Genomic DNA, 72,089 nt, shown 5'->3' on the forward strand with positions numbered 1-72,089 from the left:
ACATTTATCTCAAGGGAAGCGGCCTAACGGACATATTTCGAGATATTTCTTCTTCTTGTTGTTCTTCTTCTGCACAGCTAAGCTGGAAGTGGCATTTGCGGCTCGCACTAGTGCAGAGTTATCTCAAAGAAAGGGGCCACGTTGTTTCTGTATCTCTATTATGTTGGTGCGGCTTCGGAACTTTTAAATATCTCGATATATCTCGAAAACTACGCTTCTGATCAAAAAACATCATAGAACATAAATTGTAGGAAACATAATTCTCTACAAAAAACGTCTCTTAACATTTTGCCATAGCTCGCTTCGTTTCCGAGATATTTGCAGATTCAGCTCAAAGGAACGGGCCTGACGGACATATTTCGAGATATTTCTTCTTCTTGTTGTTCTTCCTCTGCACAGCTAAGCTGGAAGTGGCATTTGCAGCTCGCAATAGTGCAGAGTTATCTCAAAGAAAGAGGCCACGGTGTTTCTGTACCTCTATTATGTTGCTGCAGCTTCGGAACTTTTAAATATCTTGATATATCTCGAGAACTACGCATCTGATCAAAAAATATCATAGAACATAAGAAGTAGGAAACCTAATTTTCTACAAAAAACGTCTCTTAACATTTTGCCGTAGCTCGCTTCGTTTCCGAGATATTTGCAGATTTATCTCAAGGGAAGGGGCCTGACGGACATATTTCGAGATATTTCTTCTTCTTGTTGTTCTTCCTCTGCACAGCTAAGCTGGAAGTGGCAATTGCGGCTCGCACTAGTGCAGAGTTATCTCAAAGAAAGGGGCCACGGTGTTTCTGTATCTCTATTATGTTGGTGCGGCTTCGGAACTTTTAAATATCTTGATATATCTCGAGAACTACGCATCTGATCAAAAAATATCATAGAACATAAAAAGTAGGAAACTTAATTCTCTACAAAAAAGGTCTCTTAACATTTTGCCATAGCTCGCTTCGTTTCCGAGATATTTGCAGATTCAGCTCAAAGGAACGGGCCTGACGGACATATTTCGAGATATTTCTTCTTATTGTTGTTCTTCTTCTGCACAGCTAAGCTGGAAGTGGCATTTGCAGCTCGCAATAGTGCAGAGTTATCTCAAAGAAAGGGGCCACGGTGTTTCTGTATCTCTATTATGTTGGTGCAGCTTCGGAAGTTTTAAATATCTTGATATATCTCGAGAACTACGCATCTGATCAAAAAATATCATGGAACATAAAAAGTAGAAAACTTAATTCTCTACAAAAAAGGTCTCTTAACATTTTGCCATAGCTCGCTTCGTTTCCGAGATATTTGCAGATTTATCTCAAGGGAAGGGGCCTGACGGACATATTTCGAGATATTTCTTCTTCTTGTTGTTCTTCTTCTGCACAGCTAAGCTGGAAGTGGCATTTGCGGCTCGCACTAGTGCAGAGTTATCTCAACGAAAGGGGCCACGGTGTTTCTGGATCTCTATTATGTTGGTGCGGCTTCGGAACTTTTAAATATCTCGATATATCTCGAAAACTACGCTTCTGATCAAAAAATATCATAGAACATAAATTGTAGGAAACATAATTCTCTACAAAAAAGGTCTCTTAACATTTTGCCATAGCTCGTTTCATTTCCGAGATATTTGCAGATATATCTCAAGGGAAGGGGCCTGACGGACATATTTCGAGATATTTCTTCTTCTTGTTGTTCTTCTTCTGCACAGCTAAACTGGAAGTGGCATTTCCAGCTCGCAATAGTGCAGAGTTATCTCAAACAAAGGGGCCACGGTGTTTCTGTATCTCTATTATGTTGGTGCGGCTTCGGAACTTTTAAATATCTTGATATATCTCGAGAACTACGCATCTGATCAAAAAATATCATAGAACATAAAAAGTAGGAAACTTAATTCTCTACAAATAAGGTCTCTTAACATTTTGCCATAGCCCGCTTCGTTTCCTAGATATTTGCAGATTTATCTCAAGGGAAGGGGCCTGACGGACATATTTCGAGATATTTCTTCTTCTTGTTGTTATTCTTCTGCACAGCTAAGCTGGAAGTGGCATTTGCAGCTCGCAATAGTGCAGAGTTATCGCAAAGAAAGGGGCCACGGTGTTTCTGTATCTCTATTATGTTGGTGCGGCTTCGGAACTTTTAAATATCTTGATATATCTCGAGAACTACGCATCTGATTAAAAAATATCATAGAACATAAAAAGTAGGAAACTTAATTCTCTACAAGAAAGGTCTCTTAACATTTTGCCATAGCTCGCTTCGTTTCCGAGTTATTTGCAGATTTATCTCAAGGGAAGGGGCCTGACGGACATATTTCGAGATATTTCTTCTTATTGTTGTTCTTCTTCTGCACAGCTAAGCTGGAAGTGGCATTTGCAGCTCGCAATAGTGCAGAGTTATCTCAAAGAAAGGGGCCACGGTGTTTCTGTACCTCTATTATGTTGGTGCGGCTTCGGAACTTTTAAATATCTTGATATATCTCGAGAACTACGCATCTGATCAAAAAATATCATAGAACATAAAAAGTAGGAAACTTAATTCTCTACAAAAAAGGTCTCTTAACATTTTGCCATAGCTCGCTTCGTTTCCGAGATATTTGCAGATTCAGCTCAAAGGAACGGGCCTGACGGACATATTTCGAGATATTTCTTCTTCTTGTTGTTCTTCCTCTGCACAGCTAAGCTGGAAGTGGCATTTGCAGCTTGCAATAGTGCAGAGTTATCTCAAAGAGAGGGGCCACGGTGTTTCTGTGTCTCTATTATGTTGGTGCGGCTTCGGAACTTTTAAGTATCTTGATATATCTCGAGAACTACGCATCTGATCAAAAAATATCATAGAACATAAAAAGTAGGAAACTTAATTCTCTACAAAAAAGGTCTCTTAACATTTTGCCATAGCTTGCTTCGTTTCCGAGATATTTGCAGATTTATCTCAAGTGAAGGGGCCTGACGGACATATTTCGAGATATTTCTTCTTCTTGTTGTCCTTCTTCTGCACAGCTAAGCTGGAAGTCGCATTTGCGGCTCGCACTAGTGCAGAGTTATCTCAAAGAAAGGGGCCACGGTGTTTCTGTATCTCTATTATGTTGGTGCGGCTTCGGAACTTTTGAATATCTCGATATATCTCGAAAACTACGCTTCTGATCAAAAAACATCATAGAACATAAATTGTAGGAAACATAATTCTCTACAAAAAACGTCTCTTAACATTTTGCCATAGCTCGCTTCGTTTCCGAGATATTTGCAGATTTATATCAAGGGAAGGGGCCTGACGGACATATTTCGAGATATTTCTTCTTCTTGTTGTTCGTCTTCTGCACAGCTAAGCTGGAAGTGGCATTTGTGGCTCGCACTAGTGCAGAGTTATCTCAAAGAAAGGGGCCACGGTGTTTCTGTATCTCTATTATGTTGGTGCGGCTTCGGAACTTTTAAATATCTCGATATATCTCGAAAACTACGCTTCTGATCAAAAAATATCATAGAACATAAAAAGTAGGAAACTTAATTCTCTACAAAAAAGGTCTCTTAACATTTTGCCATAGCTCGCTTCGTTTCCGAGATATTTGCAGATTTATCTCAAGGGAAGGGGCCTGACGGACATATTTCGAGATATTTCTTCTTCTTGTTGTTCTTCTTCTGCACAGGTAAGCTGGAAGTGGCATTTGCAGCTCGCAATAGTGCATAGTTATCTCAAAGAAAGGGGCCACGGTGTTTCTGTATCTCTATTATGTTGGTGCGGCTTCGGAACTTTTAAATATCTTGATATATCTCGAGAACTACGCATCTGATTAAAAAATATCATAGAACATAAAAAGTAGGAAACTTAATTCTCTACAAGAAAGGTCTCTTAACATTTTGCCATAGCTCGCTTCGTTTCCGAGTTATTTGCAGATTTATCTCAAGGGGAGGGGCCTGACGGACATATTTCGAGATATTTCTTCTTATTGTTGTTCTTCTTCTGCACAGCTAAGCTGGAAGTGGCATTTGCAGCTCGCAATAGTGCAGAGTTATCTCAAAGAAAGAGGCCACGGTGTTTCTGTACCTCTATTATGTTGGTGCAGCTTCGGAACTTTTAAATATCTTGACATATCTCGAGAACTACGCATCTGATCAAAAAATATCATAGAACATAAAAAGTAGGAAACCTAATTTTCTACAAAAAACGTCTCTTAACATTTTGCCGTAGCTCGCTTCGTTTCCGAGATATTTGCAGATTTATCTCAAGGGAAGGGGCCTGACGGACATATTTCGAGATATTTCTTCTTCTTGTTGTTCTTCCTCTGCACAGCTAAGCTGGAAGTGGCAATTGCGGCTCGCACTAGTGCAGAGTTATCTCAAAGAAAGGGGCCACGGTGTTTCTGTATCTCTATTATGTTGGTGCGGCTTCGGAACTTTTAAATATCTCGAGAACTACGCATCTGATCAAAAAATATCATAGAACATAAAAAGTAGGAAACTTAATTCTCTACAAAAAAGGTCTCTTAACATTTTGCCATAGCTCGCTTCGTTTCCGAGATATTTGCAGAGTCAGCTCAAAGGAACGGGCCTGACGGACATATTTCGAGATATTTCTTCTTCTTGTTGTTCTTCCTCTGCACAGCTAAGCTGGAAGTGGCATTTGCAGCTCGCAATAGTGCAGAGTTATCTCAAAGAGAGGGGCCACGGTGTTTCTGTGTCTCTATTATGTTGGTGCGGCTTCGGAACTTTTAAGTATCTTGATATATCTCGAGAACTACGCATCTGATCAAAAAATATCATAGAACATAAAAAGTAGGAAACTTAATTCTCTACAAAAAAGGTCTCTTAACATTTTGCCATAGCTTGCTTCGTTTCCGAGATATTTGCAGATTTATCTCAAGTGAAGGGGCCTGACGGACATATTTCGAGATATTTCTTCTTCTTGTTGTCCTTCTTCTGCACAGCTAAGCTGGAAGTCGCATTTGCGGCTCGCACTAGTGCAGAGTTATCTCAAAGAAAGGGGCCACGGTGTTTCTGTATCTCTATTATGTTGGTGCGGCTTCGGAACTTTTGAATATCTCGATATATCTCGAAAACTACGCTTCTGATCAAAAAACATCATAGAACATAAATTGTAGGAAACATAATTCTCTACAAAAAACGTCTCTTAACATTTTGCCATAGCTCGCTTCGTTTCCGAGATATTTGCAGATTTATATCAAGGGAAGGGGCCTGACGGACATATTTCGAGATATTTCTTCTTCTTGTTGTTCTTCTTCTGCACAGCTAAGCTGGAAGTGGCATTTGTGGCTCGCACTAGTGCAGAGTTATCTCAAAGAAAGGGGCCACGGTGTTTCTGTATCTCTATTATGTTGGTGCGGCTTCGGAACTTTTAAATATCTCGATATATCTCGAAAACTACGCTTCTGATCAAAAAATATCATAGAACATAAAAAGTAGGAAACTTAATTCTCTACAAAAACGGTCTCTGAACATTTTGCCATAGCTCGCTTCGTTTCCGAGATATTTGCAGATTTATCTCAAGGGAAGGGGCCTGACGGACATATTTCGAGATATTTCTTCTTCTTGTTGTTCTTCTTCTGCACAGCTAAGCTGGAAGTGGCATTTGCAGCTCGCAATAGTGCATAGTTATCTCAAAGAAAGGGGCCACGGTGTTTCTGTATCTCTATTATGTTGGTGCGGCTTCGGAACTTTTAAATATCTTGATATATCTCGAGAACTACGCATCTGATCAAAAAATATCATAGAACATAAAAAGTAGGAAACTTAATTCTCTACAAAAAAGGTCTCTTAACATTTTGCCATAGCTCGCTTCGTTTCCGAGATATTTGCAGATATATCTCAAGGGAAGGGGCCTAACGGACATATTTCGAGATATTTCTTCTTCTTGTTGTTCTTCTTCTGCACAGCTAAACTGGAAGTGGCATTTCCAGCTCGCAATAGTGCAGAGTTATCTCAAAGAAAGGGGCCACGGTGTTTCTGTATCTCTATTATGTTGGTGCGGCTTCGGAACTTTTAAATATCTTGATATATCTCGAGAACTACGCATCTGATCAAAAAATATCATAGAACATAAAAAGTAGGAAACTTAATTCTCTACAAATAAGGTCTCTTAACATTTTGCCATAGCCCGCTTCGTTTCCGAGATATTTGCAGATTTATCTCAAGGGAAGGGGGCTGACGGACATATTTCGAGATATTTCTTCTTATTGTTGTTCTTCTTCTGCACAGCTAAGCTGGAAGTGGCATTTGCAGCTCGCAATAGTGCAGAGTTATCTCAAAGAAAGGGGCCACGGTGTTTCTGTACCTCTATTATGTTGGTGCGGCTTCGGAACTTTTAAATATCTTGATATATCTCGAGAACTACGCATCTGATCAAAAAATATCATAGAACATAAAAAGTAGGAAACTTAATTCTCTACAAAAAAGGTCTCTTAACATTTTGCCATAGCTCGCTTCGTTTCCGAGATATTTGCAGATTCAGCTCAAAGGAACGGGCCTGACGGACATATTTCGAGATATTTCTTCTTCTTGTTGTTCCTCCTCTGCACAGCTAAGCTGGAAGTGGCATTTGCAGCTTGCAATAGTGCAGAGTTATCTCAAAGAGAGGGGCCACGGTGTTTCTGTGTCTCTATTATGTTGGTGCGGCTTCGGAACTTTTAAGTATCTTGATATATCTCGAGAACTACGCATCTGATCAAAAAATATCATAGAACATAAAAAGTAGGAAACTTAATTCTCTACAAAAAAGGTCTCTTAACATTTTGCCATAGCTTGCTTCGTTTCCGAGATATTTGCAGATTTATCTCAAGTGAAGGGGCCTGACGGACATATTTCGAGATATTTCTTCTTCTTGTTGTCCTTCTTCTGCACAGCTAAGCTGGAAGTCGCATTTGCGGCTCGCACTAGTGCAGAGTTATCTCAAAGAAAGGGGCCACGGTGTTTCTGTATCTCTATTATGTTGGTGCGGCTTCGGAACTTTTGAATATCTCGATATATCTCGAAAACTACGCTTCTGATCAAAAAACATCATAGAACATAAATTGTAGGAAACATAATTCTCTACAAAAAACGTCTCTTAACATTTTGCCATAGCTCGCTTCGTTTCCGAGATATTTGCAGATTTATATCAAGGGAAGGGGCCTGACGGACATATTTCGAGATATTTCTTCTTCTTGTTGTTCTTCTTCTGCACAGCTAAGCTGGAAGTGGCATTTGTGGCTCGCACTAGTGCAGAGTTATCTCAAAGAAAGGGGCCACGGTGTTTCTGTATCTCTATTATGTTGGTGCGGCTTCGGAACTTTTAAATATCTCGATATATCTCGAAAACTACGCTTCTGATCAAAAAATATCATAGAACATAAAAAGTAGGAAACTTAATTCTCTACAAAAAAGGTCTCTTAACATTTTGCCATAGCTCGCTTCGTTTCCGAGATATTTGCAGATTTATCTCAAGGGAAGGGGCCTGACGGACATATTTCGAGATATTTCTTCTTCTTGTTGTTCTTCTTCTGCACAGCTAAGCTGGAAGTGGCATTTGCAGCTCGCAATAGTGCATAGTTATCTCAAAGAAAGGGGCCACGGTGTTTCTGTATCTCTATTATGTTGGTGCGGCTTCGGAACTTTTAAATATCTTGATATATCTCGAGAACTACGCATCTGATTAAAAAATATCATAGAACATAAAAAGTAGGAAACTTAATTCTCTACAAGAAAGGTCTCTTAACATTTTGCCATAGCTCGCTTCGTTTCCGAGTTATTTGCAGATTTATCTCAAGGGGAGGGGCCTGACGGACATATTTCGAGATATTTCTTCTTATTGTTGTTCTTCTTCTGCACAGCTAAGCTGGAAGTGGCATTTGCAGCTCGCAATAGTGCAGAGTTATCTCAAAGAAAGGGGCCACGGTGTTTCTGTACCTCTATTATGTTGGTGCAGCTTCGGAACTTTTAAATATCTTGATATATCTCGAGAACTACGCATCTGATCAAAAAATATCATAGAACATAAAAAGTAGGAAACCTAATTTTCTACAAAAAACGTCTCTTAACATTTTGCCGTAGCTCGCTTCGTTTCCGAGATATTTGCAGATTTATCTCAAGGGAAGGGGCCTGACGGACATATTTCGAGATATTTCTTCTTCTTGTTGTTCTTCCTCTGCACAGCTAAGCTGGAAGTGGCAATTGCGGCTCGCACTAGTGCAGAGTTATCTCAAAGAAAGGGGCCACGGTGTTTCTGTATCTCTATTATGTTGGTGCGGCTTCGGAACTTTTAAATATCTTGATATATCTCGAGAACTACGCATCTGATCAAAAAATATCATAGAACATAAAAAGTAGGAAACTTAATTCTCTACAAAAAAGGTCTCTTAACATTTTGCCATAGCTCGCTTCGTTTCCGAGATATTTGCAGAGTCAGCTCAAAGGAACGGGCCTGACGGACATATTTCGAGATATTTCTTCTTCTTGTTGTTCTTCCTCTGCACAGCTAAGCTGGAAGTGGCATTTGCAGCTCGCAATAGTGCAGAGTTATCTCAAAGAGAGGGGCCACGGTGTTTCTGTGTCTCTATTATGTTGGTGCGGCTTCGGTACTTTTAAGTATCTTGATATATCTCGAGAACTACGCATCTGATCAAAAAATATCATAGAACATAAAAAGTAGGAAACTTAATTCTCTACAAAAAAGGTCTCTTAACATTTTGCCATAGCTTGCTTCGTTTCCGAGATATTTGCAGATTTATCTCAAGTGAAGGGGCCTGACGGACATATTTCGAGATATTTCTTCTTCTTGTTGTCCTTCTTCTGCACAGCTAAGCTGGAAGTCGCATTTGCGGCTCGCACTAGTGCAGAGTTATCTCAAAGAAAGGGGCCACGGTGTTTCTGTATCTCTATTATGTTGGTGCGGCTTCGGAACTTTTGAATATCTCGATATATCTCGAAAACTACGCTTCTGATCAAAAAACATCATAGAACATAAATTGTAGGAAACATAATTCTCTACAAAAAACGTCTCTTAACATTTTGCCATAGCTCGCTTCGTTTCCGAGATATTTGCAGATTTATATCAAGGGAAGGGGCCTGACGGACATATTTCGAGATATTTCTTCTTCTTGTTGTTCTTCTTCTGCACAGCTAAGCTGGAAGTGGCATTTGCAGCTCGCAATAGTGCATAGTTATCTCAAAGAAAGGGGCCACGGTGTTTCTGTATCTCTATTATGTTGGTGCGGCTTCGGAACTTTTAAATATCTTGATATATCTCGAGAACTACGCATCTGATCAAAAAATATCATAGAACATAAAAAGTAGGAAACTTAATTCTCTACAAAAAAGGTCTCTTAACATTTTGCCATAGCTCGCTTCGTTTCCGAGATATTTGCAGATATATCTCAAGGGAAGGGGCCTAACGGACATATTTCGAGATATTTCTTCTTCTTGTTGTTCTTCTTCTGCACAGCTAAACTGGAAGTGGCATTTCCAGCTCGCAATAGTGCAGAGTTATCTCAAAGAAAGGGGCCACGGTGTTCCTGTATCTCTATTATGTTGGTGCGGCTTCGGAACTTTTAAATATCTTGATATATCTCGAGAACTACGCATCTGATCAAAAAATATCATAGAACATAAAAAGTAGGAAACTTAATTCTCTACAAATAAGGTGTCTTAACATTTTGCCATAGCCCGCTTCGTTTCCGAGATATTTGCAGATTTATCTCAAGGGAAGGGGGCTGACGGACATATTTCGAGATATTTCTTCTTCTTGTTGTTATTCTTCTGCACAGCTAAGCTGGAAGTGGCATTTGCAGCTCGCAATAGTGCAGAGTTATCGCAAAGAAAGGGGCCACGGTGTTTCTGTATCTCTATTATGTTGGTGCGGCTTCGGAACTTTTAAATATCTTGATATATCTCGAGAACCACGCATCTGATCAAAAAATATCATAGAACATAAAAAGTAGGAAACTTAATTCTCTACAAGAAAGGTCTCTTAACATTTTGCCATAGCTCGCTTCGTTTCCGAGATATTTGCAGATTTATCTCAAGGGAAGGGGCCTGACGGACATATTTCGAGATATTTCTTCTTATTGTTGTTCTTCTTCTGCACAGCTAAGCTGGAAGTGGCATTTGCAGCTCGCAATAGTGCAGAGTTATCTCAAAGAAAGGGGCCACGGTGTTTCTGTATCTCTATTATGTTGGTGCAGCTTCGGAACTTTTAAATATCTTGATATATCTCGAGAACTACGCATCTGATCAAAAAATATCATGGAACATAAAAAGTAGAAAACTTAATTCTCTACAAAAAAGGTCTCTTAACATTTTGCCATAGCTCGCTTCGTTTCCGAGATATTTGCAGATTTATCTCAAGGGAAGGGGCCTGACGGACATATTTCGAGATATTTCTTCTTCTTGTTGTTATTCTTCTGCACAACTAAGCTGGAAGTGGCATTTGCAGCTCGCAATAGTGCAGAGTTATCGCAAAGAAAGGGGCCACGGTGTTTCTGTATCTCTATTATGTTGGTGCGGCTTCGGAACTTTTAAATATCTTGATATATCTCGAGAACCACGCATCTGATCAAAAAATATCATAGAACATAAAAAGTAGGAAACTTAATTCTCTACAAGAAAGGTCTCTTAACATTTTGCCATAGCTCGCTTCGTTTCCGAGATATTTGCAGATTTATCTCAAGGGAAGGGGCCTGACGGACATATTTCGAGATATTTCTTCTTATTGTTGTTCTTCTTCTGCACAGCTAAGCTGGAAGTGGCATTTGCAGCTCGCAATAGTGCAGAGTTATCTCAAAGAAAGGGGCCACGGTGTTTCTGTATCTCTATTATGTTGGTGCAGCTTCGGAACTTTTAAATATCTTGATATATCTCGAGAACTACGCATCTGATCAAAAAATATCATGGAACATAAAAAGTAGAAAACTTAATTCTCTACAAAAAAGGTCTCTTAACATTTTGCCATAGCTCGCTTCGTTTCCGAGATATTTGCAGATTTATCTCAAGGGAAGGGGCCTGACGGACATATTTCGAGATATTTCTTCTTATTGTTGTTCTTCTTCTGCACAGCTAAGCTGGAAGTGGCATTTGCAGCTCGCAATAGTGCAGAGTTATCTCAAAGAAAGGGGCCACGGTGTTTCTGTATCTCTATTATGTTGGTGCAGCTTCGGAACTTTTAAATATCTTGATATATCTCGAGAACTACGCATCTGATCAAAAAATATCATGGAACATAAAAAGTAGAAAACTTAATTCTCTACAAAAAAGGTCTCTTAACATTTTGCCATAGCTCGCTTCGTTTCCGAGATATTTGCAGATTTATCTCAAGGGAAGGGGCCTGACGGACATATTTCGAGATATTTCTTCTTCTTGTTGTTCTTCTTCTGCACAGCTAAGCTGGAAGTGGCATTTGCAGCTCGCAATAGTGCATAGTTATCTCAAAGAAAGGGGCCACGGTGTTTCTGTATCTCTATTATGTTGGTGCGGCTTCGGAACTTTCAAATATCTTGATATATCTCGAGAACTACGCATCTGATCAAAAAATATCATAGAACATAAAAAGTAGGAAACTTAATTCTCTACAAATAAGGTCTCTTAACATTTTGCCATAGCCCGCTTCGTTTCCGAGATATTTGCAGATTTATCTCAAGGGAAGGGGCCTGACGGACATATTTCGAGATATTTCTTCTTCTTGTTGTTATTCTTCTGCACAGCTAAGCTGCAAGTGGCATTTGCAGCTCGCAATAGTGCAGAGTTATCGCAAAGAAAGGGGCCACGGTGTTTCTGTATCTCTATTATGTTGGTGCGGCTTCGGAACTTTTAAATATCTTGATATATCTCGAGAACCACGCATCTGATCAAAAAATATCATAGAACATAAAAAGTAGGAAACTTAATTCTCTACAAGAAAGGTCTCTTAACATTTTGCCATAGCTCGCTTCGTTTCCGAGATATTTGCAGATTTATCTCAAGGGAAGGGGCCTGACGGACATATTTCGAGATATTTCTTCTTATTGTTGTTCTTCTTCTGCACAGCTAAGCTGGAAGTGGCATTTGCAGCTCGCAATAGTGCATAGTTATCTCAAAGAAAGGGGCCACGGTGTTTCTGTATCTCTATTATGTTGGTGCGGCTTCGGAACTTTTAAATATCTTGATATATCTCGAGAACTACGCATCTGATCAAAAAATATCATGGAACATAAAAAGTAGAAAACTTAATTCTCTACAAAAAAGGTCTCTTAACATTTTGCCATAGCTCGCTTCGTTTCCGAGATATTTGCAGATTTATCTCAAGGGAAGGGGCCTGACGGACATATTTCGAGATATTTCTTCTTCTTGTTGTTCTTCTTCTGCACAGCTAAGCTGGAAGTGGCATTTGCAGCTCGCAATAGTGCATAGTTATCTCAAAGAAAGGGGCCACGGTGTTTCTGTATCTCTATTATGTTGGTGCGGCTTCGGAACTTTCAAATATCTTGATATATCTCGAGAACTACGCATCTGATCAAAAAATATCATAGAACATAAAAAGTAGGAAACTTAATTCTCTACAAATAAGGTCTCTTAACATTTTGCCATAGCCCGCTTCGTTTCCGAGATATTTGCAGATTTATCTCAAGGGAATGGGCCTGACGGACATATTTCGAGATATTTCTTCTTCTTGTTGTTATTCTTCTGCACAGCTAAGCTGGAAGTGGCATTTGCAGCTCGCAATAGTGCAGAGTTATCGCAAAGAAAGGGGCCACGGTGTTTCTGTATCTCTATTATGTTGGTGCGGCTTCGGAACTTTTAAATATCTTGATATATCTCGAGAACCACGCATCTGATCAAAAAATATCATAGAACATAAAAAGTAGGAAACTTAATTCTCTACAAGAAAGGTCTCTTAACATTTTGCCATAGCTCGCTTCGTTTCCGAGATATTTGCAAATTTTTCTCAAGGGAAGGGGCCTGACGGACATATTTCGAGATATTTCTTCTTATTGTTGTTCTTCTTCTGCACAGCTAAGCTGGAAGTGGCATTTGCAGCTCGCAATAGTGCAGAGTTATCTCAAAGAAAGGGGCCACGGTGTTTCTGTATCTCTATTATGTTGGTGCAACTTCGGAACTTTTAAATATCTTGATATATCTCGAGAACTACGCATCTGATCAAAAAATATCATGGAACATAAAAAGTAGAAAACTTAATTCTCTACAAAAAAGGTCTCTTAACATTTTGCCATAGCTCGCTTCGTTTCCGAGATATTTGCAGATTTATCTCAAGGGAAGGGGCCTGACGGACATATTTCGAGATATTTCTTCTTCTTGTTGTTCTTCTTCTGCACAGCTAAGCTGGAAGTGGCATTTGCAGCTCGCAATAGTGCATAGTTATCTCAAAGAAAGGGGCCACGGTGTTTCTGTATCTCTATTATGTTGGTGCGGCTTCGGAACTTTCAAATATCTTGATATATCTCGAGAACTACGCATCTGATCAAAAAATATCATAGAACATAAAAAGTAGGAAACTTAATTCTCTACAAATAAGGTCTCTTAAGATTTTGCCATAGCCCGCTTCGTTTCCGAGATATTTGCAGAGTTATCTCAAGGGAAGGGGCCTGACGGACATATTTCGAGATATTTCTTCTTCTTGTTGTTATTCTTCTGCACAACTAAGCTGGAAGTGGCATTTGCAGCTCGCAATAGTGCAGAGTTATCGCAAAGAAAGGGGCCACGGTGTTTCTGTATCTCTATTATGTTGGTGCGGCTTCGGAACTTTTAAATATCTTGATATATCTCGAGAACCACGCATCTGATCAAAAAATATCATAGAACATAAAAAGTAGGAAACTTAATTCTCTACAAGAAAGGTCTCTTAACATTTTGCCATAGCTCGCTTCGTTTCCGAGATATTTGCAGATTTATCTCAAGGGAAGGGGCCTGACGGACATATTTCGAGATATTTCTTCTTATTGTTGTTCTTCTTCTGCACAGCTAAGCTGGAAGTGGCATTTGCAGCTCGCAATAGTGCAGAGTTATCTCAAAGAAAGGGGCCACGGTGTTTCTGTATCTCTATTATGTTGGTGCAGCTTCGGAACTTTTAAATATCTTGATATATCTCGAGAACTACGCATCTGATCAAAAAATATCATGGAACATAAAAAGTAGAAAACTTAATTCTCTACAAAAAAGGTCTCTTAACATTTTGCCATAGCTCGCTTCGTTTCCGAGATATTTGCAGATTTATCTCAAGGGAAGGGGCCTGACGGACATATTTCGAGATATTTCTTCTTCTTGTTGTTCTTCTTCTGCACAGCTAAGCTGGAAGTGGCATTTGCAGCTCGCAATAGTGCATAGTTATCTCAAAGAAAGGGGCCACGGTGTTTCTGTATCTCTATTATGTTGGTGCGGCTTCGGAACTTTCAAATATCTTGATATATCTCGAGAACTACGCATCTGATCAAAAAATATCATAGAACATAAAAAGTAGGAAACTTAATTCTCTACAAAAAAGGTCTCTTAACATTTTGCCATAGCTCGCTTCGTTTCCGAGATATTTGCAGATATATCTCAAGGGAAGGGGCCTAACGGACATATTTCGAGATATTTCTTCTTCTTGTTGTTCTTCTTCTGCACAGCTAAACTGGAAGTGGCATTTCCAGCTCGCAATAGTGCAGAGTTATCTCAAAGAAAGGGGCCACGGTGTTTCTGTATCTCTATTATGTTGGTGCGGCTTCGGAACTTTTAAATATCTTGATATATCTCGAGAACTACGCATCTGATCAAAAAATATCATAGAACATAAAAAGTAGGAAACTTAATTCTCTACAAATAAGGTCTCTTAACATTTTGCCATAGCCCGCTTCGTTTCCGAGATATTTGCAGATTTATCTCAAGGGAAGGGGCCTGACGGACATATTTCGAGATATTTCTTCTTCTTGTTGTTATTCTTCTGCACAGCTAAGCTGGAAGTGGCATTTGCAGCTCGCAATAGTGCAGAGTTATCTCAAAGAAAGGGGCCACGGTGTTTCTGTATCTCTATTATGTTGGTGCGGCTTCGGAACTTTTAAATATCACGATATATCTCGAAAACTACGCTTCTGATCAAAAAATATCATAGAACATAAATTGTAGGAAACATAATTCTCTACAAAAAACGTCTCTTAACATTTTGCCATAGCTCGCTTCGTTTCCGAGATATTTGCAGATTTATCTCAAGGGAAGGGGCCTGACGGACATATTTCGAGATATTTCTTCTTCTTGTTGTTCTTCTTCTGCACAGCTAAGCTGGAAGTGGCATTTGCGGCTCGCACTAGTGCAGAGTTATCTCAAAGAAAGGGGCCACGGTGTTTCTGTATCTCTATTATGTTGGTGCGGCTTCGGAACTTTTAAATATCTTGATATATCTCGAGAACTACGCATCTGATCAAAAAATATCATAGAACATAAAAAGTAGGAAACTTAATTCTCTACAAATAAGGTCTCTTAACATTTTGCCATAGCTCGCTTCGTTTCCGAGATATTTGCAGATTTATCTCAAGGGAAGGGGCCTGACGGACATATTTCGAGATATATCTTCTTCTTGTTGTTCTTCTTCTGCACAGCGAAGCTGGAAGTGGCATTTGCAGCTCGCAATAGCGCAGAGTTATCTCAAAGGAAGGGGCCACGGTGTTTCTGTATCTCTATTATGTGGGTGCGGCTTCGGAACTTTTAAATATCTTGATATATCTCGAGAACTACGCATCTGATCAAAAAATATCATAGAACATAAAAAGTAGGAAACTTAATTCTCTACAAAAAAGGTCTCTTAACATTTTGCCATAGCTCGCTTCGTTTCCGAGATATATGCAGATTTATCTCAAGGGAAGGGGCCTGACGGACATATTTCGAGATATTTCTTCTTCTTGTTGTTCTTCTTCTGCACAGCTAAGCTAGAAGTGGCATTTGCAGCTCGCAATAGTGCAGAGTTATCTGAAAGAAAGGGGCCACGGTGTTTCTGTATCTCTATTATGTTGGTGCGGCTTCGGAACTTTTAAATATCTCGATATATCTCGAAAACTACGCTTCTGATCAAAAAATATCATAGAACATAACTTGTAGGAGACATAATTCTCTACAAAAAAGGTCTCTTAACATTTTGCCATAGCTCGCTTCGTTTCCGAGATATTTGCAGATATATCTCAAGGGAAGGGGCCTGACGGACATATTTCGAGATATTTCTTCTTCTTGTTGTTCTTCTTCTGCACAGCTAAGCTGGAAGTTGCATTTGCGGCTCGCACTAGCGCAGAGTGAACTCAAAGAAAGGGGCCACGGTGTTTCTGTATCTCTATTATGTTGGTGCGGCTTCGGAACTTTTAAATATCACGATATATCTCGAAAACTACGCTTCTGATCAAAAAATATGATACAACATAAATTGTAGGAAACACAATTCTCTACAAAAAACGTCTCTTAACATTTTGCCATAGCTCGCTTCGTTTCCGAGATATTTGCAGATTTATCTCAAGGGAAGGGGCCTGACGGACATATTTCGAGATATTTCTTCTTCTAGTTGTTCTTCTTCTGCACAGCTAAGCTGGAAGTGGCATTTGCAGCTCGCAATAGTGCAGAGTTATCTCAAAGAAAGGGGCCACGGTGTTTCTGTATCGCTATTATGTTGGTGCAGCTTCGGAACTTTTAAATATCTTGATATATCTCGAGAACTACGCATCTGATCAAAAAATATCATGGAACATAAAAAGTAGAAAACTTAATTCTCTACAAAAAAGGTCTCTTAACATTTTGCCATAGCTCGCTTCGTTTCCGAGATATTTGCAGATTTATCTCAAGGGAAGGGGCCTGACGGACATATTTCGAGATATTTCTTCTTCTTGTTGTTCTTCTTCTGCACAGCTAAGCTGGAAGTGGCATTTGCAGCTCGCAATAGTACATAGTTATCTCAAAGAAAGGGGCCACGGTGTTTCTGTATCTCTATTATGTTGGTGCGGCTTCGGAACTTTCAAATATCTTGATATATCTCGAGAACTACGCATCTGATCAAAAAATATCATAGAACATAAAAAGTAGGAAACTTAATTCTCTACAAATAAGGTCTCTTAAGATTTTGCCATAGCCCGCTTCGTTTCCGAGATATTTGCAGAGTTATCTCAAGGGAAGGGGCCTGACGGACATATTTCGAGATATTTCTTCTTCTTGTTGTTATTCTTCTGCACAACTAAGCTGGAAGTGGCATTTGCAGCTCGCAATAGTGCAGAGTTATCGCAAAGAAAGGGGCCACGGTGTTTCTGTATCTCTATTATGTTGGTGCGGCTTCGGAACTTTTAAATATCTTGATATATCTCGAGAACCACGCATCTGATCAAAAAATATCATAGAACATAAAAAGTAGGAAACTTAATTCTCTACAAGAAAGGTCTCTTAACATTTTGCCATAGCTCGCTTCGTTTCCGAGATATTTGCAGATTTATCTCAAGGGAAGGGGCCTGACGGACATATTTCGAGATATTTCTTCTTATTGTTGTTCTTCTTCTGCACAGCTAAGCTGGAAGTGGCATTTGCAGCTCGCAATAGTGCAGAGTTATCTCAAAGAAAGGGGCCACGGTGTTTCTGTATCTCTATTATGTTGGTGCAGCTTCGGAACTTTTAAATATCTTGATATATCTCGAGAACTACGCATCTGATCAAAAAATATCATGGAACATAAAAAGTAGAAAACTTAATTCTCTACAAAAAAGGTCTCTTAACATTTTGCCATAGCTCGCTTCGTTTCCGAGATATTTGCAGATTTATCTCAAGGGAAGGGGCCTGACGGACATATTTCGAGATATTTCTTCTTCTTGTTGTTCTTCTTCTGCACAGCTAAGCTGGAAGTGGCATTTGCAGCTCGCAATAGTGCATAGTTATCTCAAAGAAAGGGGCCACGGTGTTTCTGTATCTCTATTATGTTGGTGCGGCTTCGGAACTTTCAAATATCTTGATATATCTCGAGAACTACGCATCTGATCAAAAAATATCATAGAACATAAAAAGTAGGAAACTTAATTCTCTACAAAAAAGGTCTCTTAACATTTTGCCATAGCTCGCTTCGTTTCCGAGATATTTGCAGATATATCTCAAGGGAAGGGGCCTAACGGACATATTTCGAGATATTTCTTCTTCTTGTTGTTCTTCTTCTGCACAGCTAAACTGGAAGTGGCATTTCCAGCTCGCAATAGTGCAGAGTTATCTCAAAGAAAGGGGCCACGGTGTTTCTGTATCTCTATTATGTTGGTGCGGCTTCGGAACTTTTAAATATCTTGATATATCTCGAGAACTACGCATCTGATCAAAAAATATCATAGAACATAAAAAGTAGGAAACTTAATTCTCTACAAATAAGGTCTCTTAACATTTTGCCATAGCCCGCTTCGTTTCCGAGATATTTGCAGATTTATCTCAAGGGAAGGGGCCTGACGGACATATTTCGAGATATTTCTTCTTCTTGTTGTTATTCTTCTGCACAGCTAAGCTGGAAGTGGCATTTGCAGCTCGCAATAGTGCAGAGTTATCTCAAAGAAAGGGGCCACGGTGTTTCTGTATCTCTATTATGTTGGTGCGGCTTCGGAACTTTTAAATATCACGATATATCTCGAAAACTACGCATCTGATCAAAAAATATCATAGAACATAAAAAGTAGGAAACTTAATTCTCTACAAATAAGGTCTCTTAACATTTTGCCATAGCTCGCTTCGTTTCCGAGATATTTGCAGATTTATCTCAAGGGAAGGGGCCTGACGGACATATTTCGAGATATATCTTCTTCTTGTTGTTCTTCTTCTGCACAGCGAAGCTGGAAGTGGCATTTGCAGCTCGCAATAGCGCAGAGTTATCTCAAAGGAAGGGGCCACGGTGTTTCTGTATCTCTATTATGTGGGTGCGGCTTCGGAACTTTTAAATATCTTGATATATCTCGAGAACTACGCATCTGATCAAAAAATATCATAGAACATAAAAAGTAGGAAACTTAATTCTCTACAAAAAAGGTCTCTTAACATTTTGCCATAGCTCGCTTCGTTTCCGAGATATATGCAGATTTATCTCAAGGGAAGGGGCCTGACGGACATATTTCGAGATATTTCTTCTTCTTGTTGTTCTTCTTCTGCACAGCTAAGCTAGAAGTGGCATTTGCAGCTCGCAATAGTGCAGAGTTATCTGAAAGAAAGGGGCCACGGTGTTTCTGTATCTCTATTATGTTGGTGCGGCTTCGGAACTTTTAAATATCTCGATATATCTCGAAAACTACGCTTCTGATCAAAAAATATCATAGAACATAACTTGTAGTAGACATAATTCTCTACAAAAAAGGTCTCTTAACATTTTGCCATAGCTCGCTTCGTTTCCGAGATATTTGCAGATATATCTCAAGGGAAGGGGCCTGACGGACATATTTCGAGATATTTCTTCTTCTTGTTGTTCTTCTTCTGCACAGCTAAGCTGGAAGTTGCATTTGCGGCTCGCACTAGCGCAGAGTGAACTCAAAGAAAGGGGCCACGGTGTTTCTGTATCTCTATTATGTTGGTGCGGCTTCGGAACTTTTAAATATCACGATATATCTCGAAAACTACGCTTCTGATCAAAAAATATGATAGAACATAAATTGTAGGAAACACAATTCTCTACAAAAAACGTCTCTTAACATTTTGCCATAGCTCGCTTCGTTTCCGAGATATTTGCAGATTTATCTCAAGGGAAGGGGCCTGACGGACATATTTCGAGATATTTCTTCTTCTAGTTGTTCTTCTTCTGCACAGCTAAGCTGGAAGTGGCATTTGCAGCTCGCAATAGTGCAGAGTTATCTCAAAGAAAGGGGCCACGGTGTTTCTGTATCTCTATTATGTTGGTGCGGCTTCAGAACTTTTAAATATCTTGATATATCTCGAGGACTACGCATCTGATCAAAAAATATCATAGAACATAGAAAGTAGGAAACTTAATTCTCTACAAAAAAGGTCTCTTAACATTTTGCCATAGCTCGCTTCGTTTCCGAGATATTTGCAGATTTATCTCAAGGGAAGGGGCCTGACGGACATATTTCGAGATATTGCTTCTTCTTGTTGTTCTTCTTCTGCACAGCTAAGCTGGAAGTGGCATTTGCAGCTCGCAATAGTGCAGAATTATCTCAAAGAAAGGGGCCACGGTGTTTCTGTATCTCTATTATGTTGGTGCGGCTTCGGAACTTTTAAATATCTTGATATATCTCGAGAACTACGCATCTGATCAAAAAATATCATAGAACATAGAAAGTAGGAAACTTAATTCTCTACAAAAAAGGTCTCTTAACATTTTGCCATAGCTCGCTTCGTTTCCGAGATATTTGCAGATTTATCTCAAGGGAAGGGGCCTGACGGACATATTTCGAGATATTTCTTCTTCTAGTTGTTCTTCTTCTGCACAGCTAAGCTGGAAGTGGCATTTGCAGCTCGCAATAGTGCAGAGTTATCTCAAAGAAAGGGGCCACGCTGTTTCTGTATCTCTATTATGTTGGTGCGGCTTCGGAACTTTTAAATATCTTGATATATCTCGAGAACTACGCATCTGATCAAAAAATATCATAGAACATAGAAAGTAGGAAACTTAATTCTCTACAAAAAAGGTCTCTTAACATTTTGCCATAGCTCGCTTCGTTTCCGAGATATTTGCAGATTTATCTCAAGGGAAGGGGCCTGACGGACATATTTCGAGATATTTCTTCTTCTTGTTGTTCTTCTTCTGCACAGCTAAGCTGGAAGTGGCATTTGCGGCTCGCGCTAGTGCAGAGTTATCTCAAAGAAAGGGGCCACGGTGTTTCTGTATCTCTATTATGTTGGTGCGGCTTCGGAACTTTTAAATATCACGATATATCTCGAAAACTACGCTTCTGATCAAAAAATATCATACAACATAAATTGTAGGAAACATAATTCTCTACAAAAAACGTCTCTTAACATTTTGCCATAGCTTGTTTCGTTTCCGAGATATTTGCAGATATATCTCAAGGGAAGGGGCCTGACGGACATATTTCGAGATATTTCTTCTTCTTGTTGTTCTTCTTCTGCACAGCTAAACTGGAAGTGGCGTTTCCAGCTCGCAATAGCGCAGAGTTATCTCAAAGAAAGGGGCCACGGTGTTTCTGTATCTCTATTATGTTGGTGCGGCTTCGGAACTTTTAAATATCTCGATATATCTCGAAAACTACGCATCTGATCAAAAAATATCATAGAACATAAAAAGTAGGAAACTTAATTCTCTACAAATAAGGTCTCTTAACATTTTGCCATAGCTCGCTTCGTTTCCGAGATATTTGCAGATTTATCTCAAGGGAAGGGGCCTGACGTACATATTTCGAGATATATCTTCTTCTTGTTGTTCTTCTTCTGCACAGCTAAGCCGGAAGTGGCATTTGCAGCTCGCAATAGTGCAGAGTTATCTCAAAGAAAGGGGCCACGGTGTTTCTGTATCTCTATTATGTTGGTGCGGCTTCGGAACTTTTAAATATCTTGATATATCTCGAGAAGTACGCATCTGATCAAAAAATATCATACAACATAGAAAGTAGGAAACTTAATTCTCTACAAAAAAGGTCTCTTAACATTTTGCCATAGCTCGCTTCGTTTCCGAGATATTTGCAGATTTATCTCAAGGGAAGGGGCCTGACGGACATATTTCGAGATATTTCTTCTTCTTGTTGTTCTTCTTCTGCACAGCTAAGCTGGAAGTGGCATTTGCGGCTCGCACTAGTGCAGAGATATCTCAAAGAAAGGGGCCACGGTGTTTCTGTATCTCTATTATGTTGGTGCGGCTTCGGAACTTTTAAATATCTCGATATATCTCGAAAACTACGCTTCTGATCAAAAAATATCATAGAACATAAATTGTAGGAAACACAATTCTCTACAAAAAACGTCTCTTAACATTTTGCCATAGCTCGCTTCGTTTCCGAGATATTTGCAGATTTATCTCAAGGGAAGGGGCCTGACGGACATATTTCGAGATATTTCTTCTTCTTGTTGTTCTTCTTCTGCACAGCTAAGCTGGAAGTGGCATTTGCAGCTCGCAATAGTGCAGAGTTATCTCAAAGAAAGGGGCCACGGTGTTTCTGTATCTCTATTATGTTGGTGCGGCTTCGGAACTTTTAAATATCTTGATATATCTCGAGAACTACGCATCTGATCAAAAAATATCATAGAACACAGAAAGTAGGAAACTTAATTCTCTACAAAAAAGGTCTCTTAACATTTTACCATAGCTCGCTTCGTTTCCGAGATATTTGCAGATTTATCTCAAGGGAAGGGGCCTGACGGACATATTTCGAGATATTTCTTCTTCTTGTTGTTCTTCTTCTGCACAGCTAAGCTGGAAGTGGCATTTGCGGCTCGTACTAGTGCAGAGTGAACTCAAAGAAAGGGGCCACGGTGTTTCTGTATCTCTATTATGTTGGTGCGGCTTCGGAACTTTTAAATATCACGATATATCTCGAAAACTACGCTTCTGATCAAAAAATATCATAGAACATAAATTGTAGGAAACACAATTCTCTACAAAAAGCGTCTCTTAACATTTTGCCATAGCTCGCTTCGTTTCCGAGATATTTGCAGATATATCTCAAGGGAAGGGGCCTGACGGACATATTTCGAGATATTTCTTCTTCTTGTTGTTCTTCTTCTGCACAGCTAAGCTGGAAGTGGCATTTGCAGCTCGCAATAGTGCAGAGTTATCTCAAAGAAAGGGGCCACGGTGTTTCTGTATCTCTATTATGTTGGTGCGGCTTCGGAACTTTTAAATATCTTGATATGTCTCGAGAACTACGCATCTGATCAAAAAATATCATAGAACATAGAAAGTAGGAAACTTAATTCTCTACAAAAAAGGTCTCTTAACATTTTGCCATAGCTCGCTTCGTTTCCGAGATATATGCAGATTTATCTCAAGGGAAGGGGCCTGACGGACATATTTCGAGATATTTCTTCTTCTTGTTGTTCTTCTTCTGCACAGCTAAGCTGGAAGTGGCATTTGCAGCTCGCAATAGTGCAGAGTTATCTGAAAGAAAGGGGCCACGGTGTTTCTGTATCTCTATTATGTTGATGCGGCTTCGGAACTTTTAAATATCTCGATATATCTCGAAAACTACGCTTCTGATCAAAAAATATCATAGAACATAACTTGTAGGAGACATAATTCTCTACAAAAAAGGTCTCTTAACATTTTGCCATAGCTCGCTTCGTTTCCGAGATATTTGCAGATATATCTCAAGGGAAGGGGCCTGACGGACATATTTCGAGATATTTCTTCTTCTTGTTGTTCTTCTTCTGCACAGCTAAGCTGGAAGTGGCATTTGCAGCTCGCAATAGTGCAGAGTTATCTCAAAGAAAGGGGCCACGGTGTTTCTGTATCTCTATTATGTCGGTGCGGCTTCGGAACTTTTAAATATCTTGATATATCTCGAGAACTACGCATCTGATCAAAAAATATCATAGAACACAGAAAGTAGGAAACTTAATTCTCTACAAAAAAGGTCTCTTAACATTTTGCCATAGCTCGCTTCGTTTCCGAGATATTTGCAGATTTATCTCAAGGGAAGGGGCCTGACGGACATATTTCGAGATATTTCTTCTTCTTGTTGTTCTTCTTCTGCACAGCTAAGCTGGAAGTGGCATTTGCGGCTCGCACTAGTGCAGAGATATCTCAAAGAAAGGGGCCACGGTGTTTCTGTATCTCTATTATGTTTGTGCGGCTTCGGAACTTTTAAATATCTCGATATATCTCGAAAACTACGCTTCTGATCAAAAAATATCATAGAACATAAATTGTAGGAAACACAATTCTCTACAAAAAACGTCTCTTAACATTTTGCCATAGCTCGCTTCGTTTCCGAGATATTTGCAGATTTATCTCAAGGGAAGGGGCCTGACGGACATATTTCGAGATATTTCTTCTTCTTGTTGTTCTTCTTCTGCACAGCTAAGCTGGAAGTGGCATTTGCAGCTCGCAATAGTGCAGAGTTATCTCAAAGAAAGGGGCCACGGTGTTTCTGTATCTCTATTATGTTGGTGCGGCTTCGGAACTTTTAAATATCTTGATATATCTCGAGAACTACGCATCTGATGAAAAAATATCATAGAACACAGAAAGTAGGAAACTTAATTCTCTACAAAAAAGGTCTCTTAACATTTTGCCATAGCTCGCTTCGTTTCCGAGATATTTGCAGATATATCTCAAGGGAAGGGGCCTGACGGACATATTTCGAGATATTTCTTCTTCTTGTTGTTCTTCTTCTGCACAGCTAAGCTGGAAGTGGCATTTGCAGCTCGCAATAGTGCAGAGTTATCTCAAAGAAAGGGGCCACGGTGTTTCTGTATCTCTATTATGTTGGTGCGGCTTCGGAACTTTTAAATATCTTGATATATCTCGAGAACTACGCATCTGATCAAAAAATATCATAGAACACAGAAAGTAGGAAACTTAATTCTCTACAAAAAAGGTCTCTTAACATTTTGCCATAGCTCGCTTCGTTTCCGAGATATTTGCAGATTTATCTCAAGGGAAGGGGCCTGACGGACATATTTCGAGATATTTCTTCTTCTTGTTGTTCTTCTTCTGCACAGCTAAGCTGGAAGTGGCATTTGCGGCTCGCACTAGTGCAGAGTGAACTCAAAGAAAGGGGCCACGGTGTTTCTGTATCTCTATTATGTTGGTGCGGCTTCGGAACTTTTAAATATCACGATATATCTCGAAAACTACGCTTCTGATCAAAAAATATCATAGAACATAAATTGTAGGAAACACAATTCTCTACAAAAACCGTCTCTTAACATTTTGCCATAGCTCGCTTCGTTTCCGAGATATTTGCAGATTTATCTCAAGGGAAGGGGCCTGACGGACATATTTCGAGATATTTCTTCTTCTTGTTGTTCTTCTTCTGCACAGCTAAGCTGGAAGTGGCATTTCCAGCTCGCAATAGTGCAGAGTTATCTGAAAGAAAGGGGCCACGGTGTTTCTGTATCTCTATTATGTTGGTGCGGCTTCGGAACTTTTAAATATCTTGATATATCTCGAGAACTACGCATCTGATCAAAAAATATCATAGAACATAAAAAGTAGGAAACTTAATACTCTACAAAGATGGTCTCTTGACATTTTGCCATAGCTCGCTTCGTTTCCGAGATATTTGCAGATTTATCTCAAGGGAAGGGGCCTGACGGACATATTTCGAGATATTTCTTCTTCTTGTTGTTCTTCTTCTGCACAGCTAAGCTGGAAGTGGCATTTGCAGCTCGCAATAGTGCAGAGTTATCTCAAAGAAAGGGGCCACGGTGTTTCTGTATCTCTATTATGTCGGTGCGGCTTCGGAACTTTTAAATATCTTGATATATCTCGAGAACTACGCATCTGATCAAAAAATATCATAGAACATAGAAAGTAGGAAACTTAATTCTCTACAAAAAAGGTCTCTTAACAATTTGCCATAGCTCGCTTCGTTTCCGAGATATTTGCAGATCTATCTCAAGGGAAGGGGCCTGACGGACATATTTCGAGATATTTCTTCTTCTTGTTGTTCTTCTTCTGCACAGCTAAGCTGGAAGTGGCATTTGCAGCTCGCAATAGTGCAGAATTATTTCAAAGAAAGGGGCCACGGTGTTTCTGTATCTCTATTATGTTGGTGCGGCTTCGGAACTTTTAAATATCACGATATATCTCGAAAACTACGCTTCTGCTCAAAAAATATCATAGAACATAAATTGTAGGAAACACAATTCTCTACAAAAACCGTCTCTTAACATTTTGCCATAGCTCGCTTCGTTTCCGAGATATTTGCAGATTTATCTCAAGGGAAGTGGCCTGACGGACATATTTCGAGATATTTCTTCTTCTTGTTGTTCTTCTTCTGCACAGCTAAGCTGGAAGTGGCATTTGCAGCTCGCAATAGTGCAGAGTTATCTCAAAGAAAGGGGCCACGGTGTTTCTGTATCTCTATTATGTTGGTGCGGCTTCGGAACTTTTAAATATCTTGATATATCGCGAGAACTACGCATCTGATCAAAAAATATCATAGAGCATAGAAAGTAGGAAACTTAATTCTCTACAAAAAAGGTCTCTTAACATTTTGCCATAGCTCGCTTCGTTTCCGAGATATTTGCAGATCTATCTCAAGGGAAGGGGCCTGACGGACATATTTCGAGATATTTCTTCTTCTTGTTGTTCTTCTTCTGCACAGCTAAGCTGGAAGTGGCATTTGCAGCTCGCAATAGTGCAGAATTATTTCAAAGAAAGGGGCCACGGTGTTTCTGTATCTCTATTATGTTGGTGCGGCTTCGGAACTTTTAAATATCTTGATATATCTCGAGAACTACGCATCTGATCAAAAAATATCATAGAACATAGAAATAGGAAACTTAATTCTCTACAAAAAAGGTCTCTTAACATTTTGCCATAGCTCGCTTCGTTTCCGAGATATTTGCAGATTTATCTCAAGGGAAGGGGCCTGACGGACATATTTCGAGATATTTCTTCTTCTTGTTGTTCTTCTTCTGCACAGCTAAACTGGAAGTGGCATTTCCAGCTCGCAATAGTGCAGAGTTATCTCAAAGAAAGGGGCCACGGTGTTTCTGTATCTCTATTATGTGGGTGCGGCTTCGGAACTTTTAAATATCTTGATATATCTCGAGAACTACGCATCTGATCAAAAAATATCATAGAACATAAAAAGTAGAAAACTTAATTCTCTACAAATAACGTCTCTTAACATTTTGCCTTAGCTCGCTTCGTTTCCGAGATATTTGCAGATTTATCTAAAGGGAAGGGGCCTGAGGGACATATTTGGAGATATTTCTTCTTCTTGTTGTTCTTCTTCTGCACAGCTAAGCTGGAAGTGGCATTTGCGGCCCGCACTAGTGCAGAGTTATCTCAAAGAAAGGGGCCACGGTGTTTCTGTATCTCTATTATGTTGGTGCGGCTTCGGAACTTTTAAATATCTCGATATATCTCGAAAACTACGCTTCTGATCAAAAAATATCATAGAACATAACTTGTAGGAGACATAATTCTCTACAAAAAAGGTCTCTTAACATTTTGCCATAGCTCGCTTCGTTTCCGAGATATTTGCAGATATATCTCAAGGGAAGGGGCCTGACGGACATATTTCGAGATATTTCTTCTTCTTGTTGTTCTTCTTCTGCACAGCTAAGCTGGAAGTGGCATTTGCAGCTCGCAATAGTGCAGAGTTATCTGAAAGAAAGGGGCCACGGTGTTTCTGTATCTCTATTATGTTGGTGCGGCTTCGGAACTTTTAAATATCTCGATATATCTCGAAAACTACGCTTCTGATCAAAAAATATCATAGAACATAACTTGTAGGAGACATAATTCTCTACAAAAAAGGTCTCTTAACATTTTGCCATAGCGTGCTTCGTTTCCGAGATATTTGCAGATATATCTCAAGGGAAGGGGCCTGACGGACATATTTCGAGATATTTCTTCTTCTTGTTGTTCTTCTTCTGCACAGCTAAGCTGGAAGTGGCATTTGCAGCTCGCAATAGTGCAGAGTTATCTCAAAGAAAGGGGCCACGGTGTTTCTGTATCTCTATTATGTTGGTGCGGCTTCGGAACTTTTAAATATCTTGATATATCTCGAGAACTACGCATCTGATCAAAAAATATCATAGAACATAAAAAGTAGGAAACTTAATTCTCTACAAAAAAGGTCTCTTAACATTTTGCCATAGCTCGCTTCGTTTCCGAGATATTTGCAGATTTATCTCAAGGGAAGGGGCCTGACGGACATATTTCGAGATATTTCTTCTTCTTGTTGTTCTTCTTCTGCACAGCTAAGCTGGAAGTGGCATTTGCAGCTCGCAATAGTGCAGAGTTATCTCAAAGAAAGGGGCCACGGTGTTTCTGTATCTCTATTATGTTGGTGCGGCTTCGGAACTTTTAAATATCTTGATATATCTCGAGAAGTACGCATCTGATCAAAAAATATCATAGAACATAGAAAGTAGGAAACTTAATTCTCTACAAAAAAGGTCTCTTAACATTTTGCCATAGCTCGCTTCGTTTCCGAGATATTTGCAGATTTATCTCAAGGGAAGGGGCCTGACGGACATATTTCGAGATATTTCTTCTTCTTGTTGTTCTTCTTCTGCACAGCTAAGCTGGAAGTGGCATTTGCGGCTCGCACTAGTGCAGAGATATCTCAAAGAAAGGGGCCACGGTGTTTCTGTATCTCTATTATGTTGGTGCGGCTTCGGAACTTTTAAATATCTCGATATATCTCGAAAACTACGCTTCTGATCAAAAAATATCATAGAACATAAATTGTAGGAAACACAATTCTCTACAAAAAACGTCTCTTAACATTTTGCCATAGCTCGCTTCGTTTCCGAGATATTTGCAGATTTATCTCAAGGGAAGGGGCCTGACGGACATATTTCGAGATATTTCTTCTTCTTGTTGTTCTTCTTCTGCACAGCTAAGCTGGAAGTGGCATTTGCAGCTCGCAATAGTGCAGAGTTATCTCAAAGAAAGGGGCCACGGTGTTTCTGTATCTCCATTATGTCGGTGCGGCTTCGGAACTTTTAAATATCTTGATATATCTCGAGAACTACGCATCTGATCAAAAAATATCATAGAACATAGAAAGTAGGAAACTTAATTCTCTACAAAAACCGTCTCTTAACATTTTGCCATAGCTCGCTTCGTTTCCCAGATATTTGCAGATTTATCTCAAGGGAAGGGGCCTGACGGACATATTTCGAGATATTTCTTCTTCTTGTTGTTCTTCTTCTGCACAGCTAAGCTGGAAGTGGCATTTGCAGCTCGCAATAGTGCAGAGTTATCTCAAAGAAAGGGGCCACGGTGTTTCTGTATCTCTATTATGTTGGTGCGGCTTCGGAACTTTTAAATATCTTGATATATCTCGAGAACTACGCATCTGATCAAAAAATATCATAGAACATAGAAAGTAGGAAACTTAATTCTCTACAAAAAAGGTCTCTTAACATTTTGCCATAGCTCGCTTCGTTTCCGAGATATTTGCAGATCTATCTCAAGGGAAGGGGCCTGACGGACATATTTCGAGATATTTCTTCTTCTTGTTGTTCTTCTTCTGCACAGCTAAGCTGGAAGTGGCATTTGCAGCTCGCAATAGTGCAGAATTATCTCAAAGAAAGGGGCCACGGTGTTTCTGTATCTCTATTATGTTGGTGCGGCTTCGGAACTTTTAAATATCTTGATATATCTCGAGAACTACGCATCTGATCAAAAAATATCATAGAACATAGAAAGTAGGAAACTTAATTCTCTACAAAAAAGGTCTCTTAACATTTTGCCATAGCTCGCTTCGTTTCCGAGATATTTGCAGATTTATCTCAAGGGAAGGGGCCTGACGGACATATTTCGAGATATTTCTTCTTCTTGTTGTTCTTCTTCTGCACAGCTAAACTGGAAGTGGCGTTTCCAGCTCGCAATAGCGCAGAGTTATCTCAAAGAAAGGGGCCACGGTGTTTCTGTATCTCTATTATGTGGGTGCGGCTTCGGAACTTTTAAATATCTTGATATATCTCGAGAACTACGCATCTGATCAAAAAATATCATAGAACATAAAAAGTAGGAAACTTAATTCTCTACAAAAAAGGTCTCTTAACATTTTGCCATAGCTCGCTTCGTTTCCGAGATATTTGCAGATTTATCTCAAGGGAAGGGGCCTGACGGACATATTTCGAGATATTTCTTCTTCTTGTTGTTCTTCTTCTGCACAGCTAAACTGGAAGTGGCATTTCCAGCTCGCAATAGTGCAGAGTTATCTCAAAGAAAGGGGCCACGGTGTTTCTGTATCTCTATTATGTGGGTGCGGCTTCGGAACTTTTAAATATCTTGATATATCTCGAGAACTACGCATCTGATCAAAAAATATCATAGAACATAAAAAGTAGGAAACTTAATTCTCTACAAATAAAGTCTCTTAACATTTTGCCTTAGCTCGCTTCGTTTCCGAGATATTTGCAGATATATCTCAAGGGAAGGGGCCTGACGGACATATTTCGAGATATTTCTTCTTCTTGTTGTTCTTCTTCTGCACAGCTAAGCTGGAAGTGGCATTTGCAGCTCGCAATAGTGCAGAGTTATCTCAAAGAAAGGGGCCACGGTGTTTCTGTATCTCTATTATGTTGGTGCAGCTTCGGAACTATTAAATATCTTGATATATCTCGAGAACTACGCATCTGATCAAAAAATATCATAGAACATAAAAAGTAGAAAACTTAATTCTCTACAAAAAAGGTTTCTCAACATTTTGCCATAGCTCGCTTCGTTTCCGAGATATTTGCAGATATATCTCAAGGGAAGGGGCCTGACGGACATATTTCGAGATATTTCTTCTTCTTGTTGTTCTTCTTCTGCACAGCTAAGCTGGAAGTGGCATTTACAGCTCGCAATAGTGCAGAGTTATCTCAAAGAAAGGGGCCACGGTGTTTCTGTATCTCTATTATGTTGGTGCGGCTTCGGAACTTTTAAATATCTTGATATATCTCGAGAACTACGCATCTGATCAAAAAATATCATAGAACATAAAAAGTAGGAAACTTAATTCTCTACAAAAAAGGTCTCTTAACATTTTGCCATAGCTCTCTTCGTTTCCGAGATATTTGCAGATTTATCTCCAGGGAAGGGGCCTGACGGACATATTTCGAGATATTTCTTCTTCTTGTTGTTCTTCTTCTGCACAGCTAAGCTGGAAGTGGCATTTGCAGCTCGCAGTAGTGCAGAGTTATCTCAAAGAAAGGGGCCACGGTGTTTCTGTATCTCTATTATGTTGGTGCGGCTTCGGAACTTTTAAATATCTTGATATATCTCGAGAACTACGCATCTGATCAAAAAATATCATAGAACATAAAAAGTAGGAAACTTAATTCTCTACAAAAAAGGTCTCTTAACATTTTGCCATAGCTCGCTTCGTTTCCGAGATATTTGCAGATTTATCTCCAGGGAAGGGGCCTGACGGACATATTTCGAGATATTTCTTCTTCTTGTTGTTCTTCTTCTGCACAGCTAAGCTGGAAGTGGCATTTGCAGCTCGCAATAGTGCAGAGTTATCTCAAAGAAAGGGGCCACGGTGTTTCTGTGTATCTATTATGTTGGTGCGGCTTCGGAACTTTTAAATATCTTGATATATCTCGAGAACTACGCATCTGATCAAAAAATATCATAGAACATAAAAAGTAGGAAACTTAATTCTCTACAAAAAAGGTCTCTTAAGATTTTGCCATAGCTCGCTTCGTTTCCGAGATATTTGCAGATTTATCTCCAGGGAAGGGGCCTGACGGACATATTTCGAGATATTTCTTCTTCTTGTTGTTCTTCTTCTGCACAGCTAAGCTGGAAGTGGCATTTGCAGCTCGCAATAGTGCAGAGTTATCTCAAAGAAAGGGGCCACGGTGTTTCTGTATCTCTATTATGTTGGTGCGGCTTCGGAACTTTTAAATATCTTGATATATCCCGAGAACTACGCATCTGATCAAAAAATATCATAGAACATAAAAAGTAGGAAACTTAATTCTCTACAAAAAAGGTCTCTTAACATTTTGCCATAGCTCGCTTCGTTTCCGAGATATTTGCAGATTTATCTCCAGGGAAGGGGCCTGACGGACATATTTCGAGATATTTCTTCTTCTTGTTGTTCTTCTTCTGCACAGCTAAGCTGGAAGTGGCATTTACAGCTCGCAATAGTGCAGAGTTATCTCAAAGAAAGGGGCCACGGTGTTTCTGTATCTCTATTATGTTGGTGCGGCTTCGGAACTTTTAAATATCTTGATATATCTCGAGAACTACGCATCTGATCAAAAAATACCATAGAACATAAAAAGTAGGAAACTTAATTCTCTACAAAAAAGGTCTCTTAACATTTTGCCATAGCTCGCTTCGTTTCCGAGATATTTGCAGATTTATCTCAAGGGAAGGGGCCTGACGGACATATTTCGAGATATTTCTTCTTCTTGTTGTTCTTCTTCTGCACAGCTAAGCTGGAAGTGGCATTTGCAGCTCGCAGTAGTGCAGAGTTATCTCAAAGAAAGGGGCCACGGTGTTTCTGTATCTCTATTATGTTGGTGCGGCTTCGGAACTTTTAAATATCTTGATATATCTCGAGAACTACGCATCTGATCAAAAAATATCATAGAACATAAAAAGTAGGAAACTTAATTCTCTACAAAAAAGGTCTCTTAACATTTTGCCATAGCTCGCTTCCTTTCCGAGATATTTGCAGATTTATCTCCAGGGAAGGGGCCTGACGGACATATTTCGAGATATTTCTTCTTCTTGTTGTTCTTCTTCTGCACAGCTAAGCTGGAAGTGGCATTTGCAGCTCGCAATAGTGCAGAGTTATCTCAAAGAAAGGGGCCACGGTGTTTCTGTATCTCTATTATGTTGGTGCGGCTTCGGAACTTTTAAATATCTTGATATATCTCGAGAACTACGCATCTGATCAAAAAATATCATAGAACATAAAAAGTAGGAAACTTAATTCTCTACAAAAAAGGTCTCTTAAGATTTTGCCATAGCTCGCTTCGTTTCCGAGATATTTGCAGATTTATCTCCAGGGAAGGGGCCTGACGGACATATTTCGAGATATTTCTTCTTCTTGTTGTTCTTCTTCTGCACAGCTAAGCTGGAAGTGGCATTTGCAGCTCGCAATAGTGCAGAGTTATCTCAAAGAAAGGGGCCACGGTGTTTCTGTATCTCTATTATGTTGGTGCGGCTTCGGAACTTTTAAATATCTTGATATATCCCGAGAACTACGCATCTGATCAAAAAATATCATAGAACATAAAAAGTAGGAAACTTAATTCTCTACAAAAAAGGTCTCTTAACATTTTGCCATAGCTCGCTTCGTTTCCGAGATATTTGCAGATTTATCTCCAGGGAAGGGGCCTGACGGACATATTTCGAGATATTTCTTCTTCTTGTTGTTCTTCTTCTGCACAGCTAAGCTGGAAGTGGCATTTGCAGCTCGCAATAGTGCAGAGTTATCTCAAAGAAAGGGGCCACGGTGTTTCTGTATCTCTATTATGTTGGTGCGGCTTCGGAACTTTTAAATATCTTGATATATCTCGAGAACTACGCATCTGATCAAAAAATATCATAGAACATAAAAAGTAGGAAACTTAATTCTCTACAAAAAAGGTCTCTTAACATTTTGCCATAGCTCGCTTCGTTTCCGAAATATTTGCAGATTTATCTCAAGGGAAGGGTCCTGACGGACATATTTCGAGATATTTCTTCTTCTTGTTGTTCTTCTTCTGCACAGCTAAGCTGGAAGTGGCATTTGCGGCTCGCACTAGTGCAGAGTTATCTCAAAGAAAGGGGCCACGGTGTTTCTGAATCTCTATTATGTTGGTGCGGCTTCGGAACTTTTAAATATCTCGATATATCTCGAAAACTACGCTTCTGATCAAAAAATATCATACAACATAAATTGTAGGAAACATAATTCTCTACAAAAAACGTCTCTTAACATTTTACCATAGCTCGCTTCGTTTCCGAGATATTTGCAGATTTATCTCAAGGGAAGGGGCCTGACGGACATATTTCGAGATATTTCTTCTTCTTGTTGTTCTTCTTCTGCACAGCTAAGCTGCAAGTGACATTTACAGCTCGCAATAGTGCAGAGTTATCTCAAAGAAAGGGGCCACGGTGTTTCTGTATCTCTATTATGTTGGTGCGGCTTCGGAACTTTTAAATATCTTGATATATCTCGAGAACTACGCATCTGATCAAAAAATACCATAGAACATAAAAAGTAGGAAACTTAATTCTCTACAAAAAAGGTCTCTTAACATTTTGCCATAGCTCGCTTCGTTTCCGAGATATTTGCAGATTTATCTCAAGGGAAGGGGCCTGACGGACATATTTCGAGATATTTCTTCTTCTTGTTGTTCTTCTTCTGCACAGCTAAGCTGGAAGTGGCATTTGCGGCTCGCACTAGTGCAGAGTTATCTCAAAGAAAGGGGCCACCGTGTTTCTGAATCTCTATTATGTTGGTGCGGCTTCGGAACTTTTAAATATCTCGATATATCTCGAAAACTACGCTTCTGATCAAAAAATATCATACAACATAAATTGTAGGAAACATAATTCTCTACAAAAAACGTCTCTTAACATTTTGCCATAGCTCGCTTCGTTTCCGAGATATTTGCAGATTTATCTCAAGGGAAGGGGCCTGACGGACATATTTCGAGATATTTCTTCTTCTTGTTGTTCTTCTTCTGCACAGCTAAGCTGGAAGTGGCATTTACAGCTCGCAATAGTGCAGAGTTATCTCAAAGAAAGGGGCCACGGTGTTTCTGTATCTCTATTATGTTGGTGCGGCTTCGGAACTTTTAAATATCTTGATATATCTCGAGAACTACGCATCTGATCAAAAAATACCATAGAACATAAAAAGTAGGAAACTTAATTCTCTACAAAAAAGGTCTCTTAACATTTTGCCATAGCTCGCTTCGTTTCCGAGATATTTGCAGATTTATCTCAAGGGAAGGGGCCTGACGGACATATTTCGAGATATTTCTTCTTCTTGTTGTTCTTCTTCTGCACAGCTAAGCTGGAAGTGGCATTTACAGCTCGCAATAGTGCAGAGTTATCTCAAAGAAAGGGGCCACGGTGTTTCTGTATCTCTATTATGTTGGTGCGGCTTCGGAACTTTTAAATATCTCGATATATCTCGAAAACTACGCTTCTGATCAAAAAATATCATAGAACATAAATTGTAGGAAACATAATGCTCTACAAAAAAGGTCTCTTAACATTTTGCCATAGCTCGCTTCGCTTCCGAGATATTTGCAGATATATCTCAAGGGAAGGGGCCTGACGGACATATTTCGAGATATTTCTTCTTCTTGTTGTTCTTCTTCTGCACAGCTAAACTGGAAGTGGCATTTCCAGCTCGCAATAGTGCAGAGTTATCTCAAAGAGAGGAGCCACGGTGTTTCTGTATCTCTATTATGTTGGTGCGGCTTCGGAACTTTTAAATATCTTGATATATCTCGAAAACTACGCATCTGCTCAAAAAATATCATAGAAGATTAAAAGTAGGAAACTTAATTCTCTACAAAAAAGGTCTCTTAATATTTTGCCATAGCTCGCTTCGTTTCCGAGATATTTGCAGATTTATCTCAAGGGATGGGGCCTGACGGACATATTTCGAGATATTTCTTCTTCTTGTTGTTCTTCTTCTGCACAGCTAAGCTGGAAGTGGCATTTGCGGCTCGCACTAGTGCAGAGTTATCTCAAAGAAAGGGGCCACGGTGTTTCTGTATCTCTATTATGTTGGTGCGGCTTCGGAACTTTTAAATATCTTGATATATCTCGAGAACTACGCATCTGATCAAAAAATATCATAGAACATAAAAAGTAGGAAACTTAATTCTCTACAAAAAAGGTCTCTTAACATTTTGCCATAGCTCGCTTCGTTTCCGAGATATTTGCAGATTTATCTCAAGGGAAGGGGCCTGACGGACATATTTCGAGATATTTCTTCTTCTTGTTGTTCTTCTTCTGCACAGCTAAGCTGGAAGTGGCATTTGCAGCTCGCAGTAGTGCAGAGTTATCTCAAAGAAAGGGGCCACGGTGTTTCTGTATCTCTATTATGTTGGTGCGGCTTCGGAACTTTTAAATATCTTGATATATCTCGAGAACTACGCATCTGATCAAAAAATATCATAGAACATAAAAAGTAGGAAACTTAATTCTCTACAAAAAAGGTCTCTTAACATTTTGCCATAGCTCGCTTCCTTTCCGAGATATTTGCAGATTTATCTCCAGGGAAGGGGCCTGACGGACATATTTCGAGATATTTCTTCTTCTTGTTGTTCTTCTTCTGCACAGCTAAGCTGGAAGTGGCATTTGCAGCTCGCAATAGTGCAGAGTTATCTCAAAGAAAGGGGCCACGGTGTTTCTGTATCTCTATTATGTTGGTGCGGCTTCGGAACTTTTAAATATCTCGATATATCTCGAAAACTACGCTTCTGATCAAAAAATATCATACAACATAAATTGTAGGAAACATAATTCTCTACAAAAAACGTCTCCTAACATTTTACCATAGCTCGCTTCGTTTCCGAGATATTTGCAGATTTATCTCAAGGGAAGGGGCCTGACGGACATATTTCGAGATATTTCTTCTTCTTGTTGTTCTTCTTCTGCACAGCTAAGCTGGAAGTGACATTTACAGCTCGCAATAGTGCAGAGTTATCTCAAAGAAAGGGGCCACGGTGTTTCTGTATCTCTATTATGTTGGTGCGGCTTCGGAACTTTTAAATATCTTGATATATCTCGAGAACTACGCATCTGATCAAAAAATACCATAGAACATAAAAAGTAGGAAACTTAATTCTCTACAAAAAAGGTCTCTTAACATTTTGCCATAGCTCGCTTCGTTTCCGAGATATTTGCAGATTTATCTCAAGGGAAGGGGCCTGACGGACATATTTCGAGATATTTCTTCTTCTTGTTGTTCTTCTTCTGCACAGCTAAGCTGGAAGTGGCATTTGCGGCTCGCACTAGTGCAGAGTTATCTCAAAGAAAGGGGCCACCGTGTTTCTGAATCTCTATTATGTTGGTGCGGCTTCGGAACTTTTAAATATCTCGATATATCTCGAAAACTACGCTTCTGATCAAAAAATATCATACAACATAAATTGTAGGAAACATAATTCTCTACAAAAAACGTCTCTTAACATTTTGCCATAGCTCGCTTCGTTTCCGAGATATTTGCAGATTTATCTCAAGGGAAGGGGCCTGACGGACATATTTCGAGATATTTCTTCTTCTTGTTGTTCTTCTTCTGCACAGCTAAGCTGGAAGTGGCATTTACAGCTCGCAATAGTGCAGAGTTATCTCAAAGAAAGGGGCCACGGTGTTTCTGTATCTCTATTATGTTGGTGCGGCTTCGGAACTTTTAAATATCTTGATATATCTCGAGAACTACGCATCTGATCAAAAAATACCATAGAACATAAAAAGTAGGAAACTTAATTCTCTACAAAAAAGGTCTCTTAACATTTTGCCATAGCTCGCTTCGTTTCCGAGATATTTGCAGATTTATCTCAAGGGAAGGGGCCTGACGGACATATTTCGAGATATTTCTTCTTCTTGTTGTTCTTCTTCTGCACAGCTAAGCTGGAAGTGGCATTTACAGCTCGCAATAGTGCAGAGTTATCTCAAAGAAAGGGGCCACGGTGTTTCTGTATCTCTATTATGTTGGTGCGGCTTCGGAACTTTTAAATATCTCGATATATCTCGAAAACTACGCTTCTGATCAAAAAATATCATAGAACATAAATTGTAGGAAACATAATGCTCTACAAAAAAGGTCTCTTAACATTTTGCCATAGCTCGCTTCGCTTCCGAGATATTTGCAGATATATCTCAAGGGAAGGGGCCTGACGGACATATTTCGAGATATTTCTTCTTCTTGTTGTTCTTCTTCTGCACAGCTAAACTGGAAGTGGCATTTGCAGCTCGCAATAGTGCAGAGTTATCTCAAAGAAGGGGGCCACGGTGTTTCTGTATCTGTATTATGTTGGTGCGGCTTCGGAACTTTTAAATATCTTGATATATCTCGAGAACTACGCATCTGATCAAAAAATATCATAGAAGATAAACAGTAGGAAACTTAATTCTCTACAAAAAAGGTCTCTTAACATTTTGCCATAGCTCGCTTCGTTTCCGAGATATTTGCAGATTTATCTCAAGGGAAGGGGCCTGACGGACATATTTCGAGATATTTCTCCTTCTTGTTGTTCTTCTTGTGCACAGCTAAGCTGGAAGTGGCATTTGCGGCTCGCACTAGTGCAGAGTTATCTCAAAGAAAGGGGCCACGGTGTTTCTGTATCTCTATTATGTTGGTGCGGCTTCGGAACTTTTAAATATCTCGATATATCTCGAAAACTACGCTTCTGATCAAAAAATATCATAGAACATAAAAAGTAGGAAACTTAATTCTCTACAAAAAAGGTCTCTTAACATTTTGCCATAGCTCGCTTCGTTTCCGAGATATTTGCAGATTTATCTCAAGGGAAGGGGCCTGACGGACATATTTCGAGATATTTCTTCTTCTTGTTGTTCTTCTTCTGCACAGCTAAGCTGGAAGTGGCATTTGCGGCTCGCAGTAGTGCAGAGTTATCTCAAAGAAAGGGGCCACGGTGTTTCTGTATCTCTATTATGTTGGAGCGGCTTCGGAACTTTTAAATATCTTGATATATCTCGAGAACTACGCATCTGATCAAAAAATATCATAGAACATAAATTGTAGGAAACATAATTCTCTACAAAAAACGTCTCTTAACATTTTGCCATAGCTCGCTTCGTTTCCGAGATATTTGCAGATTCAGCTCAAAGGAACGGGCCTGACGGACATATTTCGAGATATTTCTTCTTCTTGTTGTTCTTCTTCTGCACAGCTAAGCTGGAAGTGGCATTTGCAGCTCGCAATAGTGCAGAGTAGTCTCAAAGAAAGGGGCCACGGTGTTTCTGTATCTCTATTATGTTGGTGCGGCTTCGGAACTTTTAAATATCTTGATATATCTCGAGAACTACGCATCTGATCAAAAAATATCATAGAACATAAAAAGTAGGAAACTTAATTCTCTACAAAAAAGGTCTCTTAACATTTTGCCATAGCTCGCTTCGTTTCCGAGATATTTGCAGATTTATCTCAAGGGAAGGGGCCTGACGGACATATTTCGAGATATTTCTTCTTCTTGTTGCTCTTCTTCTGCACAGCTAAGCTGGAAGTGGCATTTGCGGCTCGCACTAGTGCAGAGTTATCTCGAAGAAAGGGGCCACGGTGGTTCTGTATCTCTATTATGTTGGTGCGGCTTCGGAACTTTTAAATATCTTGATATATCTCTCGAACTACGCATCTGATCAAAAAATATCATAGAACATATAAAGTAGGAAACTTAATTCTCTACAAAAAAGGTCTCTTAACATTTTGCCATAGCTCGCTTCGTTTCCGAGATATTTGCAGATTTATCTCAAGGGAAGGGGCCTGACGGACATATTTCGAGATATTTCTTCTTCTTGTTGTTCTTCTTCTGCACAGCTAAACTGGAAGTGGCATTTCCAGCTCGCAATAGTGCAGAGTTATCTCAAAGAAAGGGGCCACGGTGTTTCTGTATCTCTATTATGTTGGTGCGGCTTCGGAACTTTTAAATATCTTGATATATCTCGAGAACTACGCATCTGATCAAAAATATCATACAACATAAAAAGTAGGAAACTTAATTCTCTACAAATAAAGTCTCTTAACATTTTGCCATAGCTCGCTTCGTTTCCGAGATATTTGCAGATTTATCTCAAGGGAAGGGGCCTGACGGACATATTTCGAGATATTTCTTCTTCTTGTTGTTCTTCTTCTGCACAGCTAAGCTGTAAGTGGCATTTGCGGCCCGCACTAGTGCAGAGTTATCTCAAAGAAAGGGGCCACGGTGTTTCTGAATCTCTATTATGTTGGTGCGGCTTCGGAACTTTTAAATATCTCGATATATCTCGAGAACTACGCTTCTGATCAAAAAATATCATAGAACATAAATTGTAGGAAACATAATTCTCTACAAAAAAGGTCTCTTAACATTTTGCCATAGCTCGCTTCGTTTCCGAGATATATGCAGATTTATCTCAAGGGAAGGGGCCTGACGGACATATTTCGAGATATTTCTTCTTCTTGTTGTTCTTCTTCTGCACAGCTAAGCTGGAAGTAGCATTTGCAGCTCGCAATAGTGCAGAGTTATCTCAAAGAAAGGGGCCACGGTGTTTCTGTATCTCTATTATGTTGGTGCGGCCTCGGAACTTTTAAATATCTTGATATATCTCGAGAACTACGCATCTGATCAAAAAATATCATAGAACATAAAAAGTAGGAAACTTAATTCTCTACAAAAAAGGTCTCTTAACATTTTGCCATAGCTCGCTTCGTTTCCGAGATATTTGCAGATTTATCTCAAGGGAAGGGGCCTGACGGACATATTTCGAGATATTTCTTCTTCTTGTTGTTCTTCTTCTGCACAGCTAAGCTGGAAGTGGCATTTGCGGCTCGCACTAGTGCAGAGTTATCTCAAAGAAAGGGGCCACGGTGTTTCTGTATCTCTATTATGTTGGTGCGTCTTCGGAACTTTTAAATATCTTGATATATCTCGAGAACTACGCATCTGATCAAAAAATATCATAGAACATAAAAAGTAGGAAACTTAATTCTCTACAAATAAGGTCTCTTAACATTTTGCCATAGCTCACTTCGTTTCCGAGATATTTGCAGATATATCTCAAGGGAAGGGGCCTGACGGACATATTTCGAGATATTTCTTCTTCTTGTTGTTCTTCTTCTGCACAGCTAAGCTGGAAGTGGCATTTACAGCTCGCAATGAAGCAGAGTTATCTCAAAGAAAGGGGCCACGGTGTTTCTGTATCTCTATTATGTTGGTGCGGCTTCGGAACTTTTAAATATCTTGATATATCTCTAGAACTACGCATCTGATCAAAAAATATCATAGAACATATAAAGTAGGAAACTTAATTCTCTACAAAAAAGGTCTCTTAACATTTTGCCATAGCTCGCTTCGTTTTCGAGATATTTGCAGATTTATCTCAAGGGAAGGGGCCTGACGGACATATTTCGAGATATTTCTTCTTCTTGTTGTTCTTCTTCTGCACAGCTAAACTGGAAGTGGCATTTCCAGCTCGCAATAGTGCAGAGTTATCTCAAAGAAAGGGGCCACGGTGTTTCTGTATCTCTATTATGTTGGTGCGGCTTCGGAACTTTTAAATATCTTGATATATCCCGAGAACTACGCATCTGATCAAAAATATCATACAACATAAAAAGTAGGAAACTTAATTCTCTACAAATAAAGTCTATTAACATTTTGCCATAGCTCGCTTCGTTTCCGAGATATTTGCAGATATATCTCAAGGGAAGGGGCCTGACGGACATATTTCGAGATATTTCTTCTTCTTGTTGTTCTTCTTCTGCACAGCTAAGCTGGAAGTGGCATTTGCGGCTCGCACTAGTGCAGAGTTATCTCAAAGAAAGGGGCCACGGTGTTTCTGTATCTCTATTATGTTGGTGCGGCTTCGGAACTTTTAAATATCTTGATATATCTCGAGAACTACGCATCTGATCAAAAAATATCATAGAACATAAAAAGTAGGAAACTTAATTCTCTACAAATAAGGTCTCTTAACATTTTGCCATAGCTCACTTCGTTTCCGAGATATTTGCAGATATATCTCAAGGGAAGGGGCCTGACGGACATATTTCGAGATATTTCTTCTTCTTGTTGTTCTTCTTCTGCACAGCTAAGCTGGAAGTGGCATTTACAGCTCGCAATGAAGCAGAGTTATCTCAAAGAAAGGGGCCACGGTGTTTCTGTATCTCTATTATGTTGGTGCGGCTTCGGAACTTTTAAATATCTTGATATACCTCTAGAACTACGCATCTGATCAAAAAATATCATAGAACATATAAAGTAGAAAACTTAATTCTCTACAAAAAAGGTCTCTTAACATTTTGCCATAGCTCGCTTCGTTTCCGAGATATTTGCAGATTTATCTCAAGGGAAGGGGCCTGACGGACATATTTCGAGATATTTCTTCTTCTTGTTGTTCTTCTTCTGCACAGCTAAACTGGAAGTGGCATTTCCAGCTCGCAATAGTGCAGAGTTATCTCAAAGAAAGGGGCCACGGTGTTTCTGTATCTCTATTATGTTGGTGCGGCTTCGGAACTTTTAAATATCTTGATATATCTCGAGAACTACGCATCTGATCAAAAATATCATACAACATAAAAAGTAGGAAACTTAATTCTCTACAAATAAAGTCTCTTAACATTTTGCCATAGCTCGCTTCGTTTCCGAGATATTTGCAGATTTATCTCAAGGGAAGGGGCCTGACGGACATATTTCGAGATATTTCTTCTTCTTGTTGTTCTTCTTCTGCACAGCTAAGCTGTAAGTGGCATTTGCGGCCCGCACTAGTGCAGAGTTATCTCAAAGAAAGGGGCCACGGTGTTTCTGTATCTCTATTATGTTGGTGCGGCTTCGGAACTTTTAAATATCTTGATATATCTCGGGAACTACGCATCTGATAAAAAAATATCATAGAACATATAAAGTAGGAAACTTAATTCTCTACAAAAAAGGTCTCTTAACATTTTGCCATAGCTCGCTTCGTTTCCGAGATATTTGCAGATATATCTCAAGGGAAGGGGCCTGACGGACATATTTCGAGACATTTCTTCTTCTTGTTGTTCTTCTTCTGCACAGCTAAGCTGGAAGTGGCATTTGCAGCTCGCAATAGTGCAGAGTTATCTCAAAGAAAGGGGCCACGGTGTTTCTGTATCTCTATTATGTTGGTGCGGTTTCGGAACTTTTAAATATCTTGATATATCTCGAGAACTACGCATCTGATCAAAAAATACCATAGAACATAAAAAGTAGGAAACTTAATTCTCTACAAAAAAGGTCTCTTAACATTTTGCCATAGCTCGCTTCGTTTCCGAGATATATGCAGATTTATCTCAAGGGAAGGGGCCTGACGGACATATTTCGAGATATTTCTTCTTCTTGTTGTTCTTCTTCTGCACAGCTAAGCTGGAAGTGGCATTTGCGGCTCGCACTAGTGCAGAGTTATCTCAAAGAAAGGGGCCACGGTGTTTCTGTATCTCTATTATGTTGGTGCAGCTTCGGAACTTTTAAATATCTTGATATATCTCGAGAACAGCGCATCTGATCAAAAAATATCATACAACATAAAAAGTAGAAAACTTAATTCTCTACAAAAAAGGTCTCTTAACATTTTGCCATAGCTCGCTTCGTTTCCGAGATATATGCAGATTTATCTCAAGGGAAGGGGCCTGACGGACATATTTCGAGATATTTCTTCTTCTTGTTGTTCTTCTTCTGCACAGCTAAGCTGGAAGTAGCATTTGCAGCTCGCAATAGTGCAGAGTTATCTCAAAGAAAGGGGCCACGGTGTTTCTGTATCTCTATTATGTTGGTGCGGCTTCGGAACTTTTAAATATCTTGATATATCTCGAGAACTACGCATCTGATCAAAAAATATCATAGAACCTAAAAAGTAGGAAACTTAATTCTCTACAAAAAAGGTCTCTTAACATTTTGCCAGAGCTCGCTTCGTTTCCGAGATATTTGCAGATTTATCTCAAGGGAAGGGGCCTGACGGACATATTTCGAGATATTTCTTCTTCTTGTTGTTCTTCTTCTGCACAGCTAAACTGGAAGTGGCATTTCCAGCTCGCAATAGTGCAGAGTTATCTCAAAGAAAGGGGCCACGGTGTTTCTGTTTCTCTATTATGTGGGTGCGGCTTCGGAACTTTTAAATATCTTGATATATCTCGAGAACTACGCATCTGATCAAAAAATATCATAGAACATAAAAAGTAGGAAACTTAATTCTCTACAAATAAAGTCTCTTAACATTTTGCCATAGCTCTCTTCGTTTCCGAGATATTTGCAGATATATCTCAAGGGAAGGGGCCTGACGGACATATTTCGAGATATTTCTTCTTCTTGTTGTTCTTCTTCTGCACAGCTAAGCTGGAAGTGGCATTTGCGGCTCGCACTAGTGCAGAGTTATCTCAAAGAAAGGGGCCACGGTGTTTCTGTATCTCTATTATGTTGGTGCGGCTTCGGAACTTTTAAATATCTTGATATATCTCGAGAACTACGCATCTGATCAAAAAATATCATAGAACATAAAAAGTAGGAAACTTAATTCTCTACAAATAAGGTCTCTTAACATTTTGCCATAGCTCACTTCGTTTCCGAGATATTTGCAGATATATCTCAAGGGAAGGGGCCTGACGGACATATTTCGAGATATTTCTTCTTCTTGTTGTTCTTCTTCTGCACAGCTAAGCTGGAAGTGGCATTTACAGCTCGCAATGAAGCAGAGTTATCTCAAAGAAAGGGGCCACGGTGTTTCTGTATCTCTATTATGTTGGTGCGGCTTCGGAACTTTTAAATATCTTGATATATCTCTAGAACTACGCATCTGATCAAAAAATATCATAGAACATATAAAGTAGGAAACTTAATTCTCTACAAAAAAGGTCTCTTAACATTTTGCCATAGCTCGCTTCGTTTCCGAGATATTTGCAGATTTATCTCAAGGGAAGGGGCCTGACGGACATATTTCGAGATATTTCTTCTTCTTGTTGTTCTTCTTCTGCACAGCTAAACTGGAAGTGGCATTTCCAGCTCGCAATAGTGCAGAGTTATCTCAAAGAAAGGGGCCACGGTGTTTCTGTATCTCTATTATGTTGGTGCGGCTTCGGAACTTTTAAATATCTTGATATATCTCGAGAACTACGCATCTGATCAAAAATATCATACAACATAAAAAGTAGGAAACTTAATTCTCTACAAATAAAGTCTCTTAACATTTTGCCATAGCTCGCTTCGTTTCCGAGATATTTGCAGATATATCTCAAGGGAAGGGGCCTGACGGACATATTTCGAGATATTTCTTCTTCTTGTTGTTCTTCTTCTGCACAGCTAAGCTGGAAGTGGCATTTGCGGCTCGCACTAGTGCAGAGTTATCTCAAAGAAAGGGGCCACGGTGTTTCTGTATCTCTATTATGTTGGTGCGGCTTCGGAACTTTTAAATATCTTGATATATCTCGAGAACTACGCATCTGATCAAAAAATATTATAGAACATATAAAGTAGGAAACTTAATTCTCTACAAAAAAGGTCTCCTAACATTTTGCCATAGCTCGCTTCGTTTCCGAGATATTTGCAGATTTATCTCAAGGGAAGGGGCCTGACGGACATATTTCGAGATATTTCTTCTTCTTGTTGTTCTTCTTCTGCACAGCTAAACTGGAAGTGGCATTTCCAGCTCGCAATAGTGCAGAGTTATCTCAAAGAAAGGGGCCACGGTGTTTCTGTATCTCTATTATGTTGGTGCGGCTTCGGAACTTTTAAATATCTTGATATATCTCTAGAACTACGCATCTGATCAAAAAATATCATAGAACATATAAAGTAGGAAACTTAATTCTCTACAAAAAAGGTCTCTTAACATTTTGCCATAGCTCGCTTCGTTTCCGAGATATTTGCAGATTTATCTCAAGGGAAGGGGCCTGACGGACATATTTCGAGATATTTCTTCTTCTTGTTGTTCTTCTTCTGCACAGCTAAACTGGAAGTGGCATTTCCAGCTCGCAATAGTGCAGAGGTATCTCAAAGAAAGGGGCCACGGTGTTTCTGTATCTCTATTATGTTGGTGCGGCTTCGGAACTTTTAAATATCTTGATATATCTCGAGAACTACGCATCTGATCAAAAAATATCATAGAACATAAAAAGTAGGAAACTTAATTCTCTACAAAAAAGGTCTCTTAACATTTTGCCAGAGCTCGCTTCGTTTCCGAGATATTTGCAGATTTATCTCAAGGGAAGGGGCCTGACGGACATATTTCGAGATATTTCTTCTTCTTGTTGTTCTTCTTCTGCACAGCTAAACTGGAAGTGGCATTTCCAGCTCGCAATAGTGCAGAGTTATCTCAAAGAAAGGGGCTACGGTGTTTCTGTTTCTCTATTATGTTGGTGCGGCTTCGGAACTTTTAAATATCTTGATATATCTCGAGAACTACGCATCTGATCAAAAAATATCATAGAACATAAAAAGTAGGAAACTTAATTCTCTACAAATAAAGTCTCTTAACATTTTGCCATAGCTCGCTTCGTTTCCGAGATATTTGCAGATATATCTCAAGGGAAGGGGCCTGACGGACATATTTCGAGACATTTCTTCTTCTTGTTGTTCTTCTTCTGCACAGCTAAGCTGGAAGTGGCATTTGCGGCTCGCACTAGTGCAGAGTTATCTCAAAGAAAGGGGCCACGGTGTTTCTGTATCTCTATTATGTTGGTGCGGCTTCGGAACTTTTAAATATCTTGATATATCTCGAGAACTACGCATCTGATCAAAAAATATCATAGAACATAAAAAGTAGGAAACTTAATTCTCTACAAATAAGGTCTCTTAACATTTTGCCATAGCTCACTTCGTTTCCGAGATATTTGCAGATATATCTCAAGGGAAGGGGCCTGACGGACATATTTCGAGATATTTCTTCTTCTTGTTGTTCTTCTTCTGCACAGCTAAGCTGGAAGTGGCATTTACAGCTCGCAATGAAGCAGAGTTATCTCAAAGAAAGGGGCCACGGTGTTTCTGTATCTCTATTATGTTGGTGCGGCTTCGGAACTTTTAAATATCTTGATATATCTCTAGAACTACGCATCTGATCAAAAAATATCATAGAACATATAAAGTAGGAAACTTAATTCTCTACAAAAAAGGTCTGTTAACATTTTGCCATAGCTCGCTCCGTTTCCGAGATATTTGCAGATTTATCTCAAGGGAAGGGGCCTGACGGACATATTTCGAGATATTTCTTCTTCTTGTTGTTCTTCTTCTGCACAGCTAAACTGGAAGTGGCATTTCCAGCTCGCAATAGTGCAGAGTTATCTCAAAGAAAGGGGCCACGGTGTTTCTGTATCTCTATTATGTTGGTGCGGCTTCGGAACTTTTAAATATCTTGATATATCTCGAGAACTACGCATCTGATCAAAAATATCATACAACATAAAAAGTAGGAAACTTAATTCTCTACAAATAAAGTCTCTTAACATTTTGCCATAGCTCGCTTCGTTTCCGAGATATTTGCAGATATATCTCAAGGGAAGGGGCCTGACGGACATATTTCGAGATATTTCTTCTTCTTGCTGTTCTTCTTCTGCACAGCTAAGCTGGAAGTGGCATTTGCGGCTCGCACTAGTGCAGAGTTATCTCAAAGAAAGGGGCCACGGTGTTTCTGTATCTCTATTATGTTGGTGCGGCTTCGGAACTTTTAAATATCTTGATATATCTCGAGAACTACGCATCTGATCAAAAAATATTATAGAGCATAAAAAGTAGGAAACTTAATTCTCTATAAATAAGGTCTCTTAACATTTTGCAATAGCTCACTTCGTTTCCGAGATATTTGCAGATATATCTCAAGGGAAGGGGCATGACGGACATATTTCGAGATATTTCTTCTTCTTGTTGTTCTTCTTCTGCACAGCTAAGCTGGAAGTGGCATTTACAGCTCGCAATGAAGCAGAGTTATCTCAAAGAAAGGGGCCACGGTGTTTCTGTATCTCTATTATGTTGGTGCGGCTTCGGAACTTTTAAATATCTTGATATATCTCGAGAACTACGCATCTGATCAAAAATATCATACAACATAAAAAGTAGGAAACTTAATTCTCTACAAATAAAGTCTCTTAACATTTTGCCATAGCTCGCTTCGTTTCCGAGATATTTGCAGATTTATCTCAAGGGAAGGGGCCTGACGGACATATTTCGAGATATTTCTTCTTCTTGTTGTTCTTCTTCTGCACAGCTAAGCTGTAAGTGGCATTTGCGGCCCGCACTAGTGCAGAGTTATCTCAAAGAAAGGGGCCACGGTGTTTCTGAATCTCTATTATGTTGGTGCGGCTTCGGAACTTTTAAATATCTCGATATATCTCGAGAACTACGCTTCTGATCAAAAAATATCATAGAACATAAATTGTAGGAAACATAATTCTCTACAAAAAAGGTCTCTTAACATTTTGCCATAGCTCGCTTCGTTTCCGAGATATATGCAGATTTATCTCAAGGGAAGGGGCCTGACGGACATATTTCGAGATATTTCTTCTTCTTGTTGTTCTTCTTCTGCACAGCTAAGCTGGAAGTAGCATTTGCAGCTCGCAATAGTGCAGAGTTATCTCAAAGAAAGGGGCCACGGTGTTTCTGTATCTCTATTATGTTGGTGCGGCTTCGGAACTTTTAAATATCTTGATGTATCTCGAGAACTACGCATCTGATCAAAAAATATCATAGAACATAAAAAGTAGGAAACTTAATTCTCTACAAATAAAGTCTCTTAACATTTTGCCATAGCTCGCTTCGTTTCCGAGATATTTGCAGATATATCTCAAGGGAAGGGGCCTGACGGACATATTTCGAGATATTTCTTCTTCTTGTTGTTCTTCTTCTGCACAGCTAAGCTGGAAGTGGCATTTGCGGCTCGCACTAGTGCAGAGTTATCTCAAAGAAAGGGGCCACGGTGTTTCTGTATCTCTATTATGTTGGTGCGGCTTCGGAACTTTTAAATATCTTGATATATCTCGAGAACTACGCATCTGATCAAAAAATATCATAGAACATAAAAAGTAGGAAACTTAATTCTCTACAAATAAGGTCTCTTAACATTTTGCCATAGCTCACTTCGTTTCCGAGATATTTGCAGATATATCTCAAGGGAAGGGGCCTGACGGACATATTTCGAGATATTTCTTCTTCTTGTTGTTCTTCTTCTGCACAGCTAAGCTGGAAGTGGCATTTACAGCTCGCAATGAAGCAGAGTTATCTCAAAGAAAGGGGCCACGGTGTTTCTGTATCTCTATTATGTTGGTGCGGCTTCGGAACTTTTAAATATCTTGATATATCTCTAGAACTACGCATCTGATCAAAAAATATCATAGAACATATAAAGTAGGAAACTTAATTCTCTACAAAAAAGGTCTCTTAACATTTTGCCATAGCTCGCTTCGTTTCCGAGATATTTGCAGATTTATCTCAAGGGAAGGGGCCTGACGGACATATTTCGAGATATTTCTTCTTCTTGTTGTTCTTCTTCTGCACAGCTAAACTGGAAGTGGCATTTCCAGCTCGCAATAGTGCAGAGTTATCTCAAAGAAAGGGGCCACGGTGTTTCTGTATCTCTATTATGTTGGTGCGGCTTCGGAACTTTTAAATATCTTGATATATCTCGAGAACTACGCATCTGATCAAAAAATATTATAGAACATAAAAAGTAGGAAACTTAATTCTCTATAAATAAGGTCTCTTAACATTTTGCCATAGCTCACTTCGTTTCCGAGATATTTGCAGATATATCTCAAGGGAAGGGGCATGACGGACATATTTCGAGATATTTCTTCTTCTTGTTGTTCTTCTTCTGCACAGCTAAGCTGGAAGTGGCATTTACAGCTCGCAATGAAGCAGAGTTATCTCAAAGAAAGGGGCCACGGTGTTTCTGTATCTCTATTATGTTGGTGCGGCTTCGGAACTTTTAAATATCTTGATATATCTCGAGAACTACGCATCTGATAAAAAAATATCATAGAACATAAATTGTAGGAAACATAATTCTCTACAAAAAAGGTCTCTTAACATTTTTCCATAGCTCGCTTCGTTTCCGAGATATATGCAGATTTATCTCAAGGGAAGGGGCCTGACGGACATATTTCGAGATATTTCTTCTTCTTGTTGTTCTTCTTCTGCACAGCTAAACTGGAAGTGGCGTTTCCAGCTCGCAATAGCGCAGAGTTATCTCAAAGAAAGGGGCCACGGTGTTTCTGTATCTCTATTATGTTGGTGCGGCTTCGGAACTTTTAAATATCTTGATATATCTCGGGAACTACGCATCTGATAAAAAAATATCATAGAACATAAAAAGTAGGAATCTTAATTCTCTACAAATAAAGTCTCTTAACATTTTGCCATAGCTCGCTTCGTTTCCGAGATATTTGCAGATTTATCTCAAGGGAAGGGGCCTGACGGACATATTTCGAGACATTTCTTCTTCTTGTTGTTCTTCTTCTGCACAGCTAAGCTGGAAGTGGCATTTGCAGCTCGCAATAGTGCAGAGTTATCTCAAAGAAAGGGGCCACGGTGTTTCTGTATCTCTATTATGTTGGTGCGGCTTCGGAACTTTTAAATATCTTGATATATCTCGAGAACTACGCATCTGATCAAAAAATATCATAGAACATAAAAAGTAGGAAACTTAATTCTCTACAAAAAAGGTCTCTTAACATTTTGCCATAGCTCGCTTCGTTTCCGAGATATATGCAGATTTATCTCAAGGGAAGGGGCCTGACGGACATATTTCGAGATATTTCTTCTTCTTGTTGTTCTTCTTCTGCACAGCTAAGCTGGAAGTGGCATTTGCGGCTCGCACTAGTGCAGATTTATCTCAAAGAAAGGGGCCACGGTGTTTCTGTATCTCTATTATGTTGGTGCGGCTTCGGAACTTTTAAATATCTCGATATATCTCGAAAACTACGCTTCTGATCAAAAAATATCGTACAACATAAATTGTAGGAAACATAATTCTCTACAAAAAAGGTCTCTTAACATTTTGCCATAGCTCGTTTCGTTTCCGAGATATTTGCAGATATATCTCAAGGGAAGGGGCCTGACGGACATATTTCGAGATATTTCTTCTTCTTGTTGTTCTTCTTCTGCACAGCTAAGCTGGAAGTGGCATTTACAGCTCGCAATAGTGCAGAGTTATCTCAAAGAAAGGGGCCACGGTGTTTCTGTATCTCTATTATGTTGGTGCGGCTTCGGAACTTTTAAATATCTTGATATATCTCTAGAACTACGCATCTGATCAAAAAATATCATAGAACATATAAAGTAGGAAACTTAATTCTCTACAAAAAAGGTCTCTTAACATTTTGCCATAGCTCGCTTCGTTTCCGAGATATTTGCAGATTTATCTCAAGGGAAGGGGCCTGACGGACATATTTCGAGATATTTCTTCTTCTTGTTGTTCTTCTTCTGCACAGCTAAACTGGAAGTGGCATTTCCAGCTCGCAATAGTGCAGAGTTATCTCAAAGAAAGGGGCCACGGTGTTTCTGTTTCTCTATTATGTTGGTGCGGCTTCGGAACTTTTAAATATCTTGATATATCTCGAGAACTACGCATCTGATCAAAAAATATCATAGAACATAAAAAGTAGGAAACTTAATTCTCTACAAATAAAGTCTCTTAACATTTTGCCATAGCTCGCTTCGTTTCCGAGATATTTGCAGATATATCTCAAGGGAAGGGGCCTGACGGACATATTTCGAGATATTTCTTCTTCTTGTTGTTCTTCTTCTGCACAGCTAAGCTGGAAGTGGCATTTGCGGCTCGCACTAGTGCAGAGTTATCTCAAATAAAGGGGCCACGGTGTTTCTGTATCTCTATTATGTTGGTGCGGCTTCGGAACTTTTAAATATCTTGATATATCTCGAGAACTACGCATCTGATCAAAAAATATCATAGAACATAAAAAGTAGGAAACTTAATTCTCTACAAAAAAGGTCTCTTAACATTTTGCCATAGCTCGCTTCGTTTCCGAGATATTTGCAGATATATCTCAAGGGAAGGGGCCTGACGGACATATTTCGAGATATTTCTTCTTCTTGTTGTTCTTCTGCTGCACAGCTAAGCTGGAAGTGGCATTTACAGCTCGCAATAAAGCAGAGTTATCTCAAAGAAAGGGGCCACGGTGTTTCTGTATCTCTATTATGTTGGTGCGGCTTCGGAACTTTTAAATATCTTGATATATCTCTAGAACTACGCATCTGATCAAAAAATATCATAGAACATATAAAGTAGGAAACTTAATTCTCTACAAGAAAGGTCTCTTAACATTTTGCCATAGCTCGCTTCGTTTCCGAGATATTTGCAGATTTATCTCAAGGGAAGGGGCCTGACGGACATATTTCGAGATATTTCTTCTTCTTGTTGTTCTTCTTCTGCACAGCTAAACTGGAAGTGGCATTTCCAGCTCGCAATAGTGCAGATTTATCTCAAAGAAAGGGGCCACGGTGTTTCTGTATCTCTATTATGTTGGTGCGGCTTCGGAACTTTTAAATATCTCGATATATCTCGAAAACTACGCTTCTGATCAAAAAATATCGTACAACATAAATTGTAGGAAACATAATTCTCTACAAAAAAGGTCTCTTAACATTTTGCCATAGCTCGTTTCGTTTCCGAGATATTTGCAGATATATCTCAAGGGAAGGGGCCTGACGGACATATTTCGAGATATTTCTTCTTCTTGTTGTTCTTCTTCTGCACAGCTAAGCTGGAAGTGGCATTTACAGCTCGCAATAGTGCAGAGTTATCTCAAAGAAAGGGGCCACGGTGTTTCTGTATCTCTATTATGTTGGTGCGGCTTCGGAACTTTTAAATATCTTGATATATCTCTAGAACTACGCATCTGATCAAAAAATATCATAGAACATATAAAGTAGGAAACTTAATTCTCTACAAAAAAGGTCTCTTAACATTTTGCCATAGCTCGCTTCGTTTCCGAGATATTTGCAGATTTATCTCAAGGGAAGGGGCCTGACGGACATATTTCGAGATATTTCTTCTTCTTGTTGTTCTTCTTCTGCACAGCTAAACTGGAAGTGGCATTTCCAGCTCGCAATAGTGCAGAGTTATCTCAAAGAAAGGGGCCACGGTGTTTCTGTTTCTCTATTATGTTGGTGCGGCTTCGGAACTTTTAAATATCTTGATATATCTCGAGAACTACGCATCTGATCAAAAAATATCATAGAACATAAAAAGTAGGAAACTTAATTCTCTACAAATAAAGTCTCTTAACATTTTGCCATAGCTCGCTTCGTTTCCGAGATATTTGCAGATATATCTCAAGGGAAGGGGCCTGACGGACATATTTCGAGATATTTCTTCTTCTTGTTGTTCTTCTTCTGCACAGCTAAGCTGGAAGTGGCATTAGCGGCTCGCACTAGTGCAGAGTTATCTCAAAGAAAGGGGCCACGGTGTTTCTGTATCTCTATTATGTTGGTGCGGCTTCGGAACTTTTAAATATCTTGATATATCTGGAGAACTACGCATCTGATCAAAAAATATCATAGAACATAAAAAGTAGGAAACTTAATTCTCTACAAAAAAGGTCTCTTAACATTTTGCCATAGCTCGCTTCGTTTCCGAGATATTTGCAGATATATCTCAAGGGAAGGGGCCTGACGGACATATTTCGAGATATTTCTTCTTCTTGTTGTTCTTCTGCTGCACAGCTAAGCTGGAAGTGGCATTTACAGCTCGCAATAAAGCAGAGTTATCTCAAAGAAAGGGGCCACGGTGTTTCTGTATCTCTATTATGTTGGTGCGGCTTCGGAACTTTTAAATATCTTGATATATCTCTAGAACTACGCATCTGATCAAAAAATATCATAGAACATATAAAGTAGGAAACTTAATTCTCTACAAGAAAGGTCTCTTAACATTTTGCCATAGCTCGCTTCGTTTCCGAGATATTTGCAGATTTATCTCAAGGGAAGGGGCCTGACGGACATATTTCGAGATATTTCTTCTTCTTGTTGTTCTTCTTCTGCACAGCTAAACTGGAAGTGGCATTTCCAGCTCGCAATAGTGCAGAGTTATCTGAAAGAAAGGGGCCACGGTGTTTCTGTATCTCTATTATGTTGGTGCGGCTTCGGAACTTTTCAATATTTCGATATATCTCGAAAACTACGCTTCTGATCAAAAAATATCATAGAACATAAATTGTAGGAAACATAATTCTCTACAAAAAAGGTCTCTTAACATTTTGCCATAGCTCGTTTCGTTTCCGAGATATTTGCAGATATATCTCAAGGGAAGGGGCCTGACGGACATATTTCGAGATATTTCTTCTTCTTGTTGTTCTTCTTCTGCACAGCTAAACTGGAAGTGGCGTTTCCAGCTCGCAATAGCGCAGAGTTATCTCAAAGAAAGGGGCCACGGTGTTTCTGTATCTCTATTATGTTGGTGCGGCTTCGGAACTTTTAAATATCTTGATATATCTCGGGAACTACGCATCTGATAAAAAAATATCATAGAACATAAAAAGTAGGAAACTTAATTCTCTACAAATAAAGTCTCTTAACATTTTGCCATAGCTCGCTTCGTTTCCGAGATATTTGCAGATATATCTCAAGGGAAGGGGCCTGACGGACATATTTCGAGATATTTCTTCTTCTTGTTGTTCTTCTTCTGCACAGCTAAGCTGGAAGTGGCATTTGCGGCTCGCACTAGTGCAGAGTTATCTCAAAGAAAGGGGCCACGGTGTTTCTGTATCTCTATTATGTTGGTGCGGCTTCGGAACTTTTAAATATCTTGATATATCTCGAGAACTACGCATCTGATCAAAAAATATCATAGAACATAAAAAGTAGGAAACTTAATTCTCTACAAAAAAGGTCTCTTAACATTTTGCCATAGCTCGCTTCGTTTCCGAGATATATGCAGATATATCTCAAGGGAAGGGGCCTGACGGACATATTTCGAGATATTTCTTCTTCTTGTTGTTCTTCTTCTGCACAGCTAAACTGGAAGTGGCGTTTCCAGCTCGCAATAGCGCAGAGTTATCTCAAAGAAAGGGGCCACGGTGTTTCTGTATCTCTATTATGTTGGTGCGGCTTCGGAACTTTTAAATATCTTGATATATCTCGGGAACTACGCATCTGATAAAAAAATATCATAGAACATAAAAAGTAGGAAACTTAATTCTCTACAAATAAAGTCTCTTAACATTTTGCCATAGCTCGCTTCGTTTCCGAGATATTTGCAGATTTATCTCAAGGGAAGGGGCCTGACGGACATATTTCGAGACATTTCTTCTTCTTGTTGTTCTTCTTCTGCACAGCTAAGCTGGAAGTGGCATTTGCAGCTCGCAATAGTGCAGAGTTATCTCAAAGAAAGGGGCCACGGTGTTTCTGTATCTCTATTATGTTGGTGCGGCTTCGGAACTTTTAAATATCTTGATATATCTCTAGAACTACGCATCTGATCAAAAAATATCATAGAACATAAAAAGTAGGAAACTTAATTCTCTACAAAAAAGGTCTCTTAACATTTTGCCATAGCTCGCTTCGTTTCCGAGATATATGCAGATTTATCTCAAGGGAAGGGGCCTGACGGACATATTTCGAGATATTTCTTCTTCTTGTTGTTCTTCTTCTGCACAGCTAAACTGGAAGTGGCATTTCCAGCTCGCAATAGTGCAGAGTTATCTCAAAGAAAGGGGCCACGGTGTTTCTGTATCTCTATTATGTTGGTGCGGCTTCGAAACTTTTAAATATCTTGATATATCTCGAGAACTACGCGTCTGATAAAAAAATATCATAGAACATAAAAAGTAGGAAACTTAATTCTCTACAAATAAAGTCTCTTAACATTTTGCCATAGCTCGCTTCGTTTCCGAGATATTTGCAGATATATCTCAAGGGAAGGGGCCTGACGGACATATTTCGAGATATTTCTTCTTCTTGTTGTTCTTCTTCTGCACAGCTAAACTGGAAGTGGCGTTTCCAGCTCGCAATAGCGCAGAGTTATCTCAAAGAAAGGGGCCACGGTGTTTCTGTATCTCTATTATGTTGGTGCGGCTTCGAAACTTTTAAATATCTTGATATATCTCGAGAACTACGCGTCTGATAAAAAAATATCATAGAACATAAAAAGTAGGAAACTTAATTCTCTACAAATAAAGTCTCTTAACATTTTGCCATAGCTCGCTTCGTTTCCGAGATATTTGCAGATATATCTCAAGGGAACGGGCCTGACGGACATATTTCGAGATATTTCTTCTTCTTGTTGTTCTTCTTCTGCACAGCTAAACTGGAAGTGGCATTTCCAGCTCGCAATAGCGCAGAGTTATCTCAAAGAAAGGGGCCACGGTGTTTCTGTATCTCTATTATGTTGGTGCGGCTTCGGAACTTTTAAATATCTTGATATATCTCGAGAACTACGCATCTGATCAAAAAATATCATAGAACATAAAAAGTAGGAAACTTAATTCTCTACAAAAAAGGTCTCTTAACATTTTGCCATAGCTCGCTTCGTTTCCGAGATATATGCAGATTTATCTCAAGGGAAGGGGCCTGACGGACATATTTCGAGATATTTCTTCTTCTTGTTGTTCTTCTTCTGCACAGCTAAACTGGAAGTGGCGTTTCCAGCTCGCAATAGCGCAGAGTTATCTCAAAGAAAGGGGCCACGGTGTTTCTGTATCTCTATTATGTTGGTGCGGCTTCGGAACTTTTAAATATCTTGATATATCTCGGGAACTACGCATCTGATAAAAAAATATCATAGAACATAAAAAGTAGGAAACTTAATTCTCTACAAATAAAGTCTCTTAACATTTTGCCATAGCTCGCTTCTTTTCCGAGATATTTGCAGATTTATCTCAAGGGAAGGGGCCTGACGGACATATTTCGAGACATTTCTTCTTCTTGTTGTTCTTCTTCTGCACAGCTAAGCTGGAAGTGGCATTTGCAGCTCGCAATAGTGCAGAGTTATCTCAAAGAAAGGGGCCACGGTGTTTCTGTATCTCTATTATGTTGGTGCGGCTTCGGAACTTTTAAATATCTTGATATATCTCTAGAACTACGCATCTGATCAAAAAATATCATAGAAGATAAAAAGTAGGAAACTTAATTCTCTACAAAAAAGGTCTCTTAACATTTTGCCATAGCTCGCTTCGTTTCCGAGATATATGCAGATTTATCTCAAGGGAAGGGGCCTGACGGACATATTTCGAGATATTTCTTCTTCTTGTTGTTCTTCTTCTGCACAGCTAAACTGGAAGTGGCATTTCCAGCTCGCAATAGTGCAGAGTTATCTCAAAGAAAGGGGCCACGGTGTTTCTGTATCTCTATTATGTTGGTCCGGCTTCGAAACTTTTAAATATCTTGATATATCTCGAGAACTACGCGTCTGATAAAAAAATATCATAGAACATAAAAAGTAGGAAACTTAATTCTCTACAAATAAAGTCTCTTAACATTTTGCCATAGCTCGCTTCGTTTCCGAGATATTTGCAGATATATCTCAAGGGAAGGGGCCTGACGGACATATTTCGAGATATTTCTTCTTCTTGTTGTTCTTCTTCTGCACAGCTAAACTGGAAGTGGCATTTCCAGCTCGCAATAGTGCAGAGTTATCTGAAAGAAAGGGGCCACGGTGTTTCTGTATCTCTACTATGTTGGTGCGGCTTCGGAACTTTTCAATATCTCGATATATCTCGAAAACTACGCTTCTGATCAAAAAATATCATAGAACATAAATTGTAGGAAACATAATTCTCTACAAAAAAGGTCTCTTAACATTTTGCCATAGCTCGTTTCGTTTCCGAGATATTTGCAGATATATCTCAAGGGAAGGGGCCTGACGGACATATTTCGAGATATTTCTTCTTCTTGTTGTTCTTCTTCTGCACAGCTAAACTGGAAGTGGCATTTCCAGCTCGCAATAGTGCAGAGTTATCTGAAAGAATGGGGCCACGGTGTTTCTGTATCTCTATTATGTTGGTGCGGCTTCGGAACTTTTCAATATTTCGATATATCTCGAAAACTACGCTTCTGATCAAAAAATATCATAGAACATAAATTGTAGGAAACATAATTCTCTACAAAAAAGGTCTCTTAACATTTTGCCATAGCTCGTTTCGTTTCCGAGATATTTGCAGATATATCTCAAGGGAAGGGGCCTGACGGACATATTTCGAGATATTTCTTCTTCTTGTTGTTCTTCTTCTGCACAGCTAAACTGGAAGTGGCGTTTCCAGCTCGCAATAGCGCAGAGTTATCTCAAAGAAAGGGGCCACGGTGTTTCTGTATCTCTATTATGTTGGTGCGGCTTCGGAACTTTTAAATATCTTGATATATCTCGGGAACTACGCATCTGATAAAAAAATATCATAGAACATAAAAAGTAGGAAACTTAATTCTCTACAAATAAAGTCTCTTAACATTTTGCCATAGCTCGCTTCGTTTCCGAGATATTTGCAGATATATCTCAAGGGAAGGGGCCTGACGGACATATTTCGAGATATTTCTTCTTCTTGTTGTTCTTCTTCTGCACAGCTAAACTGGAAGTGGCGTTTCCAGCTCGCAATAGCGCAGAGTTATCTCAAAGAAAGGGGCCACGGTGTTTCTGTATCTCTATTATGTTGGTGCGGCTTCGGAACTTTTAAATATCTTGATATATCTCGGGAACTACGCATCTGATAAAAAAATATCATAGAACATAAAAAGTAGGAAACTTAATTCTCTACAAATAAAGTCTCTTAACATTTTGCCATAGCTCGCTTCGTTTCCGAGATATTTGCAGATTTATCTCAAGGGAAGGGGCCTGAGGGACATATTTGGAGATATTTCTTCTTCTTGTTGTTCTTATTCTGCACAGCTAAACTGGAAGTGGCATTTCCAGCTCGCAATAGTGCAGAGTTATCTCAAAGAAAGTGGCCACGGTGTTTCTGTATCTCTATTATGTTGGTGCAGCTTCGGAACTTTTAAATATCTTGATATATCTCGAGAACAACGCATCTGATCAAAAAATATCATAGAACATAAAAAGTAGAAAACTTAATTCTCTACAAAAAAGGTCTCTTAACATTTTGCCATAGCTCGTTTCGTTTCCGAGATATTTGCAGATATATCTCAAGGGAAGGGGCCTGACGGACATATTTCGAGATATTTCTTCTTCTTGTTGTTCTTCTTCTGCACAGCTAAGCTGGAAGTGGCATTTGCGGCTCGCACTAGTGCAGAGTTATCTCAAAGAAAGGGGCCACGGTGTTTCTGTATCTCTATTATGTTGGTGCGGCTTCGGAACTTTTAAATATCTCGATATATCTCGAAAACTACGCTTCTGATCAAAAAATATCATAGAACACAAATTGTAGGAAACATAATTCTCTACAAAAAAGTTCTCTTAACATTTTGCCATAGCTCGCTTCGTTTCCGAGATATTTGCAGATATATCTCAAGGGAAGGGGCCTGACGGACATATTTCGAGATACTTCTTCTTCTTGTTGTTCTTCTTCTGCACAGCTAACCTGGAAGTGGCATTTGCAGCTCGCAATAGTGCAGAGTTATCTCAAAGAAAGGGGCCACGGTGTTTCTGTATCTCTATTATGTTGGTGCGGCTTCGGAACTTTTAAATATCTTGATATATCTCGAGAACTACGCATCTGATCAAAAAATATCATAGAACATAAAAAGTAGGAAACTTAATTCTCTACAAAAAAGGTCTCTTAACATTTTGCCATAGCTCGCTTCGTTTCCGAGATATTTGCAGATTTATCTCAAGGGAAGGGGCCTGACGGACATATTTCGAGATATTTCTTCTTCTTGTTGTTCTTCTTCTGCACAGCTAAGCTGGAAGTGGCATTTGCGGCTCGCACTAGTGCAGAGCTTTCTCAAAGAAAGGGGCCACGGTGTTTCTGTATCTCTATTATGTTGGTGCGGCTTCGGAACTTTTAAATATCTCGATATATCTCGAAAACTACGCTTCTGATCAAAAAATATCATAGAACATAAATTGTAGGAAACACAATTCTCTACAAAAAACGTCTCTTAACATTTTGCCATAGCTCGCTTCGTTTCCGAGATATTTGCAGATTTATCTCAAGGGAAGGGGCCTGACGGACATATTTCGAGATATTTCTTCTTCTTGTTGTTCTTCTTCTGCACAGCTAAGCTGGAAGTGGCATTTGCGGCTCGCACTAGTGCAGAGATATCTCAAAGAAGGGGCCACGGTGTTTCTGTATCTCTATTATGTTGGTGCGGCTTCGGAACTTTTAAATATCTCGATATATCTCGAAAACTACGCTTCTGATCAAAAAATATCATAGAACATAAATTGTAGGAAACACAATTCTCTACAAAAAACGTTTCTTAACATTTTGCCATAGCTCGCTTCGTTTCCGAGATATTTGCAGATTTATCTCAAGGGAAGGGGCCTGACGGACATATTTCGAGATATTTCTTCTTCTTGTTGTTCTTCTTCTGCACAGCTAAGCTGGAAGTGGCATTTGCAGCTCGCAATAGTGCAGAGTTATCTCAAAGAAAGGGCCACGGTGTTTCTGTATCTCTATTATGTTGGTGCGGCTTCGGAACTTTTAAATATCTTGATATATCTCGAGAACTACGCATCTGATCAAAAAATATCATAGAACATAGAAAGTAGGAAACTTAATTCTCTACAAAAAAGGTCTCTTACCATTTTGCCATAGCTCGCTTCGTTTCCGAGATATTTGCAGATTTATCTCAAGGGAAGGGGCCTGACGGACATATTTCGAGATATTTCTTCTTCTTGTTGTTCTTCTTCTGCACAGCTAAGCTGGAAGTGGCATTTGCGGCTCGCACTAGTGCAGAGTTATCTCAAAGAAAGGGGCCACGGTGTTTCTGTATCTCTATTATGTTGGTGCGGCTTCGGAACTTTTAAATATCTCGATATATCTCGAAAACTACGCTTCTGATCAAAAAATATCATAGAACACAAATTGTAGGAAACATAATTCTCTACAAAAAAGTTCTCTTAACATTTTGCCATAGCTCGCTTCGTTTCCGAGATATTTGCAGATATATCTCAAGGGAAGGGGCCTGACGGACATATTTCGAGATATTTCTTCTTCTTGTTGTTCTTCTTCTGCACAGCTAACCTGGAAGTGGCATTTGCAGCTCGCAATAGTGCAGAGTTATCTCAAAGAAAGGGGATACGGTGTTTCTGTATCTCTATTATGTTGGTGCGGCTTCGGAACTTTTAAATATCTTGATATATCTCGAGAACTACGCATCTGATCAAAAAATATCATAGAACATAAAAAGTAGGAAACTTAATTCTCTACAAAAAAGGTCTCTTAACATTTTGCCATAGCTCGCTTCGTTTCCGAGATATTTGCAGATTTATCTCAAGGGAAGGGGCCTGACGGACATATTTCGAGATATTTCTTCTTCTTGTTGTTCTTCTTCTGCACAGCTAAGCTGGAAGTGGCATTTGCGGCTCGCACTAGTGCAGAGCTTTCTCAAAGAAAGGGGCCACGGTGTTTCTGTATCTCTATTATGTTGGTGCGGCTTCGGAACTTTTAAATATCTCGATATATCTCGAAAACTACGCTTCTGATCAAAAAATATCATAGAACATAAATTGTAGGAAACACAATTCTCTACAAAAAACGTCTCTTAACATTTTGCCATAGCTCGCTTCGTTTCCGAGATATTTGCAGATTTATCTCAAGGGAAGGGGCCTGACGGACATATTTCGAGATATTTCTTCTTCTTGTTGTTCTTCTTCTGCACAGCTAAGCTGGAAGTGGCATTTGCGGCTCGCACTAGTGCAGAGATATCTCAAAGAAGGGGCCACGGTGTTTCTGTATCTCTATTATGTTGGTGCGGCTTCGGAACTTTTAAATATCTCGATATATCTCGAAAACTACGCTTCTGATCAAAAAATATCATAGAACATAAATTGTAGGAAACACAATTCTCTACAAAAAACGTTTCTTAACATTTTGCCATAGCTCGCTTCGTTTCCGAGATATTTGCAGATTTATCTCAAGGGAAGGGGCCTGACGGACATATTTCGAGATATTTCTTCTTCTTGTTGTTCTTCTTCTGCACAGCTAAGCTGGAAGTGGCATTTGCAGCTCGCAATAGTGCAGAGTTATCTCAAAGAAAGGGCCACGGTGTTTCTGTATCTCTATTATGTTGGTGCGGCTTCGGAACTTTTAAATATCTTGATATATCTCGAGAACTACGCATCTGATCAAAAAATATCATAGAACATAGAAAGTAGGAAACTTAATTCTCTACAAAAAAGGTCTCTTACCATTTTGCCATAGCTCGCTTCGTTTCCGAGATATTTGCAGATTTATCTCAAGGGAAGGGGCCTGACGGACATATTTCGAGATATTTCTTCTTCTTGTTGTTCTTCTTCTGCACAGCTAAGCTGGAAGTGGCATTTGCGGCTCGCACTAGTGCAGAGTGAACTCAAAGAAAGGGGCCACGGTGTTTCTGTATCTCTATTATGTTGGTGCGGCTTCGGAACTTTTAAATATCTTGATATATCTCGAGAACTACGCATCTGATCAAAAAATATCATAGAACATAAAAAGTAGGAAACTTAATTCTCTACAAATAAAGTCTCTTAACATTTTGACATAGCTCGCTTCGTTTCCGAGATATTTGCAGATTTATCTTAAGGGAAGGGGCCTGACGGACATATTTCGAGATATTTCTTCTTCTTGCTGTTCTTCTTCTGCACAGCTAAGCTGGAAGTGGCATTTGCGGCCCGCACTAGTGCAGAGTTATCTCAAAGAAAGGGGCCACGGTGTTTCTGAATCTCTATTATGTTGGTGCGGCTTCGGAACTTTTAAATATCTCGATATATCTCGAGAACTACGCATCTGATAAAAAAATATCATAGAACATAAAAAGTAGGAAACTTAATTCTCTACAAATAAAGTCTCTTAACATTTTGCCATAGCTCGCTTCGTTTCCGAGATATTTGCAGATATATCTCAAGGGAAGGGGCCTGACGGACATATTTCGAGATATTTCTTCTTCTGCACAGCTAAACTGGAAGTGGCATTTCCAGCTCGCAATAGTGCAGAGTTATCTGAAAGAAAGGGGCCACGGTGTTTCTGTATCTCTATTATGTTGGTGCGGCTTCGGAACTTTTAAATATCTCGATATATCTCGAAAACTACGCTTCTGATCAAAAAATATCATAGAACATAAATTGTAGGAAACATAATTCTCTACAAAAAAGGTCTCTTAACATTTTGCCATAGCTCGTTTCGTTTCCGAGATATTTGCAGATATATCGCAAGGGAAGGGGCCTGACGGACATATTTCGAGATATTTCTTCTTCTTGTTGTTCTTCTTCTGCACAGCTAAACTGGAAGTGGCATTTCCAGCTCGCAATAGTGCAGAGTTATCTCAAAGAAAGGGGCCACGGTGTTTCTGTATCTCTATTATGTTGGTGCGGCTTCGGAACTTTTAAATATCTTGATATATCTCGAGAACTACGCATCTGATCAAAAAATATCATACAACATAAAAAGTAGAAAACTTAATTCTCTACAAAAAAGGTCTCTTAACATTTTGCCATAGCTCGCTTCGTTTCCGAGATATTTGCAGATTTATCTCAAGGGAAGGGGCCTGACGGACATATTTCGAGATATTTCTTCTTCTTGTTGTTCTTCTTCTGCACAGCTAAACTGGAAGTGGCATTTCCAGCTCGCAATAGTGCAGAGTTATCTCAAAGAAAGGGGCCACGGTGTTTCTGTATCTCTATTATGTTGGTGCGGCTTCGGAACTTTTAATTATCTTGATATATCTCGAGAACTACGCATCTGATCAAAAAATATCATACAACATAAAAAGTAGGAAACTTAATTCTCTACAAAAAAGGTCTCTTAACATTTTGCCATAGCTCGCTTCGTTTCCGAGATATTTGCAGATTTATCTCAAGGGAAGGGGCCTGACGGACATATTTCGAGATATTTCTTCTTCTTGTTGTTCTTCTTCTGCACAGCTAAGCTGGAAGTGGCATTTACAGCTCGCAATAGTGCAGAGTTATCTCAAAGAAAGGGGCCACGGTGTTTCTGTATCTCTATTATGTTGGTGCGGCTTCGGAACTTTTAAATATCTTGATATATCTCGAGAACTACGCATCTGATCAAAAAATATCATAGAACATAAAAAGCAGGAAACTTAATTCTCTACAAAAAAGGTCTCTTAACATTTTGCCATAGCTCGCTTCGTTTCCGAGATATTTGCAGATTTATCTCAAGGGAAGGGGCCTGACGGACATATTTCGAGATATTTCTTCTTCTTGTTGTTCTTCTTCTGCACAGCTAAACTGGAAGTGGCGTTTCCAGCTCGCAATAGCGCAGAGTTATCTCAAAGAAAGGGGCCACGGTGTTTCTGTATCTCTATTATGTTGGTGCGGCTTCGGAACTTTTAAATATCTTGATATATCTCGAGAACTACGCATCTGATCAAAAAATATCATAGAACATAGAAAGTAGGAAACTTAATTCTCTACAAAAAAGGTCTCTTACCATTTTGCCATAGCTCGCTTCGTTTCCGAGATATTTGCAGATTTATCTCAAGGGAAGGGGCCTGACGGACATATTTCGAGATATTTCTTCTTCTTGTTGTTCTTCTTCTGCACAGCTAAGCTGGAAGTGGCATTTGCGGCTCGCACTAGTGCAGAGTGAACTCAAAGAAAGGGGCCACGGTGTTTCTGTATCTCTATTATGTTGGTGCGGCTTCGGAACTTTTAAATATCTTGATATATCTCGAGAACTACGCATCTGATCAAAAAATATCATAGAACATAAAAAGTAGGAAACTTAATTCTCTACAAATAAAGTCTCTCAACATTTTGACATAGCTCGCTTCGTTTCCGAGATATTTGCAGATTTATCTTAAGGGAAGGGGCCTGACGGACATATTTCGAGATATTTCTTCTTCTTGCTGTTCTTCTTCTGCACAGCTAAGCTGGAAGTGGCATTTGCGGCCCGCACTAGTGCAGAGTTATCTCAAAGAAAGGGGCCACGGTGTTTCTGAATCTCTATTATGTTGGTGCGGCTTCGGAACTTTTAAATATCTCGATATATCTCGAGAACTACGCTTCTGATCAAAAAATATCATAGAACATAAATTGTAGGAAACATAATTCTCTACAAAAAAGGTCTCTTAACATTTTGCCATAGCTCGCTTCATTTCCGAGATATTTGCAGATTTATCTCAAGGGAAGGGGCCTGACGGACATATTTCGAGATATTTCTTCTTCTTGTTGTTCTTCTTCTGCACAGCTAAACTGGAAGTGGCGTCTCCAGCTCGCAATAGCGCAGAGTTATCTCAAAGAAAGGGGCCACGGTGTTTCTGTATCTCTATTATGTTGGTGCGGCTTCGGAACTTTTAAATATCTTGATATATCTCGGGAACTACGCATCTGATAAAAAAATATCATAGAACATAAAAAGTAGGAAACTTAATTCTCTACAAATAAAGTCTCTTAACATTTTGCCATAGCTCGCTTCGTTTCCGAGATATTTGCAGATATATCTCAAGGGAAGGGGCCTGACGGACATATTTCGAGATATTTCTTCTTCTGCACAGCTAAACTGGAAGTGGCATTTCCAGCTCGCAATAGTGCAGAGTTATCTGAAAGAAAGGGGCCACGGTGTTTCTGTATCTCTATTATGTTGGTGCGGCTTCGGAACTTTTAAATATCTCGATATATCTCGAAAACTACGCTTCTGATCAAAAAATATCATAGAACATAAATTGTAGGAAACATAATTCTCTACAAAAAAGGTCTCTTAACATTTTGCCATAGCTCGTTTCGTTTCCGAGATATTTGCAGATATATCGCAAGGGAAGGGGCCTGACGGACTTATTTCGAGATATTTCTTCTTCTTGTTGTTCTTCTTCTGCACAGCTAAACTGGAAGTGGCATTTCCAGCTCGCAATAGTGCAGAGTTATCTCAAAGAAAGGGGCCACGGTGTTTCTGTATCTCTATTATGTTGGTGCGGCTTCGGAACTTTTAAATATCTTGATATATCTCGAGAACTACGCATCTGATCAAAAAATATCATACAACATAAAAAGTAGGAAACTTAATTCTCTACAAAAAAGGTCTCTTAACATTTTGCCATAGCTCGCTTCGTTTCCGAGATATTTGCAGATTTATCTCAAGGGAAGGGGCCTGACGGACATATTTCGAGATATTTCTTCTTCTTGTTGTTCTTCTTCTGCACAGCTAAACTGGAAGTGGCATTTCCAGCTCGCAATAGTGCAGAGTTATCTCAAAGAAAGGGGCCACGGTGTTTCTGTATCTCTATTATGTTGGTGCGGCTTCGGAACTTTTAATTATCTTGATATATCTCGAGAACTACGCATCTGATCAAAAAATATCATACAACATAAAAAGTAGGAAACTTAATTCTCTACAAAAAAGGTCTCTTAACATTTTGCCATAGCTCGCTTCGTTTCCGAGATATTTGCAGATTTATCTCAAGGGAAGGGGCCTGACGGACATATTTCGAGATATTTCTTCTTCTTGTTGTTCTTCTTCTGCACAGCTAAGCTGGAAGTGGCATTTACAGCTCGCAATAGTGCAGAGTTATCTCAAAGAAAGGGGCCACGGTGTTTCTGTATCTCTATTATGTTGGTGCGGCTTCGGAACTTTTAAATATCTTGATATATCTCGAGAACTACGCATCTGATCCAAAAATATCATAGAACATAAAAAGCAGGAAACTTAATTCTCTACAAAAAAGGTCTCTTAACATTTTGCCATAGCTCGCTTCGTTTCCGAGATATTTGCAGATTTATCTCAAGGGAAGGGGCCTGACGGACATATTTCGAGATATTTCTTCTTCTTGTTGTTCTTCTTCTGCACAGCTAAACTGGAAGTGGCGTTTCCAGCTCGCAATAGCGCAGAGTTATCTCAAAGAAAGGGGCCACGGTGTTTCTGTATCTCTATTATGTTGGTGCGGCTTCGGAACTTTTAAATATCTTGATATATCTCGAGAACTACGCATCTGATCAAAAAATATCATAGAACATAGAAAGTAGGAAACTTAATTCTCTACAAAAAAGGTCTCTTAACATTTTGCCATAGCTCGCTTCGTTTCCGAGATATTTGCAGATTTATCTCAAGGGAAGGGGCCTGACGGACATACTTCGAGATATTTCTTCTTCTTGTTGTTCTTCTTCTGCACAGCTAAGCTGGAAGTGGCATTTGCGGCTCGCACTAGTGCAGAGATATCTCAAAGAAAGGGGCCACGGTGTTTCTGTATCTCTATTATGTTGGTGCGGCTTCGGAACTTTTAAATATCTCGATATATCTCGAAAACTACGCTTCTGATCAAAAAATATCATAGAACATAAATTGTAGGAAACACAATTCTCTACAAAAAACGTCTCTTAACATTTTGCCATAGCTCGCTTCGTTTCCGAGATATTTGCAGATTTATCTTAAGGGAAGGGGCCTGACGGACATATTTCGAGATATTTCTTCTTCTTGTTGTTCTTCTTCTGCACAGCTAAGCTGGAAGTGGCATTTGCAGCTCGCAATAGTGCAGAGTTATCTCAAAGAAAGGGCCACGGTGTTTCTGTATCTCTATTATGTTGGTGCGGCTTCGGAACTTTTAAATATCTTGATATCTCTCGAGAACTACGCATCTGATCAAAAAATATCATAGAACATAGAAAGTAGGAAACTTAATTCTCTACAAAAAAGGTCTCTTAACATTTTGCCATAGCTCGCTTCGTTTCCGAGATATTTGCAGATTTATCTCAAGGGAAGGGGCCTGACGGACATATTTCGAGATATTTCTTCTTCTTGTTGTTCTTCTTCTGCACAGCTAAGCTGGAAGTGGCATTTGCGGCTCGCTCTAGTGCAGAGTGAACTCAAAGAAAGGGGCCACGGTGTTTCTGTATCTCTATTATGTTGGTGCGGCTTCGGAACTTTTAAATATCTTGATATATCTCGAGAACTACGCATCTGATAAAAAAATATCATAGAACATAAAAAGTAGGAAACTTAATTCTCTACAAATAAAGTCTCTTAACATTTTGCCATAGCTCGCTTCGTTTCCGAGATATTTGCAGATTTATCTCAAGGGAAGGGGCCTGACGGACATATTTCGAGATATTTCTTCTTCTTGTTGTTCTTCTTCTGCACAGCTAAGCTGGAAGTGGCATTTGCGGCCCGCACTAGTGCAGAGTTATCTCAAAGAAAGGGGCCACGGTGTTTCTGAATCTCTATTATGTTGGTGCGGCTTCGGAACTTTTAAATATCTCGATATATCTCGAGAACTACGCTTCTGATCAAAAAATATCATAGAACATAAATTGTAGGAAACATAATTCTCTACAAAAAAGGTCTCTTAACATTTTGCCATAGCTCGTTTCGTTTCCGAGATATTTGCAGATATATCTCAAGGGAAGGGGCCTGACGGACATATTTCGAGATATTTCTTCTTCTTGTTGTTCTTCTTCTGCACAGCTAAACTGGAAGTGGCGTTTCCAGCTCGCAATAGCGCAGAGTTATCTCAAAGAAAGGGGCCACGGTGTTTCTGTATCTCTATTATATTGGTGCGGCTTCGGAACTTTTAAATATCTTGATATATCTCGAGAACTACGCATCTGATCAAAAAATATCATAGAACATAGAAAGTAGGAAACTTAATTCTCTACAAAAAAGGTCTCTTAACATTTTGCCATAGCTCGCTTCGTTTCCGAGATATTTGCAGATTTATCTCAAGGGAAGGGGCCTGACGGACATATTTCGAGATATTTCTTCTTCTTGTTGTTCTTCTTCTGCACAGCTAAGCTGGAAGTGGCATTTACAGCTCGCAATAGTGCAGAGTTATCTCAAAGAAAGGGGCCACGGTGTTTCTGTATCTCTATTATGTTGGTGCGGCTTCGGAACTTTTAAATATCTTGATATATCTCGAGAACTACGCATCTGATCAAAAAATATCATAGAGCATAAAAAGTAGCAAACTTAATTCTCTACAAAAAAGGTCTCTTAACATTTTGCCATAGCTCGCTTCGTTTCCGAGATATTTGCAGATTTATCTCAAGGGAAGGGGCCTGACGGACATATTTCGAGATATTTCTTCTTCTTGTTGTTCTTCTTCTGCACAGCTAAGCTGGAAGTGGCATTTGCGGCTCGCGCTAGTGCAGAGTTATCTCAAAGAAAGGGGCCACGGTGTTTCTGTATCTCTATTATGTTGGTGCGGCTTCGGAACTTTTAAATATCACGATATATCTCGAAAACTACGCTTCTGATCAAAAAATATCATAGAACATAAATTGTAGGAAACATAATTCTCTACAAAAAACGTCTCTTAACATTTTGCCATAGCTTGTTTCGTTTCCGAGATATTTGCAGATATATCTCAAGGGAAGGGGCCTGACGGACATATTTCGAGATATTTCTTCTTCTTGTTGTTCTTCTTCTGCACAGCTAAACTGGAAGTGGCGTTTCCAGCTCGCAATAGCGCAGAGTTATCTCAAAGAAAGGGGCCACGGTGTTTCTGTATCTCTATTATGTTGGTGCGGCTTCGGAACTTTTAAATATCTTGATATATCTCGGGAACTACGCTTCTGATAAAAAAATATCATAGAACATAAATTGTAGGAAACATAATTCTCTACAAAAAACGTCTCTTAACATTTTGCCATAGCTTGTTTCGTTTCCGAGATATTTGCAGATATATCTCAAGGGAAGGGGCCTGACGGACATATTTCGAGATATTTCTTCTTCTTGTTGTTCTTCTTCTGCACAGCTAAACTGGAAGTGGCGTTTCCAGCTCGCAATAGCGCAGAGTTATCTCAAAGAAAGGGGCCACGGTGTTTCTGTATCTCTATTATGTAGGTGCGGCTTCGGAACTTTCAAATATCTTGATATATCTCGGGAACTACGCTTCTGATAAAAAAATATCATAGAACATAAAAAGTAGGAAACTTAATTCTCTACAAATAAAGTCTCTTAACATTTTGCCATAGCTCGCTTCGTTTCCGAGATATTTGCAGATTTATCTCAAGGAAAGGGGCCTGACGGACATATTTCTAGATATTTCTTCTTCTTGTTGTTCTTCTTCTGCACAGCTAAGCTGGAAGTGGCATTTGCAGCTCGCAATAGTGCAGAGTTATCTCAAAGAAAGGGGCCACGGTGTTTCTGTATCTCTATTATGTTGGTGCGGCTTCGGAACTTTTAAATATCTTGATATATCTCGAGAACTACGCATCTGATCAAAAAATATCATAGAACATAAAAAGTAGGAAACCTAATTTTCTACAAAAAACGTCTCTTAACATTTTGCCGTAGCTCGCTTCGTTTCCGAGATATTTGCAGATTTATCTCAAGGAAAGGGGCCTGACGGACATATTTCTAGATATTTCTTCTTCTTGTTGTTCTTCCTCTGCACAGCTAAGCTGGAAGTGGCATTTGCAGCTCGCAATAGTGCAGAGTTATCTCAAAGAAAGGGGCCACGGTGTTTCTGTATCTCTATTATGTTGGTGCGGCTTCGGAACTATTAAATATCTTGATATATCTCGAGAACTACGCATCTGATCAAAAAATATCATAGAACATAAAAAGTAGGAAATCTAATTTTCTACAAAAAACGTCTCTTAACATTTTGCCGTAGCTCGCTTCGTTTCCGAGATATTTGCAGATTTATCTCAAGGGAAGGGGCCTGACGGACATATTTCGAAATATTTCTTCTTCTTGTTGTTCTTCTTCTGCACAGCTAAGCTGGAAGTGGCATTTGCGGCTCGCACTAGTGCAGAGTTATCTCAAAGAAAGGGGCCACGGTGTTTCTGTATCTCTATTATGTTGGTGCGGCTTCGGAACTTTTAAATATCTCGATATATCTCGAAAACTACGCTTGTGATCAAAAAATATCATAGAACATAAATTGTAGGAAACATAATTCTCTACAAAAAAGGTCTCTTAACATTTTGCCATAGCTCGCTTCGTTTCCGAGATATTTGCAGATATATCTCAAGGGAAGGGGCCTGACGGACATATTTCGAGATATTTCTTCTTCTTGTTGTACTTCTTCTGCAACAGCTAAGCTGGAAGTGGCATTTGCAGCTCGCAATAGTGCAGAGTTATCTCAAAGAAAGGGGCCACGTTGTTTCTGTATCTCTATTATGTTGGTGCGGCTTCGGAACTTTTAAATATCTTGATATACTTCGAGAACTACGCATCTGATCAAAAAATATCATACAACATAAAAAGTAGGAAACTTAATTCTCTACAAAAAAGGTCTCTTAACATTTTGCCATAGCTCGCTTCGTTTCCGAGATATTTGCAGATTTATCTGAAGGGAAGGGGCCTAACGGACATATTTCGAGATATTTCTTCTTCTTGTTGTTCTTCTTCTGCACAGCTAAACTGGAAGTGGCATTTCCAGCTCGCAATAGTGCAGAGTTATCTCAAAGAAAGGGGCCACGGTGTTTCTGTATCTCTATTATGTTGGTGCGGCTTCGGAACTTTTAAATATCTTGATATATCTCGAGAACTACGCATCTGATCAAAAAATATCATAGAACATAAAAAGTATGAAACTTAATTCTCTACAAAAAAGGTGTCTTAACATTTTGCCATCGCTCGCTTCGTTTCCGAGATATTTGCGGATTTATCTCAAGGGAAGGGGCCTGACGGACATGTTTCGAGATATTTCTTCTTCTTGTTGTTCTTCTTCTGCACAGCTAAGCTGGAAGTGGCATTTGCGGCTCGCACTAGTGCAGCGTTATCTCAAAGAAAGGGGCCACGGTGTTTCTGTATCTCTATTATGTTGGTGCGGCTTCGGAACTTTTAAATATCTTGATATATCTCGAGAACTACGCATCTGATCAAAAAATATCATAGAACATAAAAAGTAGGAAACTTAATTCTCTACAAAAAAGGTCTCTTAACATTTTGCCATAGCTCGCTTCCTTTCCGAGATATTTGCAGATTTATCTCAAGGGAAGGGGCCTGACGGACATATTTCGAGATATTTCTTCTTCTTGTTGTTCTTCTTCTGCACAGCTAAGCTGGAAGTGGCATTTGCGGCTCGCACTAGTGCAGAGTTATCTCAAAGAAAGGGGCCACGGTGTTTCTGTATCTCTATTATGTTGGTGCGGCTTCGGAACTTTTAAATATCTCGATATATCTCGAAAACTACGCTTCTGATCAAAAAATATCATAGAACATAAATTGTAGGAACCATAATTCTCTACAAAAAAGGTCTCTTAACATTTTGCCATAGCTCGCTTCGTTTCCGAGATATTTGCAGATATATCTCAAGGGAAGGGGCCTGACGGACATATTTCGAGATATTTCTTCTTCTTGTTGTACTTCTTCTGCACAGCTAAGCTGGAAGTGGCATTTACAGCTCGCAATAGTGCAAAGTTATCTCAAAGAAAGGGGCGACGGTGTTTCTGTATCTGTATTATGTTGGTGCGGCTTCGGAACTCATAAATATCTTGATATATCTCGAGAACTACGCATCTGATCAAAAAATATCATAGAACATAAAAAGTAGGAAACTTAATTCTCTACAAAAAAGGTCTCTTAACATTTTGCCATAGCTCGCTTCGTTTCCGAGATATTTGCAGATTTATCTCAAGGGAAGGGGCCTGACGGACATATTTCGAGATATTTCTTCTTCTTGTTGTTCTTCTTCTGCACAGCTAAGCTGGAAGTGGCATTTGCAGCTCGCAATAGTGCAGAGTTATCTCAAAGAAAGGGGCCACTGTGTTTCTGTATCTCTATTATGTTGGTGCGGCTTCGGAACTTTTAAATATCTTGATATATCTCGAGAACTGCGCATCTGATCAAAAAATATCATAGAACATAAAAAGTAGGAAACTTAATTCTCTACAAAAAAGGTCTCTTAACATTTTGCCATAGCTCGCTTCGTTTCCGAGATATTTGCAGATTTATCTGA

This window comes from Osmia lignaria, unplaced genomic scaffold (assembly GCF_051020975.1).
Source record: "Osmia lignaria lignaria isolate PbOS001 unplaced genomic scaffold, iyOsmLign1 scaffold0002, whole genome shotgun sequence".
Classification (NCBI taxonomy): Eukaryota; Metazoa; Arthropoda; class Insecta; order Hymenoptera; family Megachilidae; genus Osmia; species Osmia lignaria.